Here is a 60000-nt window from a genome sequence, read left to right as displayed (position 1 = left end):
AAAACCTATGTATTATAGAGTTCTGTTTGTGATGGGGTCTAGCGGCTTTTGTCTGTCTGCATGTTCTGGCATGTGAGAAGCCACAGCAGATAATATAGGGCTAAGAAATAAGCTCTAAAATTCTCAATCCCGTTTGACAGGACTTCGCCTTTCAAAGGTGATTGTGGTGAACCGCCACGCTGTCTGTCTCTGTCGCGCCGTTCACCCCAAATTCCCGTTTCTGAGAGTGACTATTTTTAGAATGTCACTGCGCTGTCCAGAACGCTTCCCTTGCACCCGTAAGTTGTTCTTACTGTCAAAGTGAAAAGGTCGAATCAATTTATAGCCACGCGAAAAATACACTCTCACCTATCTCTATATATTTATAGATACAGATATGCATATATATATACGGCTTCTCTGTGTGTGTGTGTGTTTGTGTGTGTGTGTAGGCAAAAACCTATGTATTATAGAGTTCTGTTTGTGATGGGGTCTAGCGGCTTTTGTCTGTCTGTATGTTCTGGCATTTGAGAAGCCACAGCAGATAATATAGGGCTAAGAAATAAGCTCTAAAATTCTCAATCCCGTTTGACAGGACTTCGCCTGCAGAGGTGATTGTGATGAACCGCCACGCTGTCTGTCTCTGTCTCGCGATTCACCCCGGCGAAGCCGGGTATTCCTCTAGTATCTATATATATATACGACTAGTGTCTGTGTGTCTGTGTGTCTGTGTGTCTGTGTGTCTGTCTGTGCGCGATGCACGGCCAAAGTTCTCGATGGATCTGCTTCAAATTTGGTGGGCTTATTCAGAGAGACCCCGGACACAACCTCATCGATGAGATATTTCAACACGTGCTCTCAGCGCGCAGCGCTGAACCGATTTTGGTTCCACCTCAGCTATTTTGGTTCCACCTCAGCTACCCGGGCCCCCATACCGACACACCATAGCCGCTACACCACATCACAACGCCAAAGTTCTCGGTGGATCTTTTTCAAATTTGGACACCGTATTCAGCTACACCCCGGACACAATATCATCGATGAGATATTTCAACACGTGCTCTCAGCGCGCAGCGCTGAACTGATTTGGGTTTTTGTGTTCATTTCACCATTATAAGTAACTCTTCCTTATCTTCTCCAGTGTTTGGCGTTTATCTCCCTTCCTTCGTGTGGCTTTCCCGTTTGTAACTTACTATTACTATTTTTAGAATGTCACTGCGCTGTCCACTGCGCTGTCCACAACGCTTCCCTTGCACCCGTAAGTTGTTCTTACTGTCAAAGTGAAAAGGTCGAATCAATTTATAGCCACGCGAAAAATACAGTCTCACCTATCTCTATATATTTATAGATACAGATATGCATATATATATACGGCTTCTCTGTGTGTGTGTGTGTGTTTGTGTGTGTGTGTGGGCAAAAACCTGTGTATTGTAGAGTTCTCTTTGTGATGTGGTCTAGCGGCTATTGTCTGTCTGTATGTTCTGGCATGTGAGAAGCCACAGCAGATAATATAGGGCTAAGAAATAAGCTCTAAAATTCTCAATCCCGTTTGACAGGACTTCGCCTTCAAAGGTGATTGTGGTGAACCGCCACGCTGTCTGTCTCTGTCTCGCGCCGTTCACCTCAAATTCCCGTTTCTGAGTAACTATTTTTAGAATGTCACTGCGCTGTCCAGAACGCTTCCCTTGCACCCGTAAGTTGTTCTTACTGTCAAAGTGAAAAGGTCGAATCAATTTATAGCCACGCGAAAAATACACTCTCACCTATCTCTATATATTTATAGATATAGATATACATCTATATATATATACGACTAGTGTCTGTGTGTGTGTGTGTCTGTGTGTCTGTGTGTCTGTGTGTCTGTGCGCGATGCGCGGCCAAGGTTCTCGATGGATCTGTTTCAAATTTGGTGATCATATTCAGGTACACCCTGGACACAACCTGGTCGATGAGATATTTCAACACGTGTTCTCAGCGCGCAGCGCGGAACCGATTTTGGTTCCACCTCAGCTATTTTGGTTCCACCTCAGCTTACCCGGGCCCCCATACCGACACACCATAGCCGCTACACCACATCACAACGCCAAAGTTCTCGGTGGTTCTTTTTCAAATTTGGACACCGTATTCAGCTACACCCCGGACACAATATCATCGATGAGATATTTCAACACGTGCTATCAGCGCGCAGCGCTAAACTCATGTTCGTTTTTGTGTTTATTTCACCATTATAAGTAACTCTTCCTTATCTTCTCCAGTGTTTGGCGTTTATCTCCCTTCCTTCGTGTGGCTTTCCCGTTCAGTTGTAAGTTACTATTTATTTTTAGAATGTCACTGCGCTGTCCAGAACGCTTCCCTTGCACCCGTAAGTTGTTCTTACTGTCAAAGTGAAAAGGTCGAATCAATTTATAGCCACGCGAAAAATACACTCTCACCTATCTCTATATATTTATAGATACAGATATGCATATATATATACGGCTTCTCTGTGTGTGTGTGTGTTTGTGTGTGTGTGTAGGCAAAAACCTATGTATTATAGAGTTCTGTTTGTGATGGGGTCTAGCGGCTTTTGTCTGTCTGCATGTTCTGGCATGTGAGAAGCCACAGCAGATAATATAGGGCTAAGAAATAAGCTCTAAAATTCTCAATCCCGTTTGACAGGACTTCGCCTTTCAAAGGTGATTGTGGTGAACCGCCACGCTGTCTGTCTCTGTCGCGCCGTTCACCCCAAATTCCCGTTTCTGAGAGTGACTATTTTTAGAATGTCACTGCGCTGTCCAGAACGCTTCCCTTGCACCCGTAAGTTGTTCTTACTGTCAAAGTGAAAAGGTCGAATCAATTTATAGCCACGCGAAAAATACACTCTCACCTATCTCTATATATTTATAGATACAGATATGCATATATATATACGGCTTCTCTGTGTGTGTGTGTGTTTGTGTGTGTGTGTAGGCAAAAACCTATGTATTATAGAGTTCTGTTTGTGATGGGGTCTAGCGGCTTTTGTCTGTCTGTATGTTCTGGCATTTGAGAAGCCACAGCAGATAATATAGGGCTAAGAAATAAGCTCTAAAATTCTCAATCCCGTTTGACAGGACTTCGCCTGCAGAGGTGATTGTGATGAACCGCCACGCTGTCTGTCTCTGTCTCGCGATTCACCCCGGCGAAGCCGGGTATTCCTCTAGTATCTATATATATATACGACTAGTGTCTGTGTGTCTGTGTGTCTGTGTGTCTGTCTGTGCGCGATGCACGGCCAAAGTTCTCGATGGATCTGCTTCAAATTTGGTGGGCTTATTCAGAGAGACCCCGGACACAACCTCATCGATGAGATATTTCAACACGTGCTCTCAGCGCGCAGCGCTGAACCGATTTTGGTTCCACCTCAGCTATTTTGGTTCCACCTCAGCTACCCGGGCCCCCATACCGACACACCATAGCCGCTACACCACATCACAACGCCAAAGTTCTCGGTGGATCTTTTTCAAATTTGGACACCGTATTCAGCTACACCCCGGACACAATATCATCGATGAGATATTTCAACACGTGCTCTCAGCGCGCAGCGCTGAACTGATTTGGGTTTTTGTGTTCATTTCACCATTATAAGTAACTCTTCCTTATCTTCTCCAGTGTTTGGCGTTTATCTCCCTTCCTTCGTGTGGCTTTCCCGTTTGTAACTTACTATTACTATTTTTAGAATGTCACTGCGCTGTCCACTGCGCTGTCCACAACGCTTCCCTTGCACCCGTAAGTTGTTCTTACTGTCAAAGTGAAAAGGTCGAATCAATTTATAGCCACGCGAAAAATACAGTCTCACCTATCTCTATATATTTATAGATACAGATATGCATATATATATACGGCTTCTGTGTGTGTGTGTGTGTTTGTGTGTGTGTGTGGGCAAAAACCTGTGTATTGTAGAGTTCTCTTTGTGATGTGGTCTAGCGGCTATTGTCTGTCTGTATGTTCTGGCATGTGAGAAGCCACAGCAGATAATATAGGGCTAAGAAATAAGCTCTAAAATTCTCAATCCCGTTTGACAGGACTTCGCCTTCAAAGGTGATTGTGGTGAACCGCCACGCTGTCTGTCTCTGTCTCGCGCCGTTCACCTCAAATTCCCGTTTCTGAGTAACTATTTTTAGAATGTCACTGCGCTGTCCAGAACGCTTCCCTTGCACCCGTAAGTTGTTCTTACTGTCAAAGTGAAAAGGTCGAATCAATTTATAGCCACGCGAAAAATACACTCTCACCTATCTCTATATATTTATAGATATAGATATACATATATATATATACGGCTTCTCTGTGTGTGTGTTTGTGTGTGTGTGTGTGGGCAAAAACCTGTGGATTGTAGAGTTCTGTTTGTGATGGGGTCTAGCGGCTTTTGTCTGTCTGTATAATAATTATAGGGCTAAGAAATAAGCTCTAAAATTCTCAATCCCGTTTGACAGGACTTCGCCTGCAGAGGTGATTGTGATGAACCGCCACGCTGTCTGTCTCTGTCTCGCGATTCACCCCGGCGAAGCCGGGTATTCCTCTAGTATATATATATACGGCTTCTCTGTGTGTGTGTTTGTGTGTGTGTGTGTGGGCAAAAACCTGTGGATTGTAGAGTTCTGTTTGTGATGGGGTCTAGCGGCTTTTGTCTGTCTGTATGTTCAGGCATTTGAGAAGCCACAACAGATAATAATTATAGGGCTAAGAAATAAGCTCTAAAATTCTCAATCCCGTTTGACAGGACTTCGCCTGCAGAGGTGATTGTGATGAACCGCCACGCTGTCTGTCTCTGTCTCGCGATTCACCCCGGCGAAGCCGGGTATTCCTCTAGTATATATATGCATATCTGTATCTATAAATATATAGAGATAGGTGAGAGTGTATTTTTCGCGTGGCTATAAATTGATTCGACCTTTTCACTTTGACAGTAAGAACAACTTACGGGTGCAAGGGAAGCGTTCTGGACAGCGCAGTGACATTCTAAAAATAGTTACTCAGAAACGGGAATTTGAGGTGAACGGCGCGAGACAGAGACAGACAGCGTGGCGGTTCACCACAATCACCTTTGAAGGCGAAGTCCTGTCAAACGGGATTGAGAATTTTAGAGCTTATTTCTTAGCCCTATATTATCTGCTGTGGCTTCTCACATGCCAGAACATACAGACAGTTAGTTAAAATTAATATTAAAAGTCCTACGGTTTTGAGCCATTAAGGACTTGAGTGTTTGTCCGCTTTCAAAAAGAGGAAAGAAAGAAACAAAAAATAAGGAGAGGAGGGCAGGGGGTGGGGTTGAGTTGATAATGCTCTGTGGAATTTGTTAAAATGAAAAGTAGTTAAGATGTTTCTTGGTAAGAATTATAAGTCTGTATTCTATATCTTGAATAACGGGCTTGTAATATTATTTTTTTTTATTTCAAATCGAGTTAAAAAGTGGAACCTTTCAGGATCACCAATAAAACCAAATAGATGAGCAAGTAAGAGGAACACGAACAATAAATCTCAAAACTTTTTACAAATAAAAGGATTAAGATGTAAGCCACGAAGGCCGTGGTAATAAAAACAATATGTACAGTTTGGCGACTAGTGGGCCTTGGGTGAGGATATGTTGTCTAGAAGGTAGTCGCTGGAATCAGGAGGGATGGCGGGAGCCACTCGACCTCAAACTGAAACACGCTGATGTGATAATCTGGGCTTAGTTATACCCACAGCCCCATGTCCGAGTCCCTGACCAGTCGGCACAGCAGCAAGCTGTGTGACCAGCCTAGAGAACTGCTACTGCGCAGATAATCCTGGGGACTCAGACCATGGAGCTGCATATGGTCATATAAGGTTTTAAAGGTAATTCTATTTGTAGCGCATGGAGCGAAAATGTGTTGAAATGAATAGGGTTCTCCACAATGGCAGGACTTGTTAAAGATATGGAAGCGGCAGCCGCCGGCACGGAGGCGTCTGAAGATAGTGAGGAGGTTTGTTGGGAGATCGGGGTGTAGATCGTTCATATCAATGGGTTGATAGGACAGAGATGTTACGTACTGACTTCGAATGAGTTTATGGATTTTACTGTAGAACTCGGTTACTGAGTAGCCGATGTTAGTGTTAGCTGGGCTAGATTCTGCCGCTTCTTTGGCAGCGACATCCGCCAGTTCATTTCCCCGGACCCCTACGTGAGAGGGGACCCAGAGAAATGATACGGATGTGCCGGATGAGATTAACTGGTGACATATAAAGAGGATTTCTCTTTGTAGCTCTGCCCGATTTGATGTGTTTCGATGCAGAGCTTGTAGTGAAGAGCGCGAGTCAGAGCAGAAAACTACCGCACGCGGTGTGACTGGGAGGTCATTTATAAAAGTGCATGCCATGAGCAAGGCAAATAGCTCGGCTGAGAATATGGAGATGTCTTTATTAAGAGTATATTTCCTTGAGATTTTGAGATCTGGGATCACAAAGGCGCAGCCAACGCTGCCGTCTGCAAATTTGGATCCGTCAGTAAAGACTTTTAAATGCTCCGAGAATTTGTAGTTTAGGGTTTCTTTTGTAACAGTAGCTAGGTAGACGGGGTTATCTTTTTTGGTAGTATTATCTTCACTGTCGTATATGATAGTAGGGGTTTCCTCAAGCCAAGGCGGGTAGGAGGGCGGGGGGACCCTGGCCAGCTCACTGACCTTCACCCCGCTATCGGCTAGAATGCGGTTTACTGTGTCGGATAAGGGTAGCGTTTTGGCCAAGAGTTGAGTGCTATGTTTGGTGTTGGCCTCATAATTTTGGTGCTGAGGAAAAAAGTCAGTCAGGACCTCGCAGGCAGAGTTCTCTACCGCGTGGGCTCTGACAGCATACTGAGCTGAACGGAGTTTTATCTCATCCACAAGGGGCAGCCACCCACACTCGCTGTAGACTCGACTCTTACTCGCTTGTTGGGAGAGTCCCAGAGCTATTTTGAGCGCCCTGCACTCTATAATAGCCAGTTTTTTCATGAGCGCCGGGCGCGTCGCGAAATAAGCTTCGCACCCGTAAAGGAGGCGGGAGCGAATTAATGCCCGCACTACCTCTGTGACACACTTACGTCCTCTGGCCCAGGATTGGGACGCCAGGTAGCGTATGATATAAAGATCCTTGTTGGCCTTATTGATCAGATGTTCGATATGACTGGTCCAGTTAAGTCGGGTATCGATGATAACGCCGAGGAACTTAACTTCTGAGCTCGGTTTGATAATATCACAACCTATCTTTATACTGCAGTTCCTGTACAGTTGTCTACGGGAGACAACAAGAAAGACTGTTTTATTTGAGGCTAGTTGGAAGCCGTTGGTGTACATATATTGACAGAGGTTGTCGATTTTAGTTTGGTAAGAAGATAAGTCAACAGTGTTGGTAACTCTGTTATGGCGTGGTCTATTAGTGTCTATTAAGGCGAGGTCGTCCGCATACAGAAGTACACTGGCACCGTCAACCTTAACAGAAGTAATGTCATAGAGCATGATGCTGAATAAGTTTGGCGCGATGATACTGCCCTGGGGAACCCCCATGTCCAGCGCATGGGTTTCGGACACCGAAGAGCCCACTCGGACAGACATCTTGCGATTGCTGATGAAGTTTTTGATGAATTGGTACATGTGGCCAGAGACACCGATTCTGCCGAGTTTTAGGAGTAGACGAGCATGCCAGACGCTGTCGTACGCAGATTTAATATCAAAGAAGGTTCCAAGAAGAGAATTATTACTATGTGCCAAGGTCTTTTTGATTTTTTCAGTGACGTGCACAATGTGGTCCGCACACGAACGACCTTGCCTAAAACCTGCCTGGCATGTAGGAATGATATTGTGTTTATTGAGGTGGAACTCCAGCCTCTGGTTCACCACACGCTCAAAGATCTTGCTGAGGTGGGGGGTTAGTGATATGGGGCGGTAACTGCCAGGTAGATTGCCCGGTTTTCCGCTCTTCAATACTGCTACTACTTGTGAGTCTGACCACGCTGCGGGGATAGTATCCTTTAACCAGCATAGGTTGAAAAACTGAGTGAGCAACTTAACAAAGTTAGGTGGTAGATGTTTTATCATGTGATATGATATTGGGTCTAAACCTGTGGATTTTTTGGGGTCTTTCACAGAAGAGATGGCGTTTTGGACTTCTTTTGCCTTAAACATGCAGTTTATAGGCAACTGGTTGTCATCTGGGGGGTATGTGAAACCCTTCTCCTGATCTAACCTATAATTGAGTCGTTCAGTATCTAGGGATTTTGATTGACTATTTTTGGCAAAGGTATCTGCTAATAGGTTTGCCTTTTCAGAGTCAGTTGTGGTCATTTTATCACCCGATAGTAGTGGCTTTTCTTTAGTTCTGTATCTACATTTAAATCTGCGGATTTTCTTCCAGATTTTGCCACAGTCTTTGTAATCTTTAGTTTCTTTGTGGACAAAGTTTTCCCAGTTTTGAAGTTTAGCCTCAGCGGTGATCTGGTTAAATTGTATTTCAGCTGACTTCATATTCGTGAAGTTTGCGTCTGAGCAGTGCCTGAGATATGTCCTAATGTGATATCGCTTGTTTGCCAAGGCTTCATCACAGTCTGCATTCCACCACTCATTCCTTTTGGCCTTACAGTTAGGATTTACTGATTTAAGCGGAATGTGATTATTGGCAGCAGTGAGTATACATTGACGTATGTTATTGTAAGAGGCTTCGATGTCATCCGTAAGGAGAGTTTCCTCCCTGACACCCTCGAGCTCCGCACGGAAGCTGTCCCAATTTGCCTGTTTGTAATTGTACTTTTTTCTGACCTCCGAGTTATTGCGATTAGGGGCGAAGTGGCGGAAGGTAAGAACAATGGGTAAGTGATCGGAGCCGAGGGCGTCCGGGAAAACGTTCCAGTCGATGTCAGTGACTATGGCATTTGAGCAAAGGGAGAGATCGATTGCTGACGGGGAATGGTCAGCTCTGTCTGGAAGTCTGGTTGCCGAGCCATCGTTTAGTATACAAAAGTCAGTTTCCAAAATGACGTCAGCAAGGTTGCTATTGGCATGTTTGTATCTAGGGTTAGCAGAGTCCCACAGAGGGTGGTGATTATTAAAATCACCCATCACGCACCAGTGTGCCCTGCCATGATCCAGGGATTTTAGCCAGTCGGTAGTTCCTTTTTTATTACACCCGTGGGGGTAATATATGTTAACTATGTTGAGGTTTTTGGGTCCTTTTATTTCGATTTCAACAGCACATGTACTGAGATTTTCTGAACTAGGGATGAGAGGTGCAAAGGGTTTGTAATTTAAGGAAGACTTTAGATAAATAGCTGTTTGAATGAGTTGCCCTGAGCCCTTTTGCTCTACTATGGGAGGGAAGTCAAAACCATCTATAGAAGGCAGTAGGGAGCGTTTTCTCTTGACTGACTGGATAACTAAGATGTCAGCAGAGTGATTTGATATATAATTATATAGCTGAGAGAAGTTAGAGTTGATAGAGCGACAGTTCCACTGTAATATGATAAATCCGTGACCGCTTTCACCTTGTTCAGCCATTTTAACACGCACAAAGAAGGTAAGTTAAAGGGCAGATTTAAAATAGGTTAAAAAGTGGTTTTGACAGCTTTCATATCCGTCACGGACAACTGCTTGGCACCAGCAAGGGCGCCCAGCGCCAGAGTGGCGCCGCCCGGAATGAAGCGTTCAACCTTGGTGTTGGAGAGTTGTGTGTATGTAGCTGAGAGGGAGTCGATCAGGTCGAGAGGACTCTGCATCTGTCTGGCCTTAACCATGAAGCCGAGGCACTGCTCGATGAAACCTTGAAGGCCTCTTTGTTGTTCATTTAAGTTTGCATATTGCTCTCCTGTTTTTAGCTTATCTAGTGCAGCGTCGGCTAGCTCAAGCTCTGCCTTCTCCTGCTCCTCCCTCATCTGCTGCTTTATTTCCTGTTCAGTTTTAAGTTTGTATTCTCTGAATCTCATACAGACAGACAAAAGCCGCTAGACCCCATCACAAAGAGAACTCTACAATACACAGGTTTTTGCCCACACACACACACAAACACACACACACACACAGAGAAGCCGTATATATATATGCATATCTGTATCTATAAATATATAGAGATAGGTGAGAGTGTATTTTTCGCGTGGCTATAAATTGATTCGACCTTTTCACTTTGACAGTAAGAACAACTTACGGGTGCAAGGGAAGCGTTGTGGACAGCGCAGTGGACAGCGCAGTGACATTCTAAAAATAGTAATAGTAAGTTACAAACGGGAAAGCCACACGAAGGAAGGGAGATAAACGCCAAACACTGGAGAAGATAAGGAAGAGTTACTTATAATGGTGAAATGAACACAAAAACCCAAATCAGTTCAGCGCTGCGCGCTGAGAGCACGTGTTGAAATATCTCATCGATGATATTGTGTCCGGGGTGTAGCTGAATACGGTGTCCAAATTTGAAAAAGATCCACCGAGAACTTTGGCGTTGTGATGTGGTGTAGCGGCTATGGTGTGTCGGTATGGGGGCCCGGGTAGCTGAGGTGGAACCAAAATAGCTGAGGTGGAACCAAAATCGGTTCAGCGCTGCGCGCTGAGAGCACGTGTTGAAATATCTCATCGATGAGGTTGTGTCCGGGGTCTCTCTGAATAAGCCCACCAAATTTGAAGCAGATCCATCGAGAACTTTGGCCGTGCATCGCGCACAGACAGACACACAGACACACAGACACACAGACACACAGACACTAGTCGTATATATATATATAGAAGACGGCTAAAAATACACAGAAAGCATGATAAGCTAGGAAAGAAGGGCCAGAGCGGGAGTGGGAGAGACTACAAAGAAAAAAAACACTAACGGGACAGCAGCGAAAGTACCAAAAAGGAAAAACAAACATAAAAACACATACACACACACACACACACACCCACACACACACACCGTGAGCCTTCGGAAACACGCACACACCCTCGGATACACACACAAGCCCACTGACACACGGCCACACACACATACACACACAATCCCATTGACGCTGATGGGCCGGTCTATGTCGACCAAAAGAGTGGGATTCCCTGAAGGTGGAGTTCCTGGAGGGGGATTCCCTGTATACAGGGAAAGCCACATGATTTAGTTCCGGTAGCGTGTCGCTGATATCGCTGAAAGTCACGCCATGCTTGGCGACATCGGTAGAATTTGATGTTTTTCAATCTTTTTTGATATTTCTTAGAAATTCGAGTATGGTTTGCAAGTTTTATTGAAAAACTCCACCCTGTGGGATCCCCCTCCAGGAACTCCACCTACAGGGAATCCCACTCTTTTGGTCGACATAGACCCCATCAGCCCCATCATTGACACACACACGCACACACACACACACACACGGCCCCAGGCTTCACCCCACCACACACACACACACACACACACACATAAACACACATACACACACTGCCCCATCTACCCTCCCCCCCCCCCCACACACACACACTGCCTACCACGCATTCAGGTCAGCGTGATCCCGTCAGTGTGGCGTGTTCCACGTGCTGCCGCCTATCGCGGTCAGTAGCTGTTGTGCACGACACACACACACACACACACAGGCAACGCGGGATACGATCACGCCGCTCTATCGCCTGGTTCCTTTAATTTAGCACTACATGGCATCGTGGCGCCCACCGGTACCTTTCTTTCTCTCGCCTGTTTCGCTCAACGGCTGTGACAAAAATAACATCCAAACAGAAGAATTTGATCTGATCAACAAAAACAGAAAAGAAACCAGAAAAGAAGCTAGGAAGGAAGGGAAGTTAAGTCAGTGCCAGAGCGAGAGTGGGAGAGACTACAGAGGAAAAACACACTGACACGAGACAGCAGCAGCGAAATGCTAAAGAGAAAAAATGGTTTGCGTTTTGGTGTGTGCCAACTGAAATTCAAGTGTGGCAGCGGTGTCAGAAACGGATAAGGTGTGTGTGTGTGTGTGCGGTGTTTTTCCATGCTCGCGCTGGACCGCCCCAACCTCAGGTTGGTGTTATTTTTCAGTGTGAGGGCGAGAGCGCGAACGATTCCACGAAAACCAATACAACAGTGTATAGCTAAAGGAAGGTAAGCTTTTGGCACACGTGCAACTAAATTTGAAGTGTGCCAGCGTTGTTGGAAACAAAGGTCTGTGTGTCATCGATAAATGTATATTTTCCCTTTGTACCATTCCTACAGCAGGAAGAAAGGTTGTTGCTGTTTCTAGGTGTTAACCCCTCCTATGAATATAGTGGCGTAATGAACACAAGGGCGGCGTGCTCAGTTCTAGCGTGGTACAACTGAATTTCAAGAGTGGCAGCCGTGCTCGATAAGAAGGTCTGCGTGTGTGTGTGTGTGTCAGTGGGAAGTTTTTTCCCGTTGCAAGGGCTACAATTCTAACATCTTGAACACAAGGCCAGTACTGTAACTGCCCTTGATACGGATCGATCCAAGGGGGGGCAATCTCAGTCATCTCAAAGAGGGAAATCCAAACGCTATCCGCCTTGTTCGATTTTATGGGCTTGGACGATAGAGAAAAATAAGAAAAGCTAACACTAGGGTAAACCTGGACGAAATTGCTATCAAGAACGCAGAATTGATTTTTTCTGAGTTTTTTTTTTGCCGTAAGCGCCATGTTTATCGCGTCTCGCACATCTGATGTTGACATGCATCAACGAAGGGGCCTCACTCTGGAAGAGTTTCCTGCTCCGATAAACATGGCGCTTACGGCAAAAAAAAACCTCAGAAAAAATCAATTCTGCGTTCTTGATAGAAATTTCGTCCAGGTATACTCCAGTGTTTGCTTTTCTTATTTTTCTCTATCGTCCAAGCCCATAAAATCGAACAAGGCGGATAGCGTTTGGATTTCCCTCTTTGAGATGACTGAGATTGCCCCCCCTTGGATCGATCCGTATCAAGGGCAGTTACAGTACTGGCCTTGTGTTCAAGATGCAATTCTAACAGCATGAAGCGGAAAGGAAGCAGCAAAGATAGTATACAGCGCAGCCTCGAACATCTTTGCTCTAAAGTGGGAAAACGCCCCCAGGAATGTATCGCCACAGCGGTGTAATGAACCAATCAGTTGAAGATCTACTGCTACGCTAGCAGTACTGAGAAGATCTTTGAATGAACTAAATGAAGGTGTGCTTCTAGAGTGGTAAACCGAATTGCAAGAACAGTGTGGCAGCGGCGTTTGAAAGGAAGGTATGTGTCTGGCTTTCAAGTTCTGGTTAGAGCTGAAATTAGTTTAACAGAAGGTAGGTAGATGTTGTGGCAAGCGGCTCTCGATTTAGCAATTTTCTTCTTCTTTCTTTTTCTGCGTTCCCGGTAGCAATTTTCTCCCCCCTTTCCTAACCAAGGTGGTTGGTTCAAGTGCTAGTCTTCCGGATGAGACGAAAAACCGAGGTCCCTTCGTGTACACTACATTGGGGTGTGCACGTTAAAGATCCCACGATTGACAAAAGGGTCTTTCCTGGCAAAATTGTATAGGCATAGATGAAAATGTCCACCCAAATAACCGTGAGACTTGGAATAATAGGCCGTGAAAAGTAGGATATGCGCCGAAATGGCTGCGATCTGCTGGCCGATGTGAATGCGTGATGTATTGTGTAAAAATAAATTCCATCTCACACGGCATAAATAAATCCCTGCGCCTTGAATATGTGCGCGATATAAATTGCATAAAATTAAAATAAAAAAAATAAAAAAATGAATCCCTGCGCTTAGAACTGTACCCACGGAATACGCGCGATTTTAGCCTCATATTGATTGATTGATTGATTGATTGATTTAGCCCCGTGTGGGCATGTATCTCAACATTCGACAAACTTATTTCGGTACGTGACCTCCCAATTTAACCCCGATTCAGCTTCGGCTTCGCGCGGACTGAATTGTACATGTTCACTCCTCTTTCACTGAGCATGTAAGCGTGTACAACGGGGCTATTTCAGGAGGATGTAATGAATATCAGAATGTTTACTCTTCTCAAGTTGCAATGTGTAACTGACGCCAACTTCACTGTGCTATTTCGTGAGATTTATCGAACAGACAGTGTTACCTTGGTCGTCACACTGACCATAGACCTATATTATAGGTCCCTGTTCTGACTGAACTATGAATCACAACGTTTTAACTTATCTTTCCTTATGAGACCTGACCTCACTTGAACGGTGCTATTTCAACTTGAATCGGGAGATGTATATATAGTCCATGGCAATGCCAGCTTCGTCGTATTTTAAGTGAACTCAAAATGTTCACTCTTCTCTCAGTCACTGAGTGTGTGAGGTCACTTTCTTGGGGCTGACGTGAGAGATGGCTGGTGTTGTTTCTAGACCTCCTGTGGCTTATAGATCTTTATGGCAAAGTGTGTCAGGTAGCAGCGTAGGAAACGAACGCGGCATGTGCGTGACTTTTGTTGTAAATTAACAAAAAAAATCTCTTCCAAGAGCTATAATTGCAAGAGCATTAATCGAAGGTAGATGCTGTTTTGGGTGTGCACGTTAAAGATCCCACGATTGACAAAAGGGTCTTTCCTGGCAAAATTGCTTTGGCACAGTTAATAATTGTCTACCTATACCCGTGTGACTTGGAATAATAGGCCGTGAAAGGTAAATATGCGCCGAAATGGCTGCAATCTACTGGCCGTATAAAATTTCATCTCACACGGCATCACTGCAGAGCGCCTAGAACTGTACCCACGGAATATGCGCGATATAAGCGTCATTGATTGATTGATTGATTGATTGTTTCTACGTGTGCTAGAAGAATTTTGAAATCGCTCTTTTCTCAACCCTGACCTCCACCCACCCCAATCACCGCCACCCACCCCAATCACCGCCACCCGGCCCAAAGCGATACCATTGCCTTAAACAGCGGTATTAGCCGAAGACGCAGCATAGACGGTTTGATTTTGATCGGTACGAGTCCGTTGTATAGATCGGAAAGGTGTAATAATACAAGCTGTCCAGTGTCCAATCAACGTTGGTCTAGATACTTTCGCGGACGCTGAGATGGTTCTTTTAGCGTGGTGACAGGTGACTATGCTTCCGGCTTAACGCCGGGGATATTTGTCAGTTTTCCTCTGCTCTGCTCGTTGCGGGATTTCTTTCTGTTTAGTCATGGGCGCGTATACAGTGGAACCCTCCTTTTTCAGTAGACACCTCTCCCCCCCCCCCCCCCTAGTTTAAGACTTCCTCTTGTTTAAGACCTTGTTGTCTCACATGTTTTGTTTCTGACCTCTGTAATTTGACCTCCATTTTAAGACTCATTTCTTTTTAAGACCCGATTTTCTCAGATTTCGAAAGGTTTTCTTTTCTTTCTTTATTTGGTGTTTAACGTCGTTTTCAACCACGAAGGTTACATCGCGACGGGGAAAGGGGGGAGATGGGATAGAGCCACTTGTCAATTGTTTCTTGTTCACAAAAGCACTAATCAAAAATTTGCTCCAGGGGCTTGCAACGTAGTACAATATATGACCTTACTGGGAGAATGCAAGTTTCCAGTACAAAGGACTTAACATTTCTTACATACTGCTTGACTAAAATCTTTACAAAAATTGACTATATTCTATACAAGAAACACTTAACAAGGGTAAAAGGAGAAACAGAATCCGTTAGTCGCCTCTTACGACATGCTGGGGAGCATCGGGTAAATTCTCTCTGGTCCCAACCAATATGGGACTCCCCCTAACCCGCGGGGGTTTTTAAAGGTTTTAAAAGGGGGGGGGGGGGGGTTCCACTGTATTTACAAAGGCCGAAGAATGTTTAAAGAGAGTTTTACAATTGCAGTTTCTTTGGCATTGGAGTGGTGTTTCTCTTTGTGTGGTGATTCGTGTTGTCCACGACTGAAGCCGGTGTAAGTCAGTTTTCAATCAGTTAAGTGCTGGGAATGGTAGTGGTATTTCAAGTTGTGTGTGCGTGTGTGTGTGTGTGTGTGTGTGTGTGTGTGTGTGTGTGTTGGTAATACATACATCACAGATTAAGACATATATATATGACCTTCGTGGACGTGTCATTTTACACATACAAGTTTGAGTAAGTCAGTTTTTAAACAGTAGTTTTGCCCTATTTTAGTGAAAGGCATGGATCATACTTCTTCTTCTTCTGCGTTCGTAGGCTGAAACTCCCTCGTACACTCGTTTTTTTTTTGCACGAGTGGAATTTTACGTGTATGACCGTTTTTACCACGCCATTTAGGCAGCCATACGCCGCTTTCGGAGGAAGCATGCTGGGTATTTTCGTGTTTCTATAACCCACCGAACTCTGACATGGATTACAGGATCTTTTCCGTGCGCACTTGGTCTTGTGCTTGCGTGTACACACGAAGGGGGACAAGGCACTAGCAGGCCTGCACATAAGTTGACCTGGGAGATCGGACAAATCTCCACCTTAACCCACCAGGCGCGACCGGGATTCGAACCCACGACCTTCCGCTTTGGAGGCCGGCGTCTTACCACCACGCGTCATGGATCATACTGAAAGAGATAAGTCTTGTAGCCATGAAAAGCAAAATAATGCTTCCGTGACTCACCCAAAGATATTCTACTGCTACACTCTTAGAGTAGCCAATTGAATATCTTTGATTCACCATTTTAATGTGTTATTTGCATAAGAAACAAATCATTCGCATCCGCAGCCATGGATGTATTCGATCTTTATGTGTAGTGATGGGTGCTTTGGGGAAAGGCCCCTAATATGGACCATTTTTTGTTTCACGCTGATAATAAGCTTTTTTTCTTAGCTGTCATATTACGCAATTTGTGTGTGTTACCAGCTTTGTCTGTGGAAAGAAGTTAGTCCGTTGTAAGTGTCAAATTTAGAGTGAACGCTGCCAAAAGTGCAAACAAGATAAAAAGCAGAACGGTTTTGTGGTTTGTGCGTCTGCGACTGTTTTGACATACATGTGTAAGTTATCAAGAGAGGGTAGATCTATGCATCGAATTAAATTGTTTTGGGCACTCTAGCACCGTTAGTTTATCAGAGCAGGATGTTGTCCAAATGAGGAGCCGGTCCATATTAGGGGGCCTTCCCCTATATCACGAAGTCGTTTGACTGCTTTTAGAACGTACGTGTTTCTCTACTATTCCAGGAGCATTGGAGTGGAATTTTGTATATATTATATGATAGTTTTGATGTATATATATATGGCCTCAAGGAAAAAAGGTTTTTGTTTTCGATGACCAGGCCACAAAAAGGTAGGTATAGGTCTAACACTTTATTTTTTTCTTATTTATTTTTTTTTTTCAAGAAGTTTTAAAGTGATTTTTTTTACGAATGATTTTCATTCGCTGGACTTCATGCCAGTTGAGTTCAATAGATGTCGGAAGGAGTAGATTCCCTTCTGTAGTTTGCAAATCGAGTGTCTTTCTTTCTTTCTTTCTTTTTTCTTTCTTACTTCCTTACTTTCTTGTTTAGTTTTGAAGGCTCAAAAGGATTCTAGGGCCGGGAGGGGGGGGGGGGGGGGGATGTCAGTCGGGGAACCGGAAACTCGGCATTAAAACATGTTATAATAGTTTTACGCCTTAGCTCAACCAGGAGGGTGTGCTGGAAAAACAAGAAGCTGTGATGTTCAGCCTTAATATTCCCATGGTCCTAAATTATTTAAATACAAAAAGAGACAAACGTCCAGATGAATGTTAACGCCTTTCCAGAGCACTGAAGAGAAAAGTTGTGTTTCCACGGTACATCTGACTGCAGCACGGTCCGCTGGGGTGTGAGAAAACACGGAGCAGTCTGGCTCACCACTGTCTTATGCACGTGCTAGGGGCAACCATGTGAATTAGTGCGCATAATTTAGGTAAATTTTGACGTGTGTCTTGCCCTTTTATGCCCCCCCCCCCCCCAAAAAAAAAAAAAAAAAAAAAAAAAAAGTGGTGTCTGGTAGATCGGTTGGTAGAGCATGCACAACATCTTAGATTTGGCCAGGATTTTACATGGGACACATGCTGTACTAACAATCAAAATCATGGCCTGCTTCCTGTGCATATTGGAATTGTTTAACGAATGAACTTCACACACACACAAAACCCACTGGCGTGTCATAACAACTGAATACCCACTCACACCCATGCACCGAGAGCGACTGACCAGGCGGTCGATGTTTGGTATGTGACCAAGTGGAAGGATGGCCTTGTCCAGTGCAAAAGCCTGGCCAGCTCTGAGATAATGATTCGAATTGTTCACACGGGATGGAGTGTGCCTTTAGCAATCATCTTGTAGGTCTCCATCTTCCTCGCACAGAGGGTTATTAGGTAGTGGTAAACGGCGCCACTCTTTGTTTCCCCCACGCCTTGCGGGGAAATAGCTCAGTCGGTAGCGGCGCTGGCTTCAAAACCAGTTGCCGCTATCGGCGTGGGTTCGATCCCCACCGTTCGGCGAGGGATTTATTTCCCAGAGTCAGCTTTGTGCAGAATCTCCTCAGTGGCCGAACTCCCCCGTGTGCACGCATGCGTCACGATAAAGAACCCAAGTTCAGAGTGAAAGTCTCAGGGCTTGGAAACATAAATACACGCATGCAGGAAAAAGACAGAAACAAGTCGCGTAAGGCGAAATTACTACATTTTAGTCAAGCTGTGGAAGTCACAGAATGAAACTGAACGCACTCCATTTTTTCACAATGACCGTAGTCCGCCGCTCGTGGAAAAGGCAGTGAAATTAACGAGCCTGTTTAGCGCGGGGGTGGTTGCGCTGTGCTGCATAGCACGCTTTTCTGTACCTCTCTTCGTTTTAACTTTCTGAGCGTGTTTTTAATCCAAACATATCATATTTATATGTTTTTGGAATCAGGAACCGACAAGGAATACGATGAAATTGTTTTTAAATCGATTTCGGAAATTTTATTTTAATCATAATTTTCATATTTTTAATTTTCAGAGCTTGTTTGTAATCCAAATATAACATATGTATATGTTTTTGGAATCAGAAAATGACGAAGAATAAGATGAAATTATTTTTGGATCGTTTAATACAAATGTTTTTGTTAATTACAAGTTTCCGATATTTAATGACCAAACTCATTCATTAGTTCTTAAGCCACCAAGCTGAAATGCAATACCAAAGTTCGGTCTTCGTCGAAGATTGCTTTGCCAAAATTTCAATCAATTTGATTGAAAAATGAGGGTGTGACAGTGCCGCCTCAACTTTTACAAAAAGCCGGATATGACGTCATCAAAGGTATTTATCGAAAAAATGAAAAATATGTCCGGGGATATCATTCCTAGGAACTCTCATGTCAAATTTCATAAAGATCGGCCCAGTAGTTTAGTCTGAATCGCTCTACACACACACACGCACAGACAGACAGACAGACAGACAGACGGACACACACACACACACACACACACACACATACACCACGACCCTCGTCTCGATTCCCCCTCAATGTTAAAACATTTAGTCAAAACTTGACAGAATGTAAAAAATATTGGTAGCGCCGTATACTGTATGGCAGCTCGCTTTCCCCAGGGAGAAAGCAGCCCGAATTTCCATGAGGGTAACCTCACAGGACTATATAGAATCTTATCCTCATCCTTATGTGTCCACACTCAACTTACTTGGTAAGGCTCTTTGTTTCACCCGCACATGGATCAGTGGTAAACGGCACAGCGTATTGTTTCTCACGCACACACTCCCAGTTCAGCCAACACCAGTAGCACTCAGACCGTGTGCATTCAATAATTGATCACCCCCCCCCCCCCCCCCCTCTGCCGTTTTCTCTAGCACTGATGCGAACAATGCCAGGCATCATCATTTACTTTAGGTCCTTCTGGCCTGCATGTTACTTGGTCAGTTCGCAGTCTGCCCTGCTCACCACTAGATGGACAGTCCAGTCTGCTTTCAGTTTCACAGTTTGATTTCATTTTGCCAGTTTTCGTAGTTTAACCGAGTCCCAATGTCTTCCCTGTAACACGATCATTCTGGTTTCAAGTGTTTCAGTTTGAACTTGTCGCGTGCATTGAAGGATTTGTCAACTAAGCATCCAAGCTTGATGGGTGGACACTCATGCGGCCAGGCGTTCACTTCTGAAGACGGCAGGTTGATTTAAAACGGTCGATCACGTACTCGGCCCATCAGTTTGGATGACAGGGTCAACGTTTGTGTACCAAGTACAACACTGTTCATCTTGCTGTATATTTACATCTCATCAAGGGCGGCGAATATACTGCACCGGCACCAAAACTCTTCTGTCGGAGCGTAGAACAGCAACCGATGATGGATTAACGTCTGCGTGCACGCAAATGACTTCTGGGGTGTGTGTTAGTGGTGTTTGCCTACTGTTTTATATTGTAAAGAATTGACTTTTTGCTAGCTGGAATTGTGGGTTTCAGAGTAAAGCAGTTCTGATTTAATAAAGACATTTAAATATGCAGTGCGCACACTTTTGTGCCGAGAAGAAATAACATATTGAGGGCAACTGCTCGCTGAAATTGTGTGATTTTAAGCAAAGCACTTCTTGTTTATTGAAAGAATTAGGTTAGGTGTGCAAGTATTTACACTTGGGTGTTGAGCAAAAAGAGTGCTTTGAGTGCAAACATTCGCTGGCAAACACAGTTACAAATCGGCGTAATGGATACAGCAGAGAGATGACCAACTGAGTGGTGATTAACGTGCGTCTCCCCAGCGAAATGCACTGGACTCTTCGTTCTGTGTACAGTGGCGTCATGGCTCTGCTACTGCATCTTTCAGGTAAGTTGATGTTGTGGGAGGTGGGGGAGGGGGGTTGTGTGTGTGTGCGTGTCGGGAAAGTGGTCGCACGCGCGCGCGCGTGTGTGTGTGTGTGTGTGTGTGAACGTGTGTCTCTGTGTGTCTGTGTGTGTGTGTATGAGTGTTTTGGGGTGAAGGGGTTGTGTGTGTGTGTGCGTGTCGGGGAAGCGGGAGGGGTCGCGCGCGCGCGTGTGTGTGGGTGTGTGGGTGTGTGTGTGTGTTCCCCGCGAAGTACACCCCGATTTAAGACTCCCTCCTTTTTAAGAGTAAGACCCACGAGCCAGTATTCTCGAGTTTCCTGTTCATACCTTCTGTTAAAGAACTCTAATCATCTCAGGTTTTTAGAGGTTTTCATAGTGTGGTTTCACTACACTCAAAAAAGGTTGCTTTGTACCACTCACCGTCCTTTTTCCTATGTTGGTAACTGCAAAGACTTTTCAACCAATATTTCATGAATAAATAAACGTGTCAGCATCATTCTAACTTAGTCCTTCGTGCTCTCAAAAATGTATGCCACTTTCAATGTGCTATGTTTTGTTTTCTATAATAACATGTCTTTAATCAATTCAGAAAAAAACGGTCGGCAACAAAAATGATTCCAGTTTCATTGACCAGAAAGTGTCATTACCCTAATAATATGCCGCCGTTTGCCATGTTGCATGCTTAGCGCTTGGGGAAAATCACCTGCCTACCTGTCCAAATGTCAGAACTGCCACGGAGATAAAAGAAAACGTCAAACTTACCGACCAGCCCTGCCATATAGCACGAGCAAGTTAGCTCAATTATATTCCACAGCCTAACTTGCCCTTTTCTCGACTCTATTCGTGTTTAATAAGGCCTGTTACCATTACATTTTAGCTTAACGATATGTCATTTAATGCACTATTTTGGAGAGAAAGAGTGTAAGAAGTCCAAGGGACCCTCAGACTATAACGCAGACACTTTTTGCAATGATAAACTCGAACAGATTCCGCGACAATGTTGATAAATTTAAAATATGCAGTAGAGAAAAACTCCATCTTTCTTGTGAAATAAACCTTGCGAATTCCGAAGAACATTCGCTTTAGACACTCTTGCAATGTTAAACTCTAACATTCTCCGTTACTATGTTGATAAATTAAAGATAGATAGTAGAGAAAACTCCAATTAGGAGAAGCTTTCGTGTGAATTTAACCCTTCGAAGTCCAAAGGACACTCTTGCAATGATAAACTCCAAAATACTCCGCGACTATGTTGATAAATTAAAGATAGATAGTAGAGAAAACTCCAATTAGGAGAAGCTTTCGTGTGAATTTAACCCTTCGAAGTCCAAAGGACACTCTTGCAATGATAAACTCCAAAATACTCCGCGACTATGTTGATAAATTAAAGATAGATAGTAGAGAAAACTCCAATTTGGAGAAGCTCTCTTGTGAATTAAACCATTCGAAGTCCAAAGAACGTTCGCTTTAGACGCTCTTGCAATAATAAACTCGAAAACACTCCGTGACTATGTTGATAAAATAGAAATATATGTAGTAGTGAAGACTCAATTTTGGAGAAGCTATCTTGTGGATTGAAACCTACGAAGTCGTTCGCTTTTGAAACTCTTGCAAATGATAAACTCCAAAAAACTCCGTGACTATGTTTAATGAATTAGAAATATATGGAGCAGTGAAGACTCCATTTGGGAGAAGCTTTCTTGTGAATTAAACCCTGCGAAGTCGTTCGCTTTAAACACACTTGTAATGATAAACTCCAAAATACTCCGCGACTATGTTGATAAATTAAAGATAGACAGTATACGTAGAGAAAACTCCAATTAGGAGAAGCTTTCTTGTGAATTAAACCCTTCGAAGTCCAAAGGACGTTCTTCTTCTTCTTCTTGTCGTTCGCTGTTAGATCGTCAGTCCGGACTGCAGGGCGAAACGTGCTGTCATCAAAAAGGACACCGACGGACGTTCGCTTTAGACGCTCTTGCAATGATAAACTCGAAAATACTCCGTGACTATGTTGATAAATTAGAAATATATGTAGTTGTGAAAACTCAATTTTAGAGAAGCTATTTTGTGGATTGAAACATTGCGAAGTCCAAAGGACGTTCGCTTCAGAAACTCTTGCAAAACTCCAAAATACTCCGCGACTATGTTGGTAAATTAAAGATAGACAGTAGTGAAAACTCCAATTAGGAGAAGCTTTCTTGTGAATAACACCCTGCGAAGTCGTTCGCTTTGGACAATTGTGCAATAATAAATTTTGGAAATACTCCGTGACTATGTTGATGAATTCACAATATGTTCGCGAAGATTCCATGTTTGGAGAAGCTTTCTTGTGAATGAAACCTTGGAAAGTCCAAGGGACGGTCGCTTGGGTGCAATTTACAGGGTGACCCAAAAAAAAGAGTACCCAAACAAACTTGAACTCGCCGCATATGAGCATAACTTTCCTGAAAGACAAGCTAGAACGCTAAAATTTGGAGCATTTTCTGTGCAAATCATGCAGAGGCTACTTGTGTGTGTAAATACATTGTATGAAGATTGCTTTATTTTTTTCAATTTATTACGTTTATGACCTTTTGTTTGGGTACTCTTTTTTTTGGGTCACCCTGTAGACTCGTTGCAACGGCAAACTCGAAAATGCTCCGTAACAATGCTAAGAAAATCAACGTAAAGAGGAGAACGTGGGTTTCCGTGGGCAAACTTGATTGTGTTACGAGTTCCGATTCTGCCCATCGACTCATTTATTTCAGTACTGGCAGTCATCCAAGCAACATTTAGGCGAGATGCAAGATGAAACAAGTCGCGTAAAGCGATATCAAAACATTTAGTCAATCTGTCGGCCAAAACTGACATCAAAAGTTAACTATAAAGTCTTCGCCGACTCTGAGTCCTCGCTGACCGAAACCAGTCAACCGAGACTGTGACAGGGCTGCCTCGGTATCATTTACAAAGTAAATGTGCGTAACACGGATTTTCATGTTTTTTGTGTGCCTAATGTCATCTGTAATTCTAGGATTCAGCAAAAAGTGTATTATCCACTGGAACCACTTTTATGTCTGTTATTCCATTTTCGATTTCAAACACAATTTTTTTATTAACAAATAAATTAATTAATTAATTTAATAAATTGTAAGCTTTCAGGCTAAAATGCAATACTAATTTGAACGTTTATAAAGTTGCGATGACACTTTATACGAATATTTTAGAAATAGACGTGTCAACATCATATTTTTTTTATATATAAATGTTAGTATTTTGACTATTTTTTTTATGACAGAAAAATTCGCCCTCCCCCCCCCCCCCCCCCCCACCCCCACCCCTAAATAAAATAGAAGAAAAAAAGACCCCACCCCCACCACCACCTGGCCAACCCTGCCCCGCACCGACCCCAATTTAAGTGCTTTTCGACACCGTACCCTCTAATAATTCTCGGGCTTGGCATGTGTTGCTTTAAGGCGAACGCACCTGCTTGCCTCCCTCGGTGCTGTTCGATAGTTTACATCACTGCTTTCATCACGGCTTTCCAGTGCTAGTCTTGAATTGACATAAGGTGGCGCAGTGGCAGGAGAAAAGAAAAGTTAAATTGAAAATAGACTTCGGGATTTGTAAGATTGTGCGGATGCGGAGGGGAGCAATAAAAGCGGGAATGATGCATATATGTATACGACTGTGTGTATGTGTTTGGGGGGGGGGGTATGTTTGTTTGTGTGTGTGTGTGTGTGTGTGTGTGTATTTGTGTGTGTGTGGTGTGGTGTGGTGTGGTGTATGTGTGCGTGTGTGTGTGTGTGTGTGTGTGTGTGTGTGTGATCGTGACAGACACACACACACACACACACACACACACACACACACACACACAAACACACACACACACCCTCACACACGCAATAAAGCAAAAAGAATGATAGTCAAAAACAACACCATAATGGTGAAACCTTGTTTCGTCACTTAATCACCACCCCCTCCTCTTCACAACCATCACCACAACACATACACACACGTAGACGTCACCGCTCAAATGGAAAGGCCTCGTAACCCGATACCGGTTTCCTAATAAGTTTCGGGCCGAACCAATCGCTAGATGTGCAATTAACGAGAATGAATTTGTTAGTACAGCGGCGATGGAGACTAACTGGGAATTGGTAAGGCGAATTCGATCGTCAGCAACAAGCTCGTCCGCCCAACGCAATAATGGACTCGGTGACAGCCGGGTTGGCAATTGAAAATGCCCGGACGAGGTTAAACTTGTCCATAAATGTTTAGAGTAAACAGGATGTGTGTGTGTGGAGAGAGAGGGGGAAATGTGTGTGTGTAGTTTAGTAGGTTTTTTTTTTTGTTTTTTTTTTTGGGGGGGGGGGGGGGGTCTGAATATTCATGGTGACAATATTTGTTGGGAAAACATTCTGATTCATGTTCACGCGGTTTGCTCTCTCTCTCTCTCTCTCTCTCTCTCTCTCTCTGTCTCTGTCTCTCTCTCTCTCTCTCTCTCTCTCTCTCTCTCTCTCTCTCTCTCTCTCTCTCTCTCTCTCTCTCTCTCTCTCTCTCTCTCTCTCTCCCCCTCCCTCCCTTTCGTTTAAACACTCACCGCTTGAGAACATCCTAGGTGCCCTACGTAAAGAGCGAGCAATTTTCAAAGAATTTATTTTCGTGGACCGTCTGATCGGCAAATCAGGCGCCTCGTTTTGGCGCTGGAACTAACTTTTAGACCCTAGATAATAAATTGACAGCTTGTTACACAAACATTCTTAAATCATAAAACAATTCTTTTTTCACCAAGACAAGATCAGTACAAGTTTTGAAAGTTTGAAAAAAGAAAAGCCCGGAAACGTGTCACGCAAACCGTCTTTCTCGTAGCAGACGACGGTTGTGCCTAGCGCCCGTTCCTCTGAACAGTCAACTGCCACCGCTCTAGTTCGTTTCAATCGCAGCCGTTTGTTGCGTTAAGATTCAGAGGTACACAATAACGTGCTATGGCAGATAAGCTTACAGCGAGTCGCATTGAAATCACAAACTGACGACTACATTGTGAAAAAAAGGAAACTGGATCACACGGGTTCCCGATGGCTCAGGGGTAAGATAAACCACGCAAAAATAAATTCTTTGAAAATTGCTCGCTCTTTACGGAGGGCACCTAGGATGTTCAAAAGCGGTGAGTGTGTAAATGAAAGGGTGTTTGTACTGTGTTTAAAAGCCTGACAGTATCTGTGATGGTTTACGGGAAGCATACTGTGCCTTTAAGAGTCTTAAGAGCGACACACGGAGAAAAGCACTAAACCATTCCCGTCAGTGTGTACAATGCAATTAATAATCCGCTTCTGAGAGAAAATGGGGCACCTGGGAACCAAGGTATTGATGTTTGTCCATACAGTATCGACCCTCTTGCTCAAGGCACTAGAGACCAGTGATACCACCAGGACAGGTGCTTCATATTAAGATAAGATAAGAAAACTTTAATGTCCATTTTCATTTTACACAAACATTGACATTTTTCTTATGGCACTACATCGCATTTCTAATAACACAAAGACACGATTTTTTGTAAAAATTATTTTAAAGCTTAATCGAACATAAATACACTACTAAGATCAACTGTTTGCATGATCATTTAAGTAATGAGCAACATGTATATATATATATCTATATATATAGGCAAATATTTAAAAACAATCTATATATATATATCACAGTAACTGACGCTCTTAAATACAGCGAACGCAAACAGCTGCATAAAGCACATTCTTTAATCATCTTTAAACTTTAATTAATTAAAGGCACAGTCGTTCTCGTGTAAATCATTCGACTCACCATCCCATACATCTGCCCATGCGTTTACATGGTATTATGAGTTATTTCTAATATGCTGACTGTTAGCAAATGATAACAGACATGTCGAGAAAAAAGATATCAAGCATGAGCCTTTTAGGCGAATAATAATAAATAAAGTGTATTTATATTGCGCCTATCCCTTACAAAAAACAAAAATATTTGGCTCTAAGCGCTGATATCGTTTGTGAGACATGAAACTAGAAACTAGATGAATACCCGCTTCGCCGGGTACGGCTACGCCGGGAAGAAGTCGAGCCGAATACCCGGCTGCGCCGGGGACCCGGCTATGCCGGGTGTACGCCGGCTTTGCCGGCGCACCGCACGGAGGAAGGGAGACAAACGCGGCTGAAAACACTGGAGAAGATAAGGCAGAGTTACTGGGAATGGATCCAGAGAAAAACCGAAATCGGTTCAGCGCTGCGCGCTGAGAGCACGTGTTGAAATATCTCATCGATGAGGTTGTGTCCGGGGTGTAGCTGAATACGGTCTCCAAATTTGAAAAAGATCCACCGAGAACTTTGGCTTGGCATCGCGGACACACACACACACACACACACAGACAGACACAAGTCGTATATATAGATAACGGTTTTATTACCATTTAATTCGACCAAAAGAAATTTCGAAGCGACCCCGCGAATTAGACAGAACAGCCGCAATGGGAACTGGAGCGCTCCTACCTGATTACGCCTGTCAGTCAAAGAATTCTCGTGACCTGGGTCAGCCAATCAGAGTAACACACCTTACGTGATGAATATTCACAGGTCAAATGGGTTTTTCATAATTTTTTTTAATTTAAAAAAAAAAAAAAAAAATTTATTTTTTTTATTTTACTATATTAGCATATATCATGATTGTATTGATTGTATTTATTGTTCAAAATGCCCCCATGGGTTATGGCCTAATAAACTTGAAACTTGAAACTTGAAACTTGTTTGACACACAACAAACCATGTTGAACATGCGTTTCGGTTGCTTCGCTTTTTCTTGTTGAACAGAGAGCGACAGATTTAGAACCGACTCCAGACGGATGGGAAATGACGTAAAGATACATTTGACGTAAAGCGAGTGACCCAATTTCACTTGATTTTCCGAACTTTGATGATTTAGATTTGAAGTGAGCGAGTCGGCATTGCACACTCAGAAGATGGGCGGTGCCTCCCTGTTCCGTAAAGCACCCACCGACAAAACTCGCTTTTCGGTATTTTTTAGATAAAGAGAGTATTATCTGACAGCATTGGAAGTGTCATTCTTCAGAATAAATCACACTGATATTGCTGTTTTATATGTTTACTTTGTCTTGTTCATTTTTAGCTTGATAAACAAAAAGGGTCCCTGCCTGAACGTTATATAACATTTAGAGGGTCACCTAGAATCCGTCCTGATTGGTCAAAAAGCCATATGGGGCACTGAATTGGTAATAAATATATATATAACAACATCCCTTCACTTGGACCCATACCAAAAATCAACAGATTGCGGACTTTTAGTGCTGAGTGGTGATTTTTTGGGGTGAATAGGTATCTGTAAGGATGCTAGTGACAGTCGGTGAAATTGAATAAGACAAGAGGCGAAGCCTTCAAGGCTCACGTAAGAAATCGACAAACAGTAACACAAACTCAATCACTCCGTCACACACACACACACACACACACACACACACACACACACACACACACACACACACACACACACACACACACAGACACACACACACACACACACACACACACACACACACACACAGAAAGAGCATAGGTGAAACTGTGCAAGAAAGCGAGACACTAGATCTAGATCTGTCTGTCTGCATGTAGCCTACTTACATGGACACGACTGCCAAATAGTCTCGGCCCGCTCAAAACAACAATCACCGAGACTTTCAGTAATTCCATCGCGTGACGTCTAACCCTCGTACGTCATAATGTGACGTCAATGTAATATGACGTCTTCAAATGTTAAAGTTTCTACCACAGACATACATACATACATACATACATACATACATACGCACGCACGCACAGACAGACAAAAGTTAGCATCGCATAGGCTACACTTCGTGAGCCAAAAAACAATGTTCACGCTGCACGGGAAGCAATAGGGTGTTGATTTTTAGTATCCGTTCAAGTGGAGGGATGGTCTTATTGAACGCAAAAACCAGGCCACATCTGAGATAGTGAGCCGAAATGATGTTGCGGGATGAACTGTGCCTGTGGTCGAGTTTATCGTTTATCCCCCAGTTGGTACATGAAGCAGCGTTAAGACAAATATTTGTTTGATATATATTTTTTTAAACCTTCACCGAAGTACGACACAAATCTGGGAAAAGTTGGAGCTTTAGGTGTTAGTCATGGCAATGATCTGCATTGCGGCTCTGGTGGTTTGGGCCTTTAGCCACTTTTACGCCACCCTCCTCCCTTCTCAATGTTGCTATAGTAACACGCAACAACTTCTCCAGGAACTTCTTCGCACCGGTCTGTTTTCGCCAGGGAGGTCTGAGAGTTGATTTTTCGTTATCGTAATAGCCTGTACTCTTACGCTGGTCTCGCCAACTCCCCTCCATCTCCCCTGTTGCTGTAGCAAAGCGAGAGGCTTCTCCAAGGTATTGCACCAGGCCATTGACATGAGTAAAGTCCGGGTGGTTACTGCTCATGAACGCAATGGCCTGTATTGTTGAAAGTATATTTGTGCAATAACCCTATTAATTAGTACCACCGATGAAGTGGTAACGATGTAAAATCGGGAGTGTGTGTGTGTGTGCGTGTGTGTGTGTGTGTGCGTGTGTGTGTGTGTGTGTGTGTGTGCATGCGTGCGTGCGCGCGCGCGTGTGTGTGTGCGTGTTTGTGTGTGTGTAAGAAATTCCGTGAGCACCTTTCATTTTGTTGTATTTGAATGTATTTAATGTATTCAAGCCAAGTTATATTCATAGTGTACTTCACATGGTTAAAATAAAATCTTGCGTCTTATATCTTGAGTTGAATGTATTGACTACTGTGGCTACTGAACACTTGGTTCGAGTACCTACTCCTGTCCATTCCCCAGTTGCTATAGCAATGCGGAGAAACTCCTTGGCAAAACTGCACAGATTCGTTTTCACGAGGAGAATGGGAGCGCTGATTGTTCGTTATCGCAACGGCCTGTGATGTTGAGTTAAAGGGTTATTATCGATCTTACCGTTTGGGGGGAGGTTCTGGCGAATTTGACGAATCTGAAGAATAACTAATAATGAGAGCTTACATAGCGAGATCCACAAGGAATCATGCTCTCCGCGCTTTACATATTTACTATGGATTATACACACAGGTTTGACATTGAATGCGTATGAACAATAAAATATACACCTTAGTATGAATATAGACCTTATGTTTTGGACCTTGTCATCAAAAACAAATAATATTTGTTTACCCGAGTGCAACTCTCTCTCACACACACGCACGCACGCACACACACACACACACACACACACACACATACACACACGCACGCACACACGCACGCACGCACACACACACACACACACACTCACACACACACAAACGCACGCACGCACAAGTAAACACACACATACACACACGCACGCACGCGCGCACACACACACACACACTCACACCAACGCACGCACGCACATGTAAACACACACACACACACACACACACATTTTGTTATTGTTAAAATTAGCGTTTTAGACTTTGCGAAAGCTCTTCGAGGAACCCCCACGACGAACCAAATCACCCTCGTCTGTCGCTTCTCAGCGGTGGTACAGTCAATGACATCTAATGACAAATCTGACCGCTCTTCGAAGGGGTACTTATTTCCCGACCATACCTTTGTTTCTTGCTCGAAAAAAGAATCTGATGTAACTGAGACTTCTCTGAGGCACTCACTTACCTTGTAGAATCAACCAACGGATCGGTGTGGGCCATTCGAGAGGTTTAGAGATTGTAGAGGCATAAACGCGAAACAGTGGAACCTGTCCTGGCGGCCACCTCTTGATAGCGACCACCTGTCTATAACGACCAGTTTTGGGTCGGTGAATTGGGTTTTCGGTACATACAGGTTTGACTGTATACCATACTCTGATGCTAAAGACCCGATATCGAGTTGTTTCTTCTTCAGATGGTTGTAAAATAAGTCTTGTATTTATCACCGTACTCGGGCCCTGTTCTTTTTTTTCGTCACACCTAAAACCGTTATTTCTTGTGAGCGACGCAGCATTAATAGCTGGGACTCCATCCAAGCGTTCACTGCTTTCGCCGTCAAGTCGACGGTAAAGTTGGGCGTTTTAGAGGCTGGGAAAACGACCGGTAACGTGACAGAAAAGACGTCGTTTATCTTATCTCAGACAGCGGGCTTTACCATCTCGTTTGGTGATAGCAAGTGGTTTTGGGCATAACCTGTTCAATTTACAATATTCTTCAAAATGGTTTAAGATAAAAACGGTACACTGCCTAAATGATTATAACCAAAGCTTATTGGAATTGTTTTTAAAAGCTACCCGTTTGAATTGTACATTTTTAAAGACACACGTATATTCAAAACAAGAAATTCCTCCGATAGGAAAAACACCCCCGTCAAAGAGAAATAACCTTCTCAGTTGGTGGCAGTGAGAATGGTTATTTCCCTTTGACCAACGGGGGTGTGCCTCTATAAGTCCTTGTATAATTTTAATCCACCAATAACTCCCTAACCGTGTGTTTGACTGGTCCCAATTTTTGTAAGGACCGTCTCAGGAATGTATAGAACCTGTTCACCAAGTTTGGTGACGATCGGTCCGTTCATTCTTGAGATCTACTTGCGAACACAAACACACAAACACACAAACACATCGACCGAATCCTATACACACCCCTATACCGGGGGTGTAAATACAACTTGCCTTCCCTTGCGTTGTTTGTTCCCCGACTTTGTTTGTTTGCTTAACGCCCAGCCGACCACGAAGGGCCATATCAGGGCGGTGCTGCTTTGATATTTAACGTGCGCCACACACAAGACAGAAGTCGCAGCACAGGCTTCATGTCTCACCCAGTCACATTATTCTGACACCGGACCAACCAGTCCTAGCACTAACCCCATAATGCCAGACGCCAGGCGGAGCAGCCACTAGATTGCCAATTTTAAAGTCTTAGGTATGACCCGGCCGGGGTTCGAACCCACGACCTCCCGATCACGGGGCGGACGCCTTTTGCCACTAGGCCAACCGTGCCGGTGTTCCCCGACTGATCGTTTAGGGTGGGGGGGGGGGGGGGATTGAGGGGGGTTACATACCAGCAGTCAGACACTAGAAATACTCATTATATTTCCGACTCACGTTTGTGAAACGTGTGTTGTAGATTACAATTATTCAAGTTCCAGTATTAGAGGCACAGTAAGCCTCCCGTAAACCATCACAGATAGGCCTACGGTCAGGCTTTTAGTACACACAGTACAAACACCCTTTCATTTAAACACTCATTGATTGAGAACATCCTAGGTGCCCTCCGTAAAGATCGAACAATTTTCAAAGAATTTATTTTTGCGTGGTTTATCTTACCCCTGAGCCATCGTGAACCCGTGTGATCCAGTTTCCCTTTTTCACAATGTAGTCGTCAGTTAGTCATTTGAATGCTACTCGATGTGAGCTTATCTACAATAGCACGTTTTTATGCACGAAACAAACAGCTGTGGTTCACAAGAACTCTAGCGATGGCTTTTGACTGTTGAGAGGAACGGTGATATGCATAAACCGTCGTCTGCTACGACCCTTGCGTGACCCTGCTTCCGGGCTTTTCTTTTTTCAAACTTTCACAACTTCGAATTGTACTGATCTTGTCTTGATGAAAAAAGAATTCTTTTGCAAAAATGTGACCCTCCACCACGAAATGAGTCGCATGTCACCTCGCGCGGTTCTGCGCTAGGCTTAATGTAAGTCCGGGGAGTGTATGGTAACAGTGTGAGGGTCACCTTAGTCACAGGCTTATAACTCAAACAGTTTTCGCTCTTTTCTAAAACGGGTTTCACCACTGGATAGAGCATAACAAACTCTTTAGGAAAATGTAAAAATATGAAAATCATGCAAAGGTGACATGCGACTCATTTCGTGGTGGAGGGTCACAAATGTTTGTGTAACAAGCTGTCAATTTATTATTTAGATTTTAAAAGTTAGGTCTAGCGCAAAAACGCACCACGGTCCAAAAACATTCTGATAATCATCGATCCACGGCTATTGCCAGTTTACATCGAGAGAATGAGACCCGAAGGGAAGTAACTCATTTTTGACCTGAGTTCAGGATGGGTCCAAAAAGTGTTCGAGACAATCTGCAAAATTAATTCTTTAAAAATTGCTCGCTGTTTACGTAGGGCACCTAGGATGTTCCCGTTTGGTGAGCGTTCAAATGGAAGGGTGTTAATAGTACTGTGTGTAAAAGCCTGACAGTATCTGTGATGGTTTACGGGAGGCTTACTGTTTTGTGGTGTGTGCGCCCGCAATTGTTTTGACATGTGAAAGCTACCCAGAGAGGGTCAGTGTCAGGACCGGAGGTGGTCCACGTTAGGAGCCGGTCCATATTAGGCGCCCTTGCCCTATAGACACTACCTTATGTGAAATATATTTGCTGAATATGGTAGGGGAGTGGATGACCTTTCCAATCATATAACTGGTTTTACAAAGATCTGCGCTAAAACGTACCTGCTTCGGGTTTTTTTAAAAGTTTTTTTTGTAAGACGATTGGCGCAAAACATTCCCATGATGCACGTGCTACAATGAGTGCTGGCCATGAACTGTGCTCAACAGTTTGTGTGAAGAACTGACACAGGTAATCTTGAACTTTGATAAATGTCTTTGATGACGTCATATCCGGCTTTTCGTGAAAGTTGAGGCGGCACTGTCACGCTCTCATTTTTCAACCAAATTGGTTGAAATTTTGGTCAAGTAATTTCCGACAAAGCCCGGACTTCGGTATTGCATTTCAGCTTGGTGGCTTAAAAATTAATTAATGACTTTGGTCATTAAAAATCTGAAAATTTTAAAAAAACACATCTTTTTATAAAACGATCCAAATGTACGTGCAGCTTATTTTCCATCATTTTCTGATTCCAAAAACATATAAATATGTTATATTTGGATTAAAAACAAGCTCTGAAAATTAAAAATATAAAAATTATGATCAAAATTAAATTTTGGAAATCAATTTAAAAACACTTTCATCTTATTTCTTGTCGGTTCCTGATTCCAAAAACATATAGATATGATATGTTTGGATTGAAAACACGCTCAGAAAGTTAAAACGAAGAGAGGTACAGAAAAGCGTGCTATCCTTCTCAGCGCAACTACTACCCCGCTCTTCTTGTCAATTTCACTGCCTTTGCCATGAGCGGTGGACTGACGATGCTACGAGTATACGGTCTTGCTGCGTTGCATTGCGTTCAGTTTCATTCTGTGAGTTCGACAGCTACTTGACTAAATGTTGTATTTTCGCCTTACGCGACTTGTTTCATTTTTTGGATAGATGTCTTTGATGACGCCATATCCGTGTTTTTGTGAAAGTTGAGGCAGCAATGTCACTCCTTTCAACCAAATTGATTGAAATTTTTGTAAAACAATCTTCGACAAAGTCCAGACTATGGTATTGCATTTCAGCTCGAAATCTTAAAAATTAGTTAGTTAGTATGCTTGTTAAAGTTGTCATTAAAATCGAATTTTTAGTAACAGATTAAACAATGAATGCATTCCTCATCTTCTTCTGAATTCAAAAATATACAGATATGTCATGTTCACTCTAACAGTGTGCTCAGAATTACAGAAAATAGGTTCAGTAAGTACTACATGTATACGATCGCATGCTTCGCGGAGACGAGCGTGATCCATCTCGGTATTGTTAGCCGAGACCACAGAACTTATATATATCATAATATAAGTTCTGTGGCCGAGACTATCTAAATGTATCTCGTAGTCTTGGCGACGACTGGTTTGTGGTGTTGACTAAATGTTTTTATATCGCTTCACGTACGCGACTTGTTTTGTTTTGTTTAGCCAAATGAGTTATATTTCTAAACGCGCTAGAGAAACTGTTGGCAAATTGATTTCAGAGCGAAATATTCGTTTTAGACTTTGTTTGAAATTATGCCAGGTAGAATAATTAACTTATGTAGAAGCATAACCACTAGCCTACAATTCGAAATTCTGGACCCCCCCCCCCCCCCCCCCAAAAAAAAAAGGCGTGTCCAGATGTATGTGATTTGCATATATAATAATATACGCAACACAGTTGTCTGCTTTCTACGTTATATATCCTTGTCATCTCTTTCCTTCTGTCTGTCTATCTGTCTGGTCGTCTGCCTGTCTGTCTGTCTGTCTGTCTCTGTCTGTCTCTCTCTCTCTCTCTCTCAAACACGCACATACACGCGCGCGCGCACACACACACACACACACACTCACGCGAGCACACACACGCGCGCCGCGCACACACACACTCACTCACGCGATCACACACACGCGCGCGCACACACACACACACACACACACACACACTCACGCGAGCACACACACGCGCACACACACACACACACACACTCACGCGAGCACACACACACTGTATCAACACATTTTTCTCTTGAACTGTGTTTGACCCGTTTTATAAGCAGTAATTAAAGAGACATCAAAACGGATTTCATATATATTGATTCATTTGTCGATATGATTACGGAGCATTATGTCACAATTATAATTCGAGCTTGCGATTAAATAGTTGGTATTGACGTCTCTCTCTCTCTCTCTCTCTCTCTCTCTCTCTCTCTCTCTCTCTCTCTCTCTCTCTCTCTCTCTCTCTCTCTCTCTCTCTCTCTCTCTCTCTCTCTCTCTATCTGTCTGTCTGGTTGTCTCTGACTGTGTCTCTGACTATCTGTCTGTCTGCCGTCTCTGTCTCTTTCTCTCTAAAAGTTAAAAAGCTAATGTTTCCCAAACTAGCTCAATGATTTATTTTTGCAAGACTAAGTTTGATTTCTAATGCTTACAACGTTGAATCCAATTTTGTAGGTTTCTAAAAAAAATACGTGTCCAATTCATCTAAAAAGTATGAAAAGAAAAAGCGAAGTTTAAACCAAAAATAAAATAAAATGAGAAAACGTCATCAGCCAAATATTAGTTTCAACCACACACGTAGATCATCCAGACTTCTCCGCGATCAGGGGGGGGTCAGGTCGTGCTTCGCCAAATTCTCTACGCTGAAAATAGAAGAGACACTGTTTCGTTCATTGGAATCTTCACCGTCGGAAATAGCAAAGCAATCCTGAGAAAAACGACACGACGAAAGAAAGACGAAGGAAAGCCCGGTGTAACACGAGAAAATTACTCCCACGAAATTTTTACTCCGGAGTAAAAAGTTCGTACGAAAATGTTACTCCCTTTACGAAACAAATACTCCCCCATAACATGAGAAATTACTCTCCACGACAGGTTTGTTCCGAGTTAATATTTTCTACGAAGATGTTACTCCCCTGACGAATAAATAATGAATAAATTACTCCACCCTAACACGAGCAATTTACTGCCCACGCCAGGTGTACGCAACTTTCACTCACTTGTCCCATGTTAGTCCTGGTGGTGGAAGGGGTGGAGATAGGGGTAGCGACTAATTGTTTGTGCGAGATCACATAATGGCATTATCCCTTCGCACGCATCCCAATTTCGCCTGCGAGATTTTTACTGGAAGTACAAATTTGGGGAGTAAACATTTTGTGGAGGGAGTAATTTTTTCGTTCCTTGGGGAGTTCTTTTTTCGTACGACAAGTGTACTCGGAGTAAAACTTTCGTACGAAATTTTTACTACGGAGTCAATTTTTCGTGGAGTAAAAATGTGTTACACCGGTCTCAGCGGTTACTAGCCCGAAATGTCAGCAAGCACTGGCCTGAAATCGATACGAGGACAAACTGAACACGGCGTGCGAAACGGACTGCACGTGTTTTCCCCGTTGTTTCCACTGTCACTGTACTCTTTGGTCAGCGTGTTCTTTTGTCTTTTTGTTCGCTTGGCTGTAGCTTGTGTTGTAATGATGGTAATTTTGATTTGTGGACTATGTGTCGCTGTCCTTTCCTTTTCTGTGCGTTCTGTGTTTCTGTGCGCTGCGGTTCTTGTTATAAATATAATCACTGTTGTTGCTACTGTTGCTTTTGTTGCCAGTGATACTGAAAGTGACGCTGGTAGTCTGCCAGTTTGAAATCCATACGAGAGAGAGAGAGAGAGAGAGAGGGGGAGAGAGAGAGAGAGAGAGAAAGGGGGGGGGTGGGAGAGAGAGAGAGAGACAGAGAGAGAGAGAGAGAGACAGAGAGAGAGAGACAGAGCTCTAGAGAGAGACAGAGACAGAGAGACAGACAAACAGACAGACAGACAGAGTCGGAGCACAGGCGAAAGGTATCGTCCACTGGACTATATACTACTATCACAAAAAGACTACAAGGTACGTCACTCACCTTCGAGTCTTCTGTGTTCTTGGAGTCGCTTCCTGGGGAAAAATATTAGTCAAGACGGTTTGCCTCTTCTTACAGTCTGTGTAAGGTCAAATAAATACAGTTGAATGATGTTTGAACTATTATGTGCCTTTAGTTTTCAGCTTCCGTCCGCTGCAGGTTGTTTTTAACCATCATTTGGACGAATCTTCGTTTGCGAGCCGCTAATCCACTTGGGGACAAATCATGTATCCGCACCGAATATGCACACCAGCGCTCATTAAAGGCACAGTAAGCCTCCCGTAAACCATCACAGAGCTCCCCGAGCGTCTACATGCAGTACAAGCATACTTCCATTTAAACGCTCACCGAACGGGAACATTCTGGCTGCTTTCTGTCGAGCGTGAGACATTTTCAAAGAATTTATTTTCGTGGACTTGGCCCTTTACAACAATGGCGCCTCGTTTTGGTGCTGGACGGCTGTTATGAATATCCCGGAAATCACGCCCGGACAGTAAGCCTCCCGTAAACCATCACAGATACTGTCAGGCTTTTACACACAGTACAAACACCCTTCCATTTGAACGCTCACCAAACGGGAACATCCTAGGTGCCCTACGTAAAGAGCGAGCAATTTTTAAAGAATTAATTTTGCAGATTGTCTCGAACACTTTTTGGACCCATCCTGAACTCAGGTCAAAAATGAGTTACTTCCCTTAAACTGGCGATAGCCGTGGATCGATGATAATCAGAAAGTTTTTGGACCGTGGTGCGTTTTTGCGCTAGACCTAACTTTTAAAATCTAAATAATAAATTGACAGCGTGTTTTCATCAAGACAAGATCAGTGCAATTCGAAGTTGTGAAAGTTTGAAAAAAGAAAAGCCCGGAAGCAGGGTCACGCAAGGGTCGTAGCAGACGACGGTTTATGCGGCATATCGCCGTTCCTCTCAACAGTCAAAAGCCATCGCTAGAGTTCTTGTGAACCACAGCCGTTTGTTTCGTGCATAAAAACGTGCTATTGTAGATAAGCTGACATCGAGTCGCATTCAAATGACTAACTGACGACTACATTGTGAAAAAGGGAAACTGGATCACACGGGTTCACGATGGCTCAGGGGTAAGATAAACCACGCAAAAATAAATTCGTTGAAAATTGTTCGCTCTTTACGGAGGGCACCTAGGATGTTCTCAATCGGTGAGTGTTTAAATGAAAGGGTGTTTGTACTGTGTGTAAAAGCCTGACCGTATCTGTGATGGTTTACGGGAGGCTTACTGTGCCTTTAATTGGTCTAAAACATATGTAAATATTGTGCAGCAAAGGGAAGCTACCCACGGGCGTTTTCACTTTCGGTATTAGTGAAGAACCGTTTGCCACTTCATTCAAAATGAGGAAAACGTTATTTTTTGGGTAAGTACTAAATTTATGAATGAACAAGAAACGAGCGAAAAACTAAATTGTTTCGTTTTATAAAATTAGCTGAAAGTAAACATTATTTTTTCAAAATTATATGTAGATATAGTGTGTTGATGCATGTGTGGTTTTTTTACATTTAGTCAAGTTATGACTAAATGTTTTAACATCGAGGGGGGAATCGAGACGAGGGTCGTGGTGTATGTGCGTGTGTCTGTGTGTGTGTGTAGAGCGATTCAGACTAAACTACTGGACCGATCTTTATGAAAATTGACATGAGAGTTCCTGGGTATGAAATCCCCGAACTTTTTTTTCATTTTTTTGATAAATGTCTTTGATGACGTCATATCCGGCTTTTCGTGAAAGTTGAGGCGGCACTGTCACGCCCTCATTTTTCAACCAAATTGGTTGAAATTTTGGTCAAGTAATCTTCGACGAAGCCCGGACTTCGGTATTGCATTTCAGCTTGGTGGCTTAAAAATTAATTAATGACTTTGGTCATTAAAAATCTGAAAATTGTAAACAAAAAAAAAAAATTTATAAAACGATCCCAATTTACGTTTATCTTATTCTCCATCATTTGCTGATTCCCAAAACATATAAATATGTTATATTCGGATTTAAAACAAGCTCTGAAAATTAAATATATAAAAATTATTATCAAATTTTTTTTTCGAAATCAATTTAAAAACACTTTCATCTTATTCCTTGTCGGTTCCTGATTCCAAAAACATATAGATATGATATGTTTGGATTATTTTCCAAATGTTTTTTTCGAAATCAATTTAAAAACACTTTCATCTTATTCCTTGTCGGTTCCTGATTCCAAAAACATATAGATATGATATGTTTGGATTAAAAACACGCTCAGAAAGTTAAAACGAAGAGAGGTACAGAAAAGCGTGCTATCCTTCTCAGCGCAACGAATACCCCGCTCTTCTTGTCAATTCCACGGGCACTGCCTTTGCCACGGGCGGTGGAGTGACGATGCTACGAGTATACGGTCTTGCTGCGTTGCGTTGCGTTCAGTTTCATTCTGTGAGTTCGACAGCTACTTGACTAAATGTTGTATTTTCGCTTTACGCGACTTGTTTAATGTTACCGCCGTTACTGTTGTTAGTGTTATTCCAATATTATTCGAACGTACGTGTTTGTTTTTTGGTTTTGTTTTTGTTTCTTGATTAGGCCGTGTGAAGGGTATTTGTGAAGGGTCGTTTGTGGTAATTCCTTGGTACACTTTTAATGTTTCAGAAGCACCTTCTTAGCATTGTTCATTTTGATTTGAAAAAAGCTTTGCAGATCTCTCTCTCTCTCTTTTTCTCTTCCTTCATCACTCACTATCTCTCTCTCCTCCAACCTCTCTCTAAGTCTCCCTGTTGCTTTCGGATGCAGTCTTTAGCAAGAACAAACACAATATTTAAAGATTTAACGTTTTTGTTATTGATTCAATCTCCAGAAAAATTATGCCCCCCAAGAGCTGCTTGGATAACGTTGGCCTCTGCCATATTGTTGCCACTCTTCGTTGCACGAACGGAACCGATGCAGACGATTTCAGTCGACCAATGAAAAGAATCATCGAATATCCTGTTATTAACCAATGAGCGCTGGTATGCATATTCGGTGCGGATACATGATTTGTCCCCAAGTGGATTAGCGGCTCGCAAAAGAAGATCCGTCCAAATGATGGTTAAAAACAACCTGCAGCGGGCGGAAGCTGAAAACTAAAGGCACATAATAGTTCAAACAATCATTCAACTGTTTTTATTTGACCTTACACAGACTGTAGGAAGAGGCAAACCGTCTTGAACAATATTTTTCCCCAGGAAGCGACTCCAAGAACACAGAAGACTCGAAGGTGAGTGACATACCTTGTAGTCTTTCTGTGGTAGTAGTAGTCCAGTGGACGATACCTTCCGCCTGTGGTCGGAGTCGGACATTTTATTTGTTAGGCATCCGGTCTATAACAAGACTGGTGACACATAATACAAGCGAACAATGTTTAAAATAAGCAGAAAAAGCAACATTATGGACCTGCATCTTGCAACTGTGCATTTTCCAGAGAATCAGTGCGAAATCGTAGTGCTTTGTAAATATACGTTGCTAATTGTCTTACCACTTGGCCATTTGTTGAGGATAGTAATTGGCACATTCTAAACATGGATGGGTTCCGATAATATTTTGAGGCTATTAATTCAACTTTGATCTCATTATATGCGGGACAAACAAGTAAAAAATGTACTTCCGCCGAGAGAGAGAGAGAGAGAGAGAGAGAGAGAGAGAGAGAGAGAGAGAGAGAGAGAGAGAGAGAGACAGAGAGAGAGACAGAGAGAGAGAGAGAGAACGAACGAACTTTATTTTACAAGGATAAAGGTTTAAGGCACATTGCCTTGTCTAACAACCTGTCTTTAAACAAATACAAAACATATAATAACCCACTAAAGGAGCCACAGAGAGAGAGAGAAAAACAGACAGCCAGACAGACAGACAGCGAGAGAGAGACAGACAGACAGACAGACAGACAGACAGATACACACAGAGACACAGGGAGAGAAAGAGACACAGACACAGAAAAAAGACCGATAGAGAGAGAAAGAGACAGAGGGAGAGAGAAAAAGAGTGACAGAGAGAGATACAGAGAGAGAGGATAAAATACTGTAACAACCCCTTCCTACGTAAGCCGGTCTGTTACTTCTCTGCCAGTCGATATAAAATACATCATGTTGCAGGTGAAATTATTGATTTGCCATAGCTTAAAGATACCTTTCCTCCAGTTTAATATATACGTATAGAGCTATTCTGATAGACACGTGGGGGAATTCGGGGAATCTCATTGGATAGTCTCACACAGCCCTATTTCCACAATTATTCCATATTTCTGCGGAAGTCGTTCAATATCGTTTAAACTTACTCGCGGTTCCGGTTGAGCCACTGTCATCACTTCAACTCGAGCAGACGGTCTTTCCACCACTAACCTGGATTCCCTGTAGCGCAATAAGCCAACATAGATCATAATACTAAAATGTCAGCACATTTCTCAGAAAAAGCCCAGTTACAAAACTGTTTCAATGAAATAACACGAACACAATTACAATCTCTGCAATTGTTGGTTTGTACTCGACCGCTGGAGCCAACAAAACATAATCATCAATCAGAAAATATACGTGAAGCTGTATACAAAAAGTTAACTTTAGTTGGCGTGACACTGAATTTCGCACTCATTTTGTGTCGCCTCTTTGTCTCATGTGGTCATTGTCAAACTGAGAATAGGAAAGACGAAATACAAGAAGGAGTCCGTCCCATAGGTAATGCTTACTCATTGGCAAGTATGGGTCATTGACCCGAGATCTCAGAATACGTACACAGCAATTCATTATTGAGTTGTCGTTCTAACTGCCCCTACCCAACAAACAAACAAAACAAAACAAACTCCCACCCCCTTTCTATCACCCCCCCCCCCCCTACTTCGAGGGCAGTCCTTCAATTGTGACAGCAATAGGTGAGAAAATGACAGCCGCAGGCCTAGGCCACTGGACTTGCACGCACTACTGACTACAGACTACCACCCCTGACTCTTGATGTGTGACTAGGTAATGGCGTGCGTGTTCCGCGTGTGCTCGGTAATTACGAACTTTGACACTCATTGGTGAAAAGGTCAAAGTCATTATTGACCCTATGTTGGTAGGTCGGTCGTCTGAAAAAGGAGGGCGTCGTTCTTGGGAGGTTAGTGTGAAAAGCATCCGATCCATGCCGAGAAATTCGGTCGGCAAAAGGAGGGGGTCGTTCTTGGGAGAGGTCGTTACGGGAGGTTCCATGTACTGTTACATTAGTTGATTGTGTCAGTATAGAAAATAGTCTTCTTTTAGTTAATACAAGCGAAATACTAATTGTCAATAGTTATTATAGACAACCTGCACCCAAAGGCATCAGCCATGCTGCTACCTGTGCAGACTGTGATTTTGTCTGTGATCAATAAAGTAAATTGACCCAGTAGTTATGGCATTAATTCTGCAAAACATTCCCAATCAGCACATGTTGGGCATTTGTTGTGTACTCCTTTGTGACTTATATTCCCTTGTCTGCGACCTGTCCTGTGAAGTTTATACATGTGATTTTGGTTTTTAAGTTGAACGATGACGATGATTCGATCCCTTTACATAGGAGCTGTTTACACGTTAAGAACAGTATGTTTAAAGCCATATGTACTCGATGACTATACACGCTAATTGCTTTACCAACAGCTGGAGACAGACTAAATTAAGTTCCCTGCAAAATATTGTGGTCTAGGACCCCTTAAATGTTGAGATATTTGAATTTTCATTTTGATCTGGATCGTCCTATTTATAGATTTGGCAACACATGTAACGTTGATGCAAGGGAGAGAACACCGCGGCTTTGTTGACATCCTCACTTTTTCAGAGGCTAGAACAAGCTGTAATGCATGTATTATGGTCCGCGCATGGTGACGTATCGTCATTATATCTGCCGTGTGCTGACAAAACCGAGTAAGTCCACTGAAGCTAGTTCTGAGATAAACGACTTTTTCTGTTTTATTACATTTCTCAAAAGTGACGATTATCTTGATCAACCTACAGAGATAATAAGATAAATAGCATTAATGTACGTTTACAACCCGAGTTTGATAATGATCTGATGGATGGTTTTTGTTTTGTTGGGCATTTTGTGGACTTACTTGGTTTTGTCACTTTTTTCCATTATATCAGATCTAAAAAATGTGACAGATCTAAGCAAGTGGACTTACTTGGTTTTGTCAAAACATTTGGAAGAAAAAGTAATGCTTTTTTTGAGGATGAAAGTCGCTTGTTCATTTCAATGCGTTATTCTCTCAGGTGCCAGGAGAAACGTTCCGTATAACTCTCGCTTACTCTATAACACATGTCGTGTGCACATTAGAGCGCTTACTTCCCTTTGCTTATTTGATCTCTAAACAACGCTCTGGCTCATTTCGGTACGATTCTCACAGATACTTTCGAAGCGAACCTGTAACAATGTGTGCGTTTGTGTGTTTGTTCTGATTAAAACCAGTCTTGATCTAAGGACTATGTCCAGTCAAGAATAAAAGCTGGTTCTTGTGTATGACTGTGTACGTGAGTGTTAGTTTGAGTGCCTTGGAGAATGATGAGCATATCAGATTGCGGTGATTTGCTAAAAGTAAAATACATATTATTCACGTACAATGTTTTAATCTACACAGCATGTTTTTTTGTTCCGGTAATGTTTTGTTGTTGTAAGTTTAATTTGGGTGGTTCGGTTACTACTATAGTTACAGCCTTAAATCACATTATTTGAAATTCAAATCAAACACTATTTACCCGGGTTTGATGTCTTAAAAATGGTTTCTTGAAATTGTTAGTAAGAAATATTTCTGGACATTAAAATGCTAGCACAGGCACGAAAGTGATTTTATTGCAGGTGTCAATGTTTCCTGAATCTATTTATAGATGTGTTACGTTTGAATTGATATTAAGCAATTCAGGTGCCGTGTGGACATTGTACGGAAATATTCACTGTCGCGATTGGCGGGTTTTAACAGCGAGGACGCAATTTTTGTGAAGGCGTTTTAGTTCTGCTTCTTCTTCTTCTTTTGCGTTCGTGGGCTGAAACTCCCACGTACACGTGTGCTTTTGCACGAGTGGATTTGTACGTGGATGACCGTTTTTACAAAACCATTTAGGCAGCCATACGCCGTTTTCGGTGAAAGCATGCTGGGTATTTTCGTGTTTCTATAACCCACCAAACTCTGCTTTGGACTGCACGATCTTTTCCGTGCGCACTTGGTCTTGTGCTTGCGTGTACACACGAAGGGTGATAAGGCACCAGCAGGCCTGCACGTAAGTTGACCTGGGATATCGGAAAAATCTTCACCTTAATTACCCGTCAGGTGCGGCCGGGATTCGAACCCACGACCTTCCGCTTTGGTAAGTCATTTTTTTTTTCAAAATGATATTTTTTGTTCATCAAAAAGAAGAAATCAATGCGCATCTTGTGTGCTAATTTCTACTTTTTAGAGTGCTTAGATAAGCAGATATGAACAAGTAAGTCCACAACCTAAAAAACCAACTTTTTAAGTGTGCATGAATGTTTTGACAAAACCAAGTAAGTCCAAGGGGTTCCCAATTTTCCTATAATGATAGTTTTAAAATTCTTGTCAGACGACCCATACAGAAAATACGTCATTTTAAGTTTAGAACTGACAAATGACGTCATTTAAAGTTTAGAACACACAAATGACCTCTTTCGATAAGGCGAGACATAATGACGTCACCTTATGACGTTTTATTTTAAACATTTTTCTTCTCTATCTATATATAATTATCCTGACGATCCTTGTCTCTCTCTCTCTCTCCCTCCCTCTATCCCTCCCTATATCTCTCTTTTCCTCCCTCCATCTCTCTTTCTATCCCTCCCTACCTCTCTCGCTATCTCTCTCCCTCTTACTCTCTTCCTCCCTCCCTAATTCCTCTTTCCCTTTGTTTCTCTCTCTCCCTCCATCCTCCCCCCCCCCTCGACCCTGATTTCTTTCCCCTCTCTCACTCTCTCCCTGTTTAGTCTCTCTCTCCCTGTTTAGTCTCTCTCTCTCTGTCTCTCTCTCTCTCTCTCTCTCTCTCTCTCTCTCTCTCTCTCTCTCTCTCTCTCTCTCTCTCTCTCTCTCTCTCTCTCCATCTTGTGCAAATTCGTAATGTTAACGTTATTTTCACTGTTTTGTCATTTATCTTGACAACACTTCTTCTTTAGCAGCCATGCTTGCACCAAATCTAGCACCCCTGCTAACAAGTAAAATGCCGCAAGAATATTCGTATTGACTTTGACGTCATACTGGCAAAAACATTGCATTCTGATTGGTTATAGCGTCATAAAGGTTCTTGTGATTGGTGGATGGACTTACTTGGTTTTACCAGCAAATTGACATGTAATGTTTTTTGAGAAATGTTTGAAGTTGTGGACTTACTTTTCTATATCTCCTTATCTAGTTATTTTACAAAGTCAAAATTTACACACAGGCTGCTTCTTGATTTCTTAGTTTTGATGAACAAAAAGATATCATTTTGGGGAAAAAATGGACTTACTCGGTTTTGTCAGCACATGGCAGATGTACTTTAAACAGTTTTTAAGGTGTGGACTTACTTTTGTATATCTCCTTATCTATTTATTTCACAAAGTCACAATTTACACATAAGGTGCGCCTTAATTTCTAAGCTTTGATGAACAAAAAATATCATTTTTGAAAAAAATGGACTTACTCGGTTTTGTCAGCACACGGCAGATATGGTCTTATGGTGCGTTTGACATCGATTGTGGGCAAACTACACTTTGTAAACACGGGAGTGCGTTAGTATGCCTTTAAGCTAGCACCAATCTTTAATTTAATCTGTAAAATGGCGGTTTCAGCGTCTGATCTACGATGATTTACAAAATGGAGGGGAAGGGATGTAACTTTAACCAAATTAGCTGATACATTACTTCTTCGACTCCAGTGGGCGATGAAACTATCACATCGCAGGTTAAATTATTCATCAGTGGGTAGCTAGCTTTTAAAAGTCTGTCTCTACGGTCCCCCAGCAGACAATACGCCCTCATAGGTACGTTTCCTTGTGTCCACAATGGAAGAGCAAACTGCTTTATTTGCATAATGGGCGAGTGAGTTGCCGCATTTGCATAATGGTCGACATGGGAACGGCGCGGCAGCCATGGACAGCGGTCATTAATTTTATAGTTATGGCACGTGCTCCGTGCAGCGTTCATTGGTCAGAATGTTTGCTTTCGAATGGTTTTGCACAATGTATAGGAAACTGTATGGAAATGATAGTGAAAAAGGGATTCTACGTTGAAACTGCATAACTTGTTATATCAGCTGCATGGCCGCGACGGAGTGTTAGTGCAACCATGTAGATATTCTTTTGGTAGCTGTGTGCGCGCGTGTGTGTGTGTGTGAGTGTGCGTGTGTGTGCGTGCGATCGGGAACGCGCGTGTGTGTGTGTGTGTGGGTGGGTGGCTTTAATAAATGAGAGTATATTTTGTTAATTTTTATAATAGACGTTATGAAGACCTAATTACATTAAGTGAATTTGGTCGGTGAGCATATTTTGGTTTTAAATTTTAGATGTTATGAAGACCTTACTTGCTTGAATTACTTGGGAATAAAGCAACTGCACATACAATTTAAGGTATACTTTTGGGAAGATTTTGTTTAAATTGATATATCACATTGTGATACTTTCGCAAGAGTGTTGTTCAAGCATTCAGACAATACTTTTTTCTTCTTCTTGCTCATCTCTGTCTCCCTGAGGTTATGTGCACGATGAAGCGCCCAGCAGAATGTAAACAAAGCGCTGGGTCAGTTTGGCCAGAATTTAAATTTCATAGATTTCGAACCACTCCCATCCAGTGCTTGGGACACACCTACTTGAGCACTTTCTCGTGCTCACCACCCCCATGACAGCCTTTCTCATACATAATACAAACGACGAAGCTTTTAGCATTTTCGATTTGATGGGATCGTGTCCAATGCATAGTTATCAAGGGAGTAATAGAATATCAATTCAATATGAGAAGATAACGCACGTAAATGAGCGCTTTACACGAAAACGCGTCCGTGTGTGATGTGTCGTGCTTCCTAATAACCACTCGGATCGATATTGTGGACGTTCCTGTCGACTTTAGTTGTCTCCGTGTCCTCGGTTTTATCATGGGTGAGATCGGGGGTAGCGCACGTGCTCGATACCCAAACGGGGGAGAACCAAGCGCTTGATCGGATTTGTTTGTTTGTTCCTGTGTGTATGTGTGTGTGGGGGGAGGGGGTGCGTGTGTGTGTGTGTGTGTAAGTGTGTGCGTGTGTATGTGTGTTTTGTTTTGTTCTGTTTTTTTTTGTTTTAAGGGCAGGAGCTACCTTCAAATACACCGTTTCTCTTATCCAAGTCATTTGACCACCGCATTCATGAAACAGAACTGTTTGTGTTAAAATTCGGTGTGCTTTTGCTTCAATGTATGTAGAATAATAGCATATGATCAAAAACGAAATGTGCTTTTAGATTGACTTAATTAGTAAAACATTATTAAATAAAAGATAAGCAAAGCGATGAATCAAAACATGTTAGTTCACGGATGACACAAGATATTACTAAACAATTCATCAGAATGATTTGAACTTTTGCAGAATGTTTTTAAACATTCTGATAGATGTTTTGTTCTAAAAGATTTTCTCTAAGAAATACAGTTAAAGAGATAAAAAAAAATTCCAGTGTTCATAATTGTTTTACCCACAAAGCAACATTTGTATCTCTTTCCTAGAGAATATCGTTTCGAAAAAAAACATCTATCAGAATGTCTTAAACAATTATGCAAAAGTTCAAATCATTCTGATGAATAGTGTTGAAATTATCTTGTCATCCGTGAACTAACATCTTTCGATTCAACGCTTTGCTAATTTTTCATTTAATAATTTTTGTTAAAGTCGATCTAAGAGCAATTTTGTTTTTGATCGTATACTATTACTCTACATACATTGAAGCAAAAGCACACCGAATTTTAACACAAACAGTTCTGTTCATGAATGCTGTGGTCAAATGACTTGGATAAGAAAAACGGTGTATTTGAAGGTAGCTCCTGCCCTTAACATTGTCTTTGTTTACGTGTGAATCATAACCAAAGGAGGCGGAGCGCTATACTATCTGAGACACCAAGAGATGTGTAAGTGTTGATTTTGTAGATCAAGGATTTTTCGTTGACAGATCACACAGTACGCAGGGCCGGACTACCGGGGGGGGGGGGGGGGGGTTATGGGGGTTGCGCAACCCCCCCCCCCTACATGTACCTCACTTATTTAAAACATTTTTTATTATTGTTTATTTTATGTCGTTTCATGCAAGGAGCGACCATTTTCCTATCTCAGAATATGACCTACCCATCAGCTTCAGGGGGCGAAGCCCCCTGACCCCCACAAGGGGCTCTGCCCCTTGACCCCGTCAGGGAGAACATCCCCCTGGACCACCACTGGCAATCCCCCTCCTCTTAGCCTAGTCCGGCCCTGGTGCGTGAGTGTTCACGTTGTTGGTGCTCCTCGGGGATGTGTGCTCTCGCCTATTCTTTTTACATTAATTTAGTCACGTTTTGCACACGAACCAGCTTTTATAACTGACCCCGATTCATTTCTTCGCGTGTGTTTATTTCTTTACGTGTTCACACGCGTCCGCATGCACGCAAGCTTTTGTTAGGGTTCCTCCGACTAAGTGCCCTGTGTTTATTTCTTTACGTGTGCGTGCGTATACGCGTCCGCATGCACGCACGCTTTTGTGTACGTGTATTCGATTTATTAAAATGTCCTATGAAAACCTCCCTCCGGAGATGACCCTGTGAGGGTCTCTCCGACAAAGTGCCGACAAGTGTGACAAATGGCTTGGAAAGAAGAGGTTCGCTAGGGGACACTACTCATTTTTAACGAGGCCCCTGAGCAAGAATTATCGTCGGAGCTTAGAGAGAGGGGCAGATCTTTCGGGCCCCAGAACGAGCATGATCACTTAGAATTTGATGAAGCGCGATTTGCTCCTTCGTTTCGACTGCAAATGAAAATGTCGTTTTGTTGCTAACAAGCCGCTTTTTTTTATTATTACTTTTTGGTGTGATTGGTTGTTTTGGCTTATTTGTGGGTCCCTTTGGTATTTAATATTGTTGATTTATGTTGTTTTATGGTTGTTGTTGTTGTTGTTGTTGTTGTTGTTGTTGTTGTTGTTGTTTTATCAAATGTCGTTTGAAGACTGTTTAAAGCTGATCCGTGGCAATAAGGTTGTTAAAACCCTTTCGGTTTCGACATTCTGTTTGTTGGGAAATTTGTCTTTTCTCAGTATTTTTGTACTCATTGTATTATTATTATTATTATTATTATTATTATTATTATTATTATTATTATTATCAATCCCTGTACCCTGTTCTCAGTGCACGTGGAGGCGGGAATCGGGTGCTTCAAGTGCTCCTCCATCAACGGCAGCGTCCCGGGATGCAGGGACCCCTTCCACCCGGCCATGGGCGACTTTTACCACCGGTTCTGCCGTCAGACTGTGACGCATAGGGTGGGCCAGTTCCCCGCCAAGTACTGCACCAAGATCAAGGGTATCAACAGTGAGTGCACAATCAATGAATCATGCTTGTCTGTCTGTCTGACTAGCAGCTGCTGGCTGTCGGTGAGGCTGGCTGCCTATCCCACTAACAGCTGCTTTGGGTCTGGCTTTGGGTGGGCCAGTTCCCTGCAAAGTACTGATCAAGGGTATGAAGGTGGAGGTTAAGTCAACTTATACGTACGAAGGTCACAGTTTTCAATTGCTTCCTACGTGCGTCTTTGCTCCTTGACCTATTCTCTTGCTTGATGTTGGTACTGTTGTGTTCCTAAGACTCTGCAATTTCCTTTGATATCAGGCTCACTAAGTATAACAGAATCAAACACTTGATAGTCGCTAATGAATAAAGTAATTAGTTTTTTTTCCATACTGCGACTAATTGGAACCTGGCAGTGAGGAGGGTATTACCGCAACAGTTAGTCTAAATCCTTATGTAGGCCTACGCGTGTTCGTATGTTTGGTTTTGATAATCTGCTAGAGAAAGTAGATATTTTCGAAAGTATGAAATGCAAATGGCGGCCACTGATGATAATTAATATTTTGATAATATATACTTCCTCTAGCAGATAATCAAAACCAAACATGCGAACACGGATACATAAGGATGTAGACCAACTGTTGCGGTGATACCCTCCTCACTGTTAGATTCCAATTAGTTACAGTATATGTACCTAAATCGGGAAAAAACGAATTACTTCACTTGCGACTATCACGTGTTTGATCCAGTTATACACAGTGAGCCTTATAATTATATCAAAGGAAAGTGCAGAGTCTCAGTTAGGAACCCAGCGGTACCAAAACCAAGTGTACTGGTCAAGAAGCGAAGACGAACGATGCAATTGAAAACTTTTATTTGTGTACGTATTAGTTGACTTAACCTCCACCTTAACAGTGAGTGCACTTATATAATGGTCTGGCTGGGCTAGCTTAGTGTCTGTCTGCCTGGATGTGTAGCAGCTGCTGGCTGACTGGCTGTGTGTGTGTTTCACGAAATAAACTGTTCATTTTTGGAGGAACAGGGGGTCGGTGGGATGAGGGGGGGGGGGGGGATAAGGGTGACATGGGCGGGGGGGGGGGGGGGGGCATATTTTCTTGAGCAAAGGGAGAGAGAGGAGGGCGGCGGAGCGTACATTAAGCTATGAAGCTCAATCCAAAGCGGCTACAATTTTTTTTTATAGATGAAATAGCTATATGCGATGGAACTGTCCTGGAAAATCCAAAGAGCTATTTATGGACATCGTCTGTACCAGGGCCATTAGTCTGCCTGTCAATGGACGAACATCTTGGGGGTGTTTCCTAAATTGTCTGTCTCGGCTGCCAATCAAATAGGCAATTGCAGCCAAAAATAGAGAAGCTGGGATACTAGCGAAGAGCACCGCGCGACTACGAACCCGGTTCATACTTGTCGTATGGGATCTTAGTTGGATCCGAATCCTTCAACACTTATGTTTTGTTTTTAATGGATTACTGAGCGTAAAGGCAACAGGCAAAGTCATTTACTGGCCGTATAAAATTTCATCTCACACGGCATCACTGCTGAGCGCCTATAGAACTGTACCCACGGAATATGCGCGATATAAGCCTCATTGATTGATTGATTGATTGATTTAGCAGATTATATCGGACAACAAAAAACATACAAAGAACCTTATACTGTATGGCAGCTCGCTTTCCCCAGTGAGAAAGTAGCCTGAATTTCCATGAGGGTAATATCACAGGACTATATTAAAAGCAAGAGTATTCACTCTGTCACAACCCGGAATTGGTTTAAACAAGTTTATTCAATAAATTCCATTGGTACTATTACCGCATACATGAAATAAGGAACATGGAGCACAACAAGCTAGGCTTATGAGCGTACTCTTAAAAGCAAATGAAATTTGGCGGACGATTTTAATATAACAAATTTGAAATAATGTCAAAATAATAATGGTAAATTATGGTAGACAAACATGTAACAATAAAAGGAAAAAAGAAAAAAACAAAAACAAAGCTAAACTAACAACAGTACTCACACGCGCTCGCACACTCACTCGCACACACACGCATACAATGACTTCCACATGGTTGAAAATAGAATACTACCAGAACAAGGAAATGTAAACAGTACTGCACATGGTCGTTTCGAACCCGGAATTCGTCTATTACGGATGAGTTCGTGTGGCATGGGGAGTGACTTTGGCAGCACTCTTTTAAGGTCTAAATGTCTTAAAATAGAAGTTTCACTGCACAAACAAAATATTTCCAGAAATAACTCTGTCGGGGATTGTATGCGCTGTGGAAGAGTTAATATTAGTTATCAGTTTCTAATATGCTGACTGTTAGCAAATGATAACAGACATGTCGAGGAAATGTAATATCCAAATGAGCCGGCATTTACGAGACATGTCTGTTATCATTTGCTAACTGTCAGCATTATTAGAAATAACGGTTTTATTACCATGCAGTTTATTTCGACCAAAATAAAATTCGGACTCACTACGCACGTCTAGACAGAACAGCCAACGGGGACGGGATTGAACCGAGGCTTGTGTGACCCTATGCACATGACCTCATGCAGCCAATCGCAGCTAATCACACACTTGACCTTATGATTGAATATCAACAGCTGACAGGTTCTCACGCAACACTCTCACATCAGGTTCAAGAACCCTTTTGCTTTGCTTTGTCTAGTCTACTAGAAATGGTCAGATTCATTATTAACAAAAGGCAGAAAGGAAATAACCTAAAACAGCATTAATTTGAAGTAAACTGAGTTACGCAATTCCATTTCATTCCTCGGAACTTTTACCATGTAAAGTTTATGCGAGATGAGCACAACATTTTCAGAAGGTGGGTGGTGCCTGCATACCCATCCCCACCGACAAACTTGTCTTTTCGGTATTTAACCCCTTCACTGCCACAGTGGTAGTAACTTATCCGAACGGTCTATGGGAAAGAACTGTGTTTAGAACCCCTACAAGTACTTGGACAGTGGTTACCTCCCATTTAGTTTTCAGAAATGTCCTGAAATGTTGTTGACACAAATCCCACGAATGATATACGGTTATGGGCGTACGATAAACAGAAAATGACCACGTATTACATACGGGTTGGGCAGTGAAGGGGTTAACATCGTTATGGGGTTCATTGTTACAAACAAAATTGTCACTCCTTAAAATAAGTCACCCTGAAGTTTTAAGTTCAAAGTTTTAGTTTGTCTTTCTTAATTTTACGGTGATAAATAAAAGGGGTCCCTGCCTGACCGTTATAATATTTAGAGGATCACCTACAATCAGCTCTGATTGGTCAGCTAGGGATATGGTGCACTAAAATGGTAATACACACCTTAAATGCGAGTCAAGCTGAGCTAAATATAGCTCAGAGATACTGATCAGTGAACTAACTCAAGTCCTTAATGGCAAAAAATCGTAGGACTTTTAATATCAAATTTACTACTACAGTGAAAGAACGTCAAAAAGCGTCTCAGTGGATAATGACTATAGTTTCAAACGAAAAGGGCATCGTATCGAGCGGTCACCTCATGAAAACTCATTCTTCGTCGTGTCGTCTTGGTCGCGTGCTTAAAGGACAAGTGACAGTACAGGGAGCCGGATATAGCTCAGCTTTCCTTGACTCCAAGGGGATCAACTCTTCACATAGAATTGGATAAAATACAGTCGCCATTGTAATTGTTTTATACAAAATTACATTAAAAAAACGCGACAAAGTTATTTGCCAACAGTGTTCTAATAGACGATGTTCGGAAATAACTCTGTCAAATTTGTGTGGGTTGTAGAAGAGTGAACTCTTTCTCCTGTTATCATAAAATCACTGAGGCAAGCCTACAAAGTCATATGTAGCTCGCCTCAGTGTGTATATGGAAAAGCAAGGAAGAACAAGGGAAATAACTCTGTCCAGTTTATATATATATATATATATATATATATATATATATATATATATATATACTCTCGCCATCAGTACCACCTGACCACTGATGAGACACAATAGTGTCGAAACACGTGTCTGGTCTAGGTATAAAAACAATGGTCCTCCTCAGGACTAGATTACCTTGTGATACGTCCCCCACAAAGGGACTTTGCTCTGTAAATCTCGGTCCCCCTTGAGGAGGGTCTGATGCTCCCAATAGGCTGTCTGTGAAGGGATACTTATTTCTCTCTCTTTCTCTGCTAAGAGATTTTAACAAATCTCGGAAGAAAGTCTCTGCTGACTTTCAATTGTTTCTTTCATAAAAAATGGAAATTAAAGTGTTTTTATTTTATCTATCTTACCTTCCATCATAGACCAAATAGCCTGGACCGCCAACTCGTCACGTGACCCTTCGAGGTGACGACGCTCGACTTTCAGGGGCGCGTCGCGTCCGGTTTGAAAGGCCAGCGATTCGAAGACAGTGAAAAGAAAGCACGCTCCAGTTATTTGTGACAATGGGAGGTGACAATGAACTGGATTTTCCAAAACTCCAAACTAAACTTAACAAAACTCATCGAAAAACATGTTCCATATGCACTTTAGCTGAGTTTATTTTAGCATTTTCAGAACTTACCTCGGCAACTTCGTCCATGTTTACAATCGACACCTGATATGACATCCCCCTGATTTCTGAAAGGCCATGTAAGCGTAGGTTCCTACCCTAAATGCGAGAGGCCGCTACCTCGTAATAGAGAGAAAGAGCGGAGAGAGAGCAAGTTGGCGGTCCAGGATAAATGGTCTATGCTTCCATCCATCTGCATGTGTGTTTCAGCGAGGACAAAGGCGGAGCTGTTGGTGAGGTCATGTGACATGGAGAGCGGCTTTGACAACACGTGCGGCACGTTTATCTTCGAGGGCGACGAGTACCACGGCTGTCTCATGTCCTGCAAGTCGCACGCCTGCAACTCTGCTGTGTCTTCGTTCTCTGCTGGTGGCTGCGGCTGGTCGCGGTGGTGGTCGTCGTACGGACGGAGTTTGGTTGTGCTCTGGATTGTGTCGATTTTTAGCGGGATAATACTTTGATAGTATGGTTTGGGGTGGGTGGTAGTGGATGGGGTGTGGGGCGGGGGGGGGGGATTGAGGTTGTGTGTGTTTGTGTGTGTGTGTGTGTGTGTGTGTGTGTGAGTGTGTGTCTGTGTCGTGTGTGTTTGTCTAACTGTCTGTCTGTCCGCGTGACTGTGCGTCGTGTGTGTGTGTCTGTCTGTCTGTCTGTCTGTCTGTCTGTCTGTCTGTCTGTCTGTCTGTCTGTCTGTGAGTGTGTGTGACGATCTGAGTAACGATATGTACGTGTGAGTCAGTGTATAAAGTCTTTGTGGGATTATGTGTTCTTGGACAACACGTACGCTAGATGCAGCTACGTAAACATGTGTCTTTAAACATGCGTGTGGTTCAGCTAAACGCTAACTGATGCTTGTGAGACGAGGTGGCCTAATTTTGTCATGGAGATATTGTTGAACGTGTTTCCTTCAGCATTCTCCCAGCCTTATTGAACTGATTTTCGAGGAGACAGTTTTGAAATCTAAGACGCTCTTGAGACTTGCATGAACAGAATGAGTTAGGCCCAATGTCTCCCTGCTGCCTTATTACTGAGTGACGACAACAACTAAACAAATCTCTCTTCTGCCTCGCATTATAATGTGTTATGCACGGTATACACCAGGCTGCACACAAATAAGCCGGTTATCCCCCGTCTTATTGGTATTTCTTTCCTCAATGGAAAAAGTGGCGTTAAAAAGGGAAGCAAATTTCGAGAAGACGTGTCACAAACAAAAAAGCAAGCAATGACGCTCTGTCACGTGATATATGACGAGAGCATTTCAAGGAAGTGACAAAGGGTATCGGTATCGAATTTTGTCTCGCCGATTTGTTCATGTCAACAGTGGACCATTATTTGAAAGGTCACCGATAGGCTGCGCATGTGATATCTTATATGTTTAACGTTATATTCGGATGTGAATAATTGATAACATTAATGTGGCCATGATGTTTGTGATGACATCCTGAAGACTGGGTCTCTTGGGCGATTAATTAGACGGCCAGATTTGACGGAAAAGAAACCTTGATCGACTTGGAAGACTGTTACATCTGTGCAACATCTTGATCACCGCAAGACACCTCCCTTCCCGTGTAAACGATCGTGTAAACCACCAAAAATCTGTATATGCTTTTACATGGGATAAGGGCATCCTTCCACTTTGGTCGCAGATCAAACATCTACAACTCGACGGGCGCAATGGCCTGGTGAATAAGACGCCAGCCTCCCAAGCGGCCTCGTGGGTTCGAATCTCGCGCCGGGTGGGTTAAAGGGTGGGGATTTGTCCGTTATGCCAGGTCAGCTTATGTGCAGACCTGCTATAGTGCCTTCTCCCCCTTCGTGTGTACACGCAAGCACAAGACTAAGTACGCACGGAAAAGATCCTGTGATCAATGTCAGAGTTTGGTGGGATATAGAAACACGAATATTCCAAGCATGCATCCCCCGAAAGCGCCGTACGACTGCCTAAATAGTGGGGTAAAACGGTCATACACGTAAAAACCGTAGGAGTTTCAGCCCATGAACGATAAAGAAAAACATCTACAGCTTTTTTTAATTTTTTGTGCAGAGACGGAGTATTGTGTTGAAGTTATTTGGCAAATTGACATAGTTATCAATTTATGTTAATGGTTACACACACAAATCCCACTCAACACAAGAACAAAGCCTCTGTGTAGATTTTATGTGTGTGTGTGTGTGTGTGTGTGTGTGTGTGTGTGTGTGTGTGTGTGTGTGTGTGTACGCGACATAATCCTCATATCCAATTGAAAAGCGCTGATCTTTGGCAGAGATGGCCAAATCGTCCGCCCGATCACCAGTGGCGAGTAAAACGGAAAAACGCCAGGCTAGTAGAAACCGCCTGGCAACTCGCCCGGCTGGCCAGTAAAAATGCTGGTCAAATACAACACTTCTGGTTGTACTATCTAGTTTCAAAGTGTTATATTAACGCTGCAGATGCAGCAATTGTGGTATGTACCGGGCCAGCGAAATTTCTGGCGGGCTGGTGACTTTCTTGAAGTTACTCGCCCGGCTGGTGAGTATAAATTGTGAGATTTGGCCATTACTGTTTGGGTGGTCAGGGCTCAGGTGCTCGAAGCGAAAGTGGGTGCCAACCAAGTGGGGGGGGGGGGGGGGGGGGGGGCTGCCGCGGTGCCTGATTGATTGAGATTGAGATTTGTGGTGATGTCAACCAATTTGGACTCTCTTACAATCATGTATGCCCGTATACTACAAAATGTCCCCGGCGTACCCCCTCTTCCGTTAAAGCAAGGAACCTAGAGTCTGGCTGAGATCGTGCATGTGTCCCTGTGCACATGTGTGCCTGTATATAAACACACAAATATTTCACGGCTCATCAGCCCATCAGCCGAAAACACTATAGCAATCTGAGTAAGAACAAACAAACAAACGGACAGACAGATTGACCCCTCCCCCCCCCCTCCCCCATTTACGGGAAGGTGAAGGCTTATACGCCCAATTTACGAAGGATGCAAAACGCCTGGTCTGATCTATGTGATAATAAACAAAGGGAATGAAGTAAGCGCGCGCTCTAAATGCATTACACTGCTGTAATGGAGTAAGTGAGAGAAATACGGAACCAGTCTCCCGGCACCTGAGAGAATAGCATGCATTTAAATGAACGAGCGACTTTTACACCCCCCCCCCCCCCCCCCAAAGAAAAAAAAATCTTCTTTTTGTTTAACCTGTGGTAGTTTACGGAATGATTTGAATGATAAGGAAGGTGTCTTACATCCCTACATTTACATATCTTGTCACAAAGTGTGTGTTGCTTGGAAAGTTGTTATTATAGTGTATGTCATATTATACATTTTGTATTGCATTGACGAGTGTCGTCTATGTTTCGTATGAACCATCTGCAGCTTCTTTGTCCTGAGTTCTCTCTGGCCTAATGACTCTGTCTGTCTGTCTGTCTGTCTGTCTGTCTTCTGTCTGTCTGTATGTCTGTGTCCTCTGTCCTTCTGACCGAGAATTGTCTCGATCTCTCTATCTATCCTTCTGTCCCTGTCTGTTTGTCTGTGTGATTGTCTCTGTCTGTGTCTCTCTTTTTCTTTCTGAAAAATGGTTTATTGTGACAAAATCACGAAGATTTGGCTCTGTAATACATTGTTTTGCTGAGCTAATGTATTGTTGGGTTACTTTCCGTTTATCTTCATTGCTTTACACCCAATTTTGAACACTACCTTATGATCTACAATGCTTCTACATAATGCGCTTCATGTACATAAACTTATATGTTCTACCATTAATGTTTTTATGTAACCTTTTTTTCCCTAGTCATAGTTATAGTAAAATAGTTTAGTCCCTCTTTAGGGCGAGGGCCAGATGCAAAAAAGCATATCTATGCTTATTCTTGTCACCCTCGAAAAATAAAGATTTGTCATTGTCATTGTCATTGTCTCTCTCTCTCTCTCTCTCTCTCTCTCTCTCTCTCTCTCTGTCTCTCTCTCGCTCTCTCTCTCTCTCTCACTCTCTCTTGCGCGCCCGCTATCTCTCCCCCCCTCTCTCTCTCTCTCTCTCTTTCTCTCTCTTTCTCAGTCTCTCTCTCTCGCTCTCTCTCTCTCTCTCTCTCTCTCTCGCCCGCTATCTCTCTCACGCCCGCTCTCTCCCTCCCCCCCCTCTCTCTCTCTCTTTCTCTCTCGCTCTCTCTTTCGCTCTCTCTCTCTCTCTTTCGCTCTCTCTCCCCCTCTCTCTCTCGCTCTCTCTCTCTCTCTCGCTCGCTCTCTCTCTCCCTCTCTCTCTCTCTTTCTCTCTTTCGCTCTCCCTCTGTCTTACAACTCATCCTTGCGACCCCCCCCCCCCCCCCCCGCATCGCTCCCCTTCAACTTCCCTGTCTCCGCCTGCTTCATATCAATTGAACGTTTTTCTTCAGAAAATACAAGCTGCAGTTGTGTACAATGCTTAGATCTTGAACTGTGTGCAAATAATGTTTTATATAACGATGTAAATGTTCAAGTATGTCATTTATCAATCTGAGTATCTTGGTAATAAAAGATTGGATGAGAAGCAGTGTGTGTGTGTGTGTGTGTGTGTGTGTGTGTGTGAGTGTGAGTGTCAGTCTGTGTGTCTGTCTGTCAGACCCTGTTTGTCTCGCTGTGTGTCTGTGTCTGTCTGTATGTCTGTGCCTGTCTGTCTGTGACGTGACGAGGTGATAGCTAGACGACCAACTGAAAGACTGTACCCCCATGTCAACATCAATACGGAGGTATAACATCAACCGCACGTGAAGCGTGGAATTCTTGATAAACATTGCAGTGCACACGTGACACTCCGGAAAGTTATACATATCTTTCCCAAATGTGAGTGTGTGACGGTGTGTGTGTGACGGTGTGTGTGACGGTGTGTGTGTGTGTGTGTGTGTGTGTGTGACAATGTGTATGTGTGTGTGTCTGTCTGTCTGTCTGTGTGTGACGAGGTAATAGACGACAGCGGCAAGCAATGCCGGCAACGGCAGACACGATATATGTATAACACGAGGAGATGGAGTCTTGCGATTGGAATAGTGAAAGGGAGGCAATCTGTTGTTACTCCTGGTTTGAGTATTGCTACTCGATTTTCGTTCCTAAATCATACATGGCATCCGTGGTAATGATAGGGTTAGATGTCTCTGTTGATGGCACAAAAACAAGTGCAAATATCGAACAAATTAGTAACAGCTTTCCAAATGTACTGCAAAGATATATTATACTTCTGGAAGACGAGAAAAATCGATAAATACCGATTGCATACAGTTTAAAAAAAATTCAAGACACGAAACACATTTAAGAAACACAACCTGATTGAAAGCACAGACACAAGCGCACAAGCATGATCACGAACGCGCACGCAAACACACACACACACACACACACACACACACACACACACACACACACACATATATATATAAAAAAAACAGACACACACACACATGCATGCACAAACACACACACGCATGACTTATTTTTATTGTGCCAATACACGATGAGGTAAAACTACGGGTACGCAAACAGAGGGAAGGAGCATGTCTACTATAAGTCATTTTGATCTCATGGGAGCAGATCAAAACAATAAAAATACTTTATACAAAAAATCGATAATGGTCCTTGTTAACGTTTTTATACAGAAATCGGCATTTGACCATTGAAATACTGAGTCTATTCCCTACAAATATCAAAAATACACCCCCCTTCGATACGGAAGGACGAAGCCAGAGTAGCCAATTGAAAATTCATTATAGTCATTCTACGTAGTAGGATATCTTTATTAATTTTGGCAAATGCCAAGGGCAAAAACCCCTTGAATACCATGCATTTCGTGCGTTTAAAACAAAAATCGTGAAAAGCGCTCCAATATCCAGGTCATCCTGTGAGTGTGTGGGTGTGGCTGTCAGCATAGTGAATTTGATTGGTCGATATTGATAGTCAAACCACATGCTCTCTGCACATGGAAATCAAAACATTGGAAGTGTTACGAACACTTGTTAAAAATATATTTTGCATACATTTTTGTTTCTATACATTTTTTCCCCATGGTTCATTCATCATCTGACATAACCTTTTAGCGAAATCTAACCATAAGATTATTGAGAGAAA

The 60000-nt window shown here is 42.8% G+C and overlaps 1 protein-coding gene across 1 annotated transcript; it reads left to right on the top strand.

Moving 5' to 3' along the window:
• The first annotated feature begins 19823 nt into the window (after nt 1-19823).
• LOC138964647 (uncharacterized) lies at nt 19824-54405 on the top strand. Its single transcript, XM_070336657.1, has 3 exons — nt 19824-20624; nt 49223-49405; nt 54146-54405. Exons 1-3 carry the CDS (start codon nt 20564-20566, stop codon nt 54394-54396), a joined length of 495 nt encoding a protein of 164 aa, XP_070192758.1. The 5' UTR covers nt 19824-20563; the 3' UTR covers nt 54397-54405.
• Nucleotides 54406-60000: the final 5595 nt, after the last annotated feature.

Source organism: Littorina saxatilis, linkage group LG4, assembly GCF_037325665.1.
Source record: "Littorina saxatilis isolate snail1 linkage group LG4, US_GU_Lsax_2.0, whole genome shotgun sequence".
Taxonomy (NCBI): domain Eukaryota; kingdom Metazoa; phylum Mollusca; class Gastropoda; order Littorinimorpha; family Littorinidae; genus Littorina; species Littorina saxatilis.
The sequence above is the reverse complement of the archived record's forward strand: the minus strand, read 5'-3'. Positions and strand labels throughout refer to the sequence as shown.

Coding starts and splice junctions, on each gene's coding strand:
- LOC138964647 (XM_070336657.1), top strand. CDS start 20,564: ATGCACTGGACTCTTCGTTCTGTGTACAGTGGCGTCATGGCTCTGCTA. Junction 20,625..49,222: donor TCTGCTACTGCATCTTTCAG/GTAAGTTGATGT, acceptor CCCTGTTCTCAG/TGCACGTGGAGGCGGGAATC. Junction 49,406..54,145: donor CAAGATCAAGGGTATCAACA/GTGAGTGCACAA, acceptor TGTGTGTTTCAG/CGAGGACAAAGGCGGAGCTG.